General features: G+C 34.2%; 2 protein-coding genes across 2 annotated transcripts; both read right to left on the bottom strand.

The window, feature by feature from the left end:
- Nucleotides 1-35,763: 35,763 nt before the first annotated feature.
- Nucleotides 35,764-37,070, bottom strand: LOC126676382 (uncharacterized). The gene is made up of 3 exons (XM_056105485.1): nt 37,035-37,070; nt 36,178-36,276; nt 35,764-36,045 (listed from the first exon to the last, which is right to left on the bottom strand). The coding sequence occupies exons 1-3, from the start codon at nt 37,068-37,070 to the stop codon at nt 35,830-35,832; spliced, it is 351 nt and encodes a 116-aa protein (XP_055961460.1). The 3' UTR covers nt 35,764-35,829.
- Nucleotides 37,071-39,117: 2,047 nt separating this feature from the next.
- LOC126678253 (uncharacterized) lies at nt 39,118-42,859 on the bottom strand. The gene is made up of 7 exons (XM_050373155.1): nt 42,807-42,859; nt 40,606-42,687; nt 40,283-40,471; nt 40,105-40,192; nt 39,636-40,019; nt 39,410-39,563; nt 39,118-39,122 (listed from the first exon to the last, which is right to left on the bottom strand). Exons 1-7 carry the CDS (start codon nt 42,857-42,859, stop codon nt 39,118-39,120), a joined length of 2,955 nt encoding a protein of 984 aa, XP_050229112.1.
- Between the last annotated feature and the right edge of the window lie 29,230 nt (nt 42,860-72,089).

Below are 72,089 nucleotides of genomic sequence, written 5' to 3'. Positions count from 1 at the left end.
AAATTTGAAACACTTGGATTTATTTCGGAATTTTTGTAAACGTTTGGCTTAAAGTGATAAAAAGGTGAATCGTTTTGATTTGTTTTGTAACGTTTCTAAACGTTTGGCTTAAATTGTTAAAAAGGTGAAACGCTTGGTTGAGTTTCCTAACGTTTGTATAGGTTTGGCTTAAATCGATAAAAATGTGAAACATTTAGATTTGCTTTGAAACATTTTAAACGTTTAGTTTTGTTTCGTAACGTTTTTAAACATTTGGCTTTAATTGCTAAAAAGGCAAAACATTTGGATTTGTTTCGTAACGTATGTAAACGTTTGGCTTAAATTGCTATAAAGGCGAAATGTTTGTATTTGTTTTGCAACGTTTGTAAATGTTTGGCTTAAATCGCTAAAAAGGTGAAACGTCTGGATTTGTTTCGTAACGTTTGTAAACGTTTGGCTTAAATTGCTAAAAAGGTGAAACGCTTGGATTTGTTTCGTAACATTTTGCTTAAATTGCTAAAAAGGTGAAACGCTTGGATTATTTTGCAACGTTTGTAAATATTAGGCTTAAATTGCTAAAAAGGTGAAACATTTGGATTTGTTTCATTAACTTTGTAAACATTTGGCTTAGATCGCTAAAAAGGTGAAACGTTAGGATTTGTTTTGTAACGTTTGTAAACAATTGGCTTAAATGGCTAAAAAGGTGAAACGTTTGGATTTTGTTCGTAATGTTTGTAAATGTTTGGCATAAATCGCTAAAAAGGTGAAACGTTTGGATTTGCTTCATAACGTTTGTAAACGTTTGGCTTAAATTGCTAAATAGGTGAAACGCTTGGATTTGTTTTGTAACGTTTGTTAACTTTTGGCTTGAATTACAAAAAAGGTGAAACGCTTGGATTTGTTTTGGAACGTTTGTAAACGTTTGGCTTAAATTGCGAAAAAGGGGAAACGCTTGGATTTATTACGTAACGTTTGTAAATGTTTGGCTTAAATTGATAAAAAGGTGAAATCCTTAATTTTGTTTCGTAACATTTGTAAAGGTTTGGCCTAAATCGCTAACAATGTGAAACATTTGGATTTGTTTTGTAGAGTTTTAACCGTTTGGTTTTGTTTCATAACGTTTGTAAACATTTGGCTTAAATCGCTAAAAAGGTGAAATGTTTGGATTTGTTTTGTAAAGTATGTAAATGTTTGGCTTAAATTGCTAATAAGGCAAAACGTTTGGATTTGTTTCGTAACGTTTGTAAACGTTTGGCTTAAATCGCTAAAAAGGGAAAACGTTTGGATTTGTTTCATAACATTTGTAAACGTTTGGCTTAAATCGCTAAAAAGTTTCAACGTTTGGATTTGTTTTGTAATGTTTGTAAACGTGTTGCTTAAATCGCTAAAAAGGTGAAACGTTTGGATTTGTTTCGTAACGTTTGTAAACGTTTGGCTTAAATCGCTAATAACGTGAAAGGTTTGGAGTTGTTTCGTAACGTTTGTAAACATTTGGCTTAAATTCCTAACAAGGTGAAACGCTTGGATTTGTTTCGTAATGTTTGTAAATGTTTGTCTTAAATTGCTAAAAAGGTGGAACGCTTGGACTTGTTTCGCAACGTTTGTAAATGTTTGTCTTACATTGCTAAAAAGTTACAATTGTAAATGTTTAGCATAAATTGCTAAAAAGGTGAAACATTTCTAAGCGTTTGGCTTAAATCGCTAAAAAGGGGAAACGTTTGGATTTGTTTCGTAATTTTTGTAAACGTTTGGCATAAATCGTTAAAAAAGGGAAACGCTTGGTTTTATTTTGTAACGTTTGTAAACGTTTGGCTAAAATCGCTAAAAATGTGAAACGTTTGAATTTGTTTCGTAACGTTTTAAACATTTGATTTTGTTTCGTAACATTTGTAAACGTTTGGCTTAAATCGATAAAAAGGTGAAATGTTTGGATTTGTTTCGTAGAGTTTGTAAACATTGGGCTTAAATCGCTAAAAAGGGGAATCTTTTGGATTTGTTTCGTAACGTTTGCAAACGTTAGGCCTAAATCGCTAAAAATGTGAAACATTTGGATTTGTTTCGTAACGTTTGTAAACGTTTGGATTTGTTTCGTAGCGTTTGTGAACATTTGGCACAAATCACTAAAAAGGTGAAACGTTTGCATTTGTTTCGTACCGTTTGTTAACGTTTGGCTTATATCGTTAAAAAGGTGAAACATTTAGATTTGTTTTGTAAAGATTGTAAACGTTTGGCTTAAATTCCTAAAAAGGTGAATGCTTGGTTTTGTTTCATATCGTTTGTAAACGTTTGGCATAAATTGCTAAATATGGGAAACATTTGGATTTGTTTCGAAATGTTTGTAAATGTTTGGCTTCAATCGCTAACAATGTGAAACGTTTGGATTTGTTTAATCACGTTTGTAAATGTTTGGCTTAAATCGCTAAAAAGGGGAAACATTTGAATTTTTTTCATACGTTTGTAAACGTTTGGCATAAATTGCTAAAATGGGGAAACGTTTGGTTTTGTTTCGTAACGTTTGTAAATATTTTGCTTAAATTGCTAAAAAGGTAATACGCTTGGATTTGTTTCATAACGTTTGTAAACGTTTGGCTTAAATTGCTAAAAAGGTGAAACGCTTGGATTTATTTCGTAACGTTTATAAACCTTTGGTTTTGTTTCAAAACGTTTGGATTTGTTTCGTAACGTTTGTAAATGTTTGGCTGAAATCGCAAAAAAGGTGAAACGTTTGGATTTGTTTCGTAACGTTTGTACATATTTGGCCTAAATCGCTAAAAAGGTGAAACATTTGGATTTGTTTCCCAACATTTATAAACGTTTGGCATAAATTGCAAAAGAGGTGAAACGCCTGGATTTGTTTGGTAACGTTTTAAACGTTTGGCTTAAATTACAAAAAAGGTGAAACGTCCTGTTTTATTACGTAACGTTTGTAAACGTTTGGCTTATATCGCTAAAAAGGTGAAACTTTTGGATTTGTTTCAGAACGTTTTTAAACGTTTGGTTTGAATCGCAAAAAAGGTTAGACGCTTGGATTTGTTTCGTAACGTTTGTAAGTGTTTTGCTTAAATCGCTAAAAAGGTGAAATGTTTAGATTTGTTTCGTAACGTGTGTAAACGTTTGGCTTAAATCGCTAAAAAGGTGAAATGTTTGGATTTGTTTCGTAACGTCTATTAACGTTTGGCTTAAGTCGCTAAAAAGGTGAAACGTTTGGTTTTGTTTCATAACGTTTGTAAACGTTTGGCTTAAATCACTAAAACGGTGAAACGTTTGGATTTTTTTCGTATCATTTGTAACGTTTGTGTTAAATCGCTAAAAAGGTGAAACGTTTGTAAACGTTTGGCTTAAATTGCTAAAAAAGGGTTTCGTAACGTTTTAAACGTTTGAATTAGTTTTGTAAAGTTTGTAAACGTTTGGCGTAAATCGCTAAAAAGGTGAAACATTTGGCTTAAATCACTAAAAAGGTGAAACGCTTTGATTTGTTTCTTAACGTTTAGCTTAAATCGCTAAAGAGGTGAAACGTTTGGATTTAAATTGATAAAAAGATGAAACATTTTGATTTGTTTCGTAACGTTTGTAATAGTTTGTAAATTTATAAAAAGATGAAACGTTTGGTCTTGTTTCGTAACGTTTCTAAACGTTCGACTTAAATAGCTGAAAAGGTAAAACGTTTGGTTTTGTTTCGTAACGTTTGTAAACGTTCGACTTAAATCGCTAAAAGGGGAAACTTTTGGATTTGTTCCGTAACGGTTGTAATTATTTGGCTTAAATTGTTAAAAAGATAAAACGTTTTGATTTGTTTCGCAACGTTTGTAAATGATTGGTTTTGTTTCGTAATGTTTGTAAACGTTTGGTTTAAATCACTAAAAATGTGAAACGTTTGGATTTGTTTTGTAATGTTTTAAACATTTGGTTTTGTTTCGTAACGTTTGTAAACGTTTGGCTTAAATCCCAAAAAAGGTGGAACATTTGGATTTGTTTCGTAACGTTTATAAATGTTTGGCTTATATCGCTAAAATAAGGAAACGTTTGGATTTGTTTCTTAACGTTTGTAAACGTTTAGCTTCAATCGCTAAAAAGGTGAAACGTTTGGATTTGTTTCGTAATATTTGTAAACTATTGGCTTAAATTGCTAAAAATGAGAAAAGTTTGTTTTTGTTTCGTAAGTTTTGTAAATGTCTGGATTTGTTTCGGAACGTTTGTAAATGTTTGCAAACGTTTGGCTTAAATCGTTAAAAAGGTGAAACGTTTGGATTTATTTCGTAACGTTTGTAAACGTTTGGCTTGAATCGCTAAAATGCGGAAACGTTTGGATTTGTTTCGTAAGTTTGTTAACGTTTGGATTTTTTCGTAACGTTTATAAACGTTTGGTTTTGTTTCGTAATGTTTATAAATGTTTGGCTTAAATCGCTAAAATGGCGAAACCTTTGGATTTGTTTCGTAACATTTGTAAACGTTTGGTTTAAATCGCTAAAATGGGGTAACGTTTGGATTTGTTTCGTAAGTTTGCTAACGTTTTTATTTGTTTCGTAATGTTTGTAAACGTTTGGTTTTGTTTCGTAACTTTTATAAACGTTTGGCTTAAATCGCTAAAATGGGGAAACGTTTGAATTTGTTTCATAACGTTTGTAAATGTTTGGCTTAAATCTCTAAAATGGGGAAACGTTTGGATTTGTTTCATAACGTTTGTAAACATTTGGATTTGTTTCGTAAAGTTTGTAAACGTTTGGTTTTGTTTCGTAACGTTTATAAATGTTTGGCTTAAATAGCTAAAATGGGGAAACGTTTGGATTTGTTTCTTAACGTTTGTAAACGTTTGGCTTCAATCGCTAAAAAGGTGAAACGTTTGGATTTGTTTCGTAACGATTGTAAACTATTGGCTTAAATTGCTAAAAATGTGAAAAGTTTGTTTTTGTTCCATAAGTTTTGTAAACGTCTGGATTTGTTTCGGAACGTTTGTAAACGTTTGCAAACATTTGGCTTAAATCGTTAAAAAGGTGAAACGTTTGGCTTTGTTTCGTAACGTTTGGCTTAAATCGCTAAAATGGGATAAGTTTGGATTTATGTCGTAATGTTTTAAAGATTTGGCTTAAATCACTAAAAAGGTTAAACGTTTGGTTTTGTTTCGTAACATTTGTAAACGTTTGGCTTAAACCGCTAAAAAGGTGAAACGTTTGGATTTGTTTCGTTACTTTTGTAAACATTTGGCCTAAATTTCTAAAAAGGTGAAACGCTTGGATTTGTTTCGTAACTTTTGTAAACGCGTCTCATATCGCTAAAAAGATGAAACGCTTGGATTTGTTTCGAAACATTTGGTTTGATTCATAGCATTTGTAAGCATTTGGATTTGTTTCGTAACGTTTGTAAACATTTGGTTTTGTTTCATAACGTTTATAATTGTTTGGCTTAAATCGCTAAAATGGGGAAACGTTTGGATTTGTTTCTTAACGTTTGTAAACGTTTGGCTTCAATTGCTAAAAATGTGAAAAGTTTATTTTTGTTCCGTAAGTTTTGTAAACGTTTGGATTTGTTTCGTAACGTTTGTAAACGTTTGGCATAAATCACTAAAAAGGTAAAATGTTACGATTTGTTTCGTAACGTTTTAAACGTTTGGCTTAAATCGATAAAACGGGGAAACGTTTGGATTTATTTTGTAACGTTTGTAAACGTTTCGCTTAAATTGTTAAAAATGTGAAATGTTTGTTTTTTTTGTAACGTTTGTAAATGTTCGGCTTAAATCGCTAAAAAGGTGAAACGTTTGGATTTCTTTCGTAGCGTTTTTAAATATTTGGCTTAAATTGTTAAAAAGGTGAAACGTTTAAATTTGTTTCGTAACATTTGTAAACGTTTGGCTTAAATTACTAAAAAGGTGAAACGCTTGGATTTGTTTCGGAATGTTTGTAAACGTTTGGCTAAAATTGCTAAAAAGGTGAAACATTTGGATTTCTTTCATAACCTTTGTAAACATTTGGCTTAAATCGCTAAATTGGTGAAACTTTTGGATTTGTTTAGTAATGTTTGTAAACGTTTGGCTTAAATCTGTAAAAAGGTAAAACGTTTGGATTTGTTTTGTAACGTTTGTAAACGTTTGGCTTCAATAGCTAAATAGGTGAAATGTTTGGATTTGTTTTGTAACGTTCTAAACGTTTGGCTTAAATTGATAAAATGGGGAAGCGTGTGGATTTGTTTCGTAACGTTTGTAAACGTTTGGCTTAAATTGCTAAAAATGTGATATGTTTGTTTTTTTTGTAACGTTTGTAAACGTTCGGCTTAAATCGCTAAAAAGGTGAAACATTTGAATTTCTTTCGTAGCGTTTGTAAACGTTTGGCTTAAATTGCTAAAAAGGTGAAATGTTTAAATTTGTTTCGTAACATTGGTAAACGTTTGGCTTAAATTACTAAAAAGGTGAAACGCTTAGATTTGTTTCGGAATGTTTGTAAACGTTTGGCTTAAATTGCTAAAAAGGTGAAACATTTGGATTTGTTTAAACATTTAGCTTAAATCGCTAAAAAGGTGAAACTTTTGGATTTGTTTCGTAACGTTTGTAAACGTTTGGTTTAAATTGCTAAAAAGGTGAAACGTTTGGATTTGTTTCGTAATGTTTGTAAACGTTTGGCTTAAATCTCTAAAAAGGTGAAACGTTTTGATTTGTTTCGTAACGTTTGTAAACGTTAGGCTTCAATCTCTAAATAGGTGAAACGTTTGGATTTATTTCGTAACGTTTGTAAACATATGGCATAAATCGCAAAAAAGGTGAAATGTTTGGATTTGTTTCGTAACGTTTTATACGTTTGGCTTAAATCGATAAAATGGGGAAACGTTTGTATACATTTGGCTTAAATTCCAAAAAAGGTAAAACGTTTGGATTTGTTTCCTAATGTTTTTAAACGTTTGGCATAATCTCTAAAAAGGTAAAACGTTTAGATTTGTTTTGTAACGTTTATAAACGTTTGGCTTCAATCGCTAAATAGGTGAAACGTGTGGATTTGTTTCGTAACGTTTGTAAACGTTTGGCATAAATCGCTAAAAAGGTGAAATGTTTGGATTTGTTTCATAACGTTTTAAACATTTGGCTTAAATTATTGAAATGGGGAAACATTTGGATTTGTTTCGTATCGTTTTTAAATGTTTGGCTTAAATTGCTAAAAATGTGAAATGTTTTTTTTTTGTAACGTTTGTAAACGTTCGGCCTAAATCGCTAAAAAGGTGAAACATTTGGATTTCTTTCGTAGCGTTTGGCTTTAATTGCTAAAAAGGGGAAACATTTAAATTTGTTTCGTAACATTTGTAAACGTTTGGCTTAAATTACTAAAAAGGTGAAACGCTTGGATTTGTTTCGGAATGTTTGTAAACGTTTGGCTTAAATTGCTAAAAAGGTGAAACATTTGGATTTGTTTCATATCCTTTTTAAACATTTGGCTTAAATCGCTAAAAAGGTGAAACTTTTGGATTTGTTTCATAATTTTTATTAACGTTTGGCTTAAATCGCTAAAAAGGGGAAACGTTTGGATTTGTTTCGTAACGTTTGTATACGTTTTGCTTCAATCGCAGAAAAGGTGAAACGTTTGGATTTGTTTCGTAACGTTTGTAAACGTTTGTCATAAATCACTAAAAAGGTAAAATGTTTGAATTTGTTTCGCAGCGTTTTAAACGTTTGGCTTAAATCACTAAAATGGGGAAACGTTTGGATTTGTTTCGTAACGTTTGTAAACATTCGGCTTAAATTGCTAAAATTGGGAAATGTTTTGATTTGTTTCGTAACGTTTGTAAACGTTCGGCTTATATCGCTAAAAAGGTGAAACGTTTGGATTTGTTTCGTAACGTTTGTAAACGTTTGGCTTAAATTACTAAAAAGGTGAAACGCTTGCATTTGTTTCGGAACGTTTTTAAACGTTTGGCTTTAATTGCTAAAAAGGTGAAACGCTTGGATTTGTTTCGTAACTTTTGTAAATGTTTGGCTTCAATTGCTAAAAAGGTGAAACACTTGGTTTTGTTTCGTAACGTTTGTAAAGGTTTGGCTTAAATAGCTAAAAATGAGAAACGTTTGGATTCGTTTCGTAACGTTTTAAACGTTTTGTTTAGTCTCGTAACGTTTGTAAACTTTTGGCTTAAATTGCGAAAAAGGTGAAACGTTTGGTTTTGTTTCGTAACATTTGTAAATGTTTTGCTTAAGTCACTTAAACGGGGAAATGTTTGGATTTGTTTCATAAGTTTGTAAACGTTTGGATTTGTTTCATAAAGTTTGTAAATGTTTGGTTTTGCTTTGTAAAGTTTATAAACGTTTGGCTTAAATCGCTTAAATGAAGAAACAATTGGATTTGTTTCGTAACGTTTGTATACGTTTGGCTTAAATTGCTAAAAATGTGAAACGTTTCTTTTTGTTCCGTAATGTTTGTAAAGATTTGGATTTATTTCGTAACGTTTTAAATATTTGGCTTAATTCACTAAAAAGGTTAAATGTTTGGATTTGTTTTGTACATTTTTAAACGTTTAGCTTAATCGCTAAAAAGGTGAAACGTTTGGATTTGTTTCGTAACGTTTGTAAACGTTTGGCTTAAATTGCTAAAAAGGTGAAACACTTGGATTTGTTTTGTTACTTTTGTAAACGTTTGGCTTAAAGCATTAAAAAGTTGAAACGCTTGGATTTGTTTCGTAACGTTTGTAAACGTTTGGCTTAAATCGCTAAAAATGTGAAATGTTTGGTTTTGTACCGTAACGTTTGTAAACGTTTGGCTTAAATTGCTAAAATTATGAAAAGTTTGGATTTGTTTCGTAACGTTTTAAACGTTTGGTTTTGTTTCGTAACATTTGTAAACGTTTGGCGTAAATCGCTAAAAAGGGGAAACGTTTGTAAACGTTTGGCTTAAATCGCTAAAATAGGGAAACGTTTGGATTTGTTTCGTAACGATTGTAAACATTTGGATTTGTTTCGTAATGTTTGTAAACGTTTGGTTTTGTTTCGTAATGTTTATAAATGGGGAAACGTTTGGATTTGTTTCTTAACATTTGTTAACGTTTCGCTTCAATCGCTAAAAAGGGAAACGTTTGTATTTGTTTCGTAGCGTCTGTATACGATTGGCTTAAATTGCTAAAAATGTGAAAAGTTTGTTTTTGTTCCGTAATGTTTGTAAATGTTTGGATTTAATTCATAACGTTTGTAAACGATTGTAAAAGTTTGGCTTAAATCGCAAAAAAGGGGAAACGTTTGGATTTGTTTCGTAACATTTGTAAACGTTTTGCTTAAGTCGCTTAAATGGGGAAACGTTTGGGTTTGTTTCTTATGTTTGTAAACGCTTGGATTTGTTTCGTAACGTTTGTAAATGATTGGTTTTGCTTCGTAATGTTTATAAACGTTTGGCTTAAATCGCTAAAATGGGGAAACGTTTGGATTTGTTTCTTAACGTTAGTAAACGTTTGTCTTCAATCGCTAAAAAGTTGAAACGTTTGGATTTGTTTCGTAACGTTTGTAAATATTTGGCATAAATCGCTAAAAGGTAAAATGTTTGGATTTGTTTCGTAAGTTTTAAATGTTTGGCTTAAATCACTAAAATGGGGAAACGTTTGGATTTGTTTCATAACGTTTGTAAACGTTCGGCTTAAATTGCTAAAAAGGTGAAATGTTTGGATTTGTTTCGTAACGTTTATAAACGTTCGGCTTAAATCGCTAAAAAGGTGAAACGTTTGGATATGTTTCGCAACGTTTATAAATGTTTGGCTTAAATTACTAAAAAGGTGAAATGCTTGGATTTGTTTCGGAACGTTTGGTTTAAATTTCTAAAAAGGTGAAACGCTTGAATTTGTTTCGTAACGTTTGTAAATGTTTGGCTTAAATTGTTAAAAATGTGAAAGGCTTGGTTTTGTTTCATAACGTTTGTAAAGGTTTGGCTTAAATAGGTAAAAATGAGAAACGTTTGGATTTGTTTCGTAACGTTTTAAACGTTTGGTTTTGTTTCGCAACGTCTGTAAACATTTTGCTTAAATCGCTAAAAAGGTGAAACGTTTGATTTGTTTCGTAACGTTTGTAAACGTTTGGCTTAATTCGCTAAAAAGGCGAAACGCTTGGATTTCTTTTGTAACGTTTGTATACATTTGGCTTAAATCGCTAAAAAGATTAAACGTTTGGATTTATTTCGAAATGTTTGGATTAAATCGCTAAAAAGGAGAAACGTTGGGATTTGTTTCGTAAGTTTGTTAACGTTTGTATTTGTTTCGTAACGTTTGTTAACGTTTGGATTTGTCTCGTAACGTTTTAAACGTTTGGCTTAAATCGCTAAAATGGGGAAACGTTTGGCTTAAATCGCTAAAATGGGGAAACGCTTGGATTTGTTTCGGAACGTTAAACGTTTGGCTTAAATTGCTAAAAAGGTTAAACGCTTGAATTCGTTTCGTAACGTTTGTAAATATTTGGCTTAAATTGCTAAAAAGGTGAACCATTTGGCTTTGTTTCGTAACTTTTGTAAATGTTTGGCTTAAATCTCTAAAGATGTGAAACACTTGGATTTGTTTCGTAACGTTTGTAAACGTTTGGCTTAAATCGCTAAAAATGGGAAACGTCTGGTTTTGTTCCGTAACGTTTGTAAACGTTTGGCTTATATCGCTAAAAATGTGAAACGTTTGGATTTGTTTCGTAACGTTTTAAACGTTTGGTTTAGTTTCGAAACATTTGTAAACATTTGGCATAAATCGCTAAAAAGGTGAAACGTTTGGATTTGATTTGTAACGATTGTAAACGCTTGGTTTAAATCGCTAAAATGGAGATACGTTTGGATTTGTTCAATAACATTTGTAAACATTTGGATTTGTTTCATAACGTTTGTAAACGTTTGGTTTTGTTTTGTAACGTTTATAAATGGGGAAACAATTGGATTTGTTTCATAACATTTGTTAACGTTTGGCTTTAATCGCTAAACAGGGAAACATTTGCATTTATTTCATAGCGTTTGTAAACGTTTGGCTTAAATTACTAAAAATGGGAAAAGTTTGTTTTTGTTCCGTAATGTTCGTAAACGTTTGGATTTGTTTCGTAACGTTTGTAAACGCTTGGCTTAAATCGCGAAAAAGGTGAAACGTTTGGATTTGTTTCGTAACGTTTGCTTAAATCGCTTAAATGGGGAAACGTTTGAATTTGTTTCGTAAGTTTGTAAACGTTTGAATTTGTTTCGTAACGTTTGCAAACGTTTGGTTTTCCTTCGTAACGTTTATAAATGTTTGGCTTAAATCACTAAAATGGGGAAACGTTTGGATTTGTTTCGTAAAGTTTGTAAACGTTTGGCTTCAATTACTAAAAAGGAGAAACGTTTGGATTTGTTTCGTTACGTTTGTAAACGTTTGGCTTAAATTGCTACAAATATGAAACGTTTCTTTTTGTTCTGTAATGTTTGTAAACATTTTGATTTATTTCGTAACGTTTTAAAGATTTGGCTTGAATCACTAAAAAGGTCAAAAATTTGGTTTTGTTTCGTAACATTTTTAAATGTTTGGCTTAATTCGCTAAAAAAGGGAAACATTTGGATTTGTTTCGTAACGTTTGTAAACGTTTGGCTTAAATTTCTAAAAAGGTGAAACGCTTGGATTTGTTTCGTAATTTTTGTAAACGATTGGCTTAAATCGCTAAAAAGGTGAAACGCTTGGATTTGTTTCGTAACGTTTGTAAACGTTTCGCTTAAATTGCTAAAAATGTGAAATGTTTGGTTTTGTTCCGTAACGTTTGTAAATGTTTGGCTTAAATCGCTAAAAATATGAATTATTTGGTTTTGTTCCGTAACGTTTGTAAACATTTGGCTTAAATCGCTAAAAATGTGAAACGTTTGGATTTGTTTCGTAACATTTTAAACGTTTGGTTTTTTTTCGGAACGTTTCTTAACGTTTGGCTTAAATCGCTAAAAAGGTGAAACGATTGGATTTGTTTCGTAACGTTTGTAAACATTTGGCTTATATCGCTAAAATGGGGAAACGTTTGGATTTGTTTCGTAACATTTGTATACATTTGGATTTGTTTCGTAATGTTTGTAAACGTTTGGTTTTGTTTCGTAGCGTTTATAAATGGGGAAACGTTTGGATTCGTTTCTTCACATTTGTTAACGTTTGGCTTCAATCGCTAAAAAGGGAAACATTTGTATTTGTTTCATAGCGTTTGTAAATGTTTGGCTTAAATTGCTAAAAATGTGAAAAGTTTGTTTTTGTTCCGTAATGTTTGTAAACATTTCGATTTGTTTCGTAACGATTGTAAACGTTTGTCAAACGTTACAAAACTAATCCAAACGTTACAAAACTAATCCAAACGTTACAAAATTAATACAAACGTTACAAAACTAATCCAAACGTTCACCTTTTTAGAGATTTAAGCGAAACGTTTATCAACGTTACGAAACAAATTCAAACATTTCCCCTTTTTAGCGATTTAAGCCAAACGTTTACAAACGTTATAAAACAAATCCAAATGTTTCACCTTTTTAGCGATTTAAGCCAAACGTTTACAAACATTACGAAACAAAACCAAGCGTTTAAAACGTTACAAAACAAATCCAAACGTTTCACATTTTTAGTTATTTTAGCCAAACCTTTACAAATGCTACGAAAAAAAACCAAGCGTTTCACCTTTTTAGCAATTTAAGCCAAACGTTTACAAACGTTACGAAACAAATCCAAGCATATAATCTTTTTAACAATTTAAGCCGAATGTTTACAAACGTTCGAAACAAATCCAAGTGTTTCACCTAGTAATTTAAGCCAAACGTTTACAAACTTACGAAACAAATCCAAGCGTTTCACCTTTTTAGAAATTTGAGCCGAACGTATACAAACGTACGAAACAAATCCAAACGTTTCACCTTTTTAGCGATTTACGCCGGACGTTTACAAACAATACGAAAAAACCAAACATTTCACCTTTTTAGTGATTTATGCCAAACATTTACAAATGTTACGAAACAAATCCAAATGTTTCCCCATTTTAGCGATTTAAGCCAAACGTTTAAAACGTTACGTAATAAATCCAAGCATTTCACCTTTTTAGCGATTTATGCCAAACGTTTACAAACATTACGAAGCAAATCAAAACGTTTCACCTTTTAAGCAATTGAAGCTAAACGTTTAGAAACGTTACGAAATAAATTCAAACGTTTCATCTTTTTAGCGATATAAGTCGAACGTTTACAAACGTTACGAAACAAATCCAAACGTTTCACCTTTTTAGCGATTTAAGCCAAACGTTTATAAAGGTTACGAAACAAATCTAAATGTTTCACCTTTTTAGCAATTTAAGCCAATACCAACGTTATAAAACAAATCCAAACGTTTCACCTTTTTAGCAATTTAAACCAAACATTTACAAACGTTGCGAAACAAATCAAAACGTTTCACCTTTTTAGCAATTTAAGCCAAACGTTTACAAACGTTACGAAACAAATCCAAACGTTTCACCTTTTTAGCGATTTAAGGAAAACGTTTACAAACGATACGAAACAAATCGAAACGTTTCCCCTTTTTAGCGATTTAAGCCCAACGTTTAGAAACGTTACGAAAAAAATCTAAACGTTTCACCTTTTTAACGATTTAAGCCAAACGTTTACAAACATTACGAAACAAATCCAAACGTTTCGCCTTTTTAGCAATTTAAGCCAAACGTTTTCTAGAGTTACGAAACAAAACCAAACGTTTAAAACGTTACAAAACAAATCCAAACATTTCACATTTTTAGCGATTTAAGCCAAACCTTTACAAATGTTACGAAGCAAAACCAAGCGTTTCACCTTTTAAGTAATTTAAGCCAAACGTTTACTAACGTTATAAACCAAATCCAAGCGTTTCACCTTTTTAGCAATTTAAGCCAAACGTTTACAAACATTTTGAAACAAATCCAAGTGTTTCACATTTTAAGGAATTTAAGCAAAACGTTTACAAACGTTACGAAAAAAATCAAAGCGTTTCACCTTTATACCAATTTAAGCCAAACGTTTACAAACGTTATGAAACAAATCCAAACGTTTCCCCTTTTTAGTGATTTAAGCCGAACATTTACAAATGTTACAAAACAAAGCCAAATGTTTCACCCTTTAAGCAATTTAAGCCGAACGTTTACAAACGTTCCGAAACAAATCCTAGCATTTAATCTTTTTAACAGTTTAAGCCGAATGTTTACAAACGTTCGAAACAAATCCAAGCGTTTCACTAGTTTAGTAATTTAAGCCAAACGTTTACAAGCTTATGAAACAAATCCAAGCGTTTCACCTTTTTAGAAATTTGAGCCGAACGTATACAAACGTACGAAACAAATCCAAACGTTTCACCTTTTTAGCGATTTACGTCGGACGTTTACAAACAATACGAAAGAAAACCAAACATTTCACCTTTTTAGCGATTTATGCCAAACATTTACAAAGTTACGAAACAAATCCAAATGTTTTCCCATTTTAGCGATTTAAGCCAAACGTTTAAAACGTTACGTAATAAATCCAAGCATTTCACCTTTTTAGCGATTTATGCCAAACATTTACAATCGTTACGAAAACAAATCCAAACGTTTCCCCTTTTTAGTAATATAACCCTAACATTTACAAATTTTACGAAACAAATCCAAACGTTTCACCTTTTTAGAAATTTGAGCCGAACGTATAAAACGTACGAAACAAATCCAAATGTTTCACCTTTTTAGCGATTTACGCCGGATGTTTACAAACAATACGAAAGAAAACCAAACATTTCACCTTTTTAGCGATTTATGCCAAACATTTACAAACTTTACGAAACAAATCCAAATATTTCCCCATTTTAGCGATTTAAGCCAACCGTTTAAAACGTTACGTAATAAATCCAAGCATTTCACCTTTTTAGCGATTTATGCCAAACGTTTACAAACGTTACGAAGCAAATCAAAACGTTTCACCTTTTAAGCAATTGAAGTTAAACGTTTAGAAACGTTACGAAATAAATTCAAACGTTTCATCTTTTTAGCGATATAAGCCGAACATTTACAAACGTTACGAAACAAATCCAAACGTTTCACCTTTTTAGCGATTTAAGCAAAACGTGTATAAAGGTTACGAAACAAATCCAAATGTTTCACCTTTTTTGCAATTTAAGCCAATACAAACGTTACAAAACAAATCCAAACGTTTCACCTTTTTAGCAATTTAAACCAAACATTTACAAACGTTGCGAAACAAATCAAAACGTTTCACGTTTTTAGCGATTTAAGCCAAACGTTTATAAACGTTGCGAAACAAATCCAAATATTTCACCTTTTTAGCGATTTAAGGAAAACGTTTCCCCTTTTTAGCGATTTAAGCCCAACATTTAGAAACGTTACGAAAAAAATCTAAACGTTTCACCTTTTTAGCGATTTAAGCCAAACATTTACAAACATTACGAAACAAATCCAAACGTTTCCCCTTTTTAGCAATTTAAGCCAAACGTTTTCTAGCGTTACGAAACAAAACCAAACGTTTAAAACGTTACAAAACAAATCCAAACGTTTCACATTTTTAGCGATTTAAGCCAAACCTTTACAAATGTTACGAAGCAAAACCAAGCGTTTCACTTTTTTAGTAATTTAAGACAAACGTTTACTAACGTTATAAAACAAATCCAAGCGTTTCACCTTTTTAGAAATTTAAGCCAAACGTTTACAAACGTTTTGAAACAAATCCAAGTGTTTCACATTTTAAGGAATTTAAGCAAAACGTTTACAAACGTTAAGAAAAAAATCAAAGCGTTTCACCTTTATACCAATTTAAGACAAACGTTTACAAACGTTATGAAACAAATCCAAATGTTTCCCCTTTTTAGTGATTTAAGCCGAACGTTTACAAATGTTACGAAATAAAGCCAAATTTTTCACCCTTTAAGCAATTTAAGCCGAACGTTTACAAACGTTACAAAACAAATCCAAACGTTTCCCCTTTCTAGCAATTTAAGCCGAACGTTTAAAACGTTACGAAACAAATCCAAACGTTTCCCCTTTTTAGCGATTTATGCCAAACGTTTATAAACATTACGAAACAAATCTATATGTTTCACCTTTTTAGCGATTGAAGCCAAACATACAAACGTTATGAAACAAATCGAAACGTTTCCCAACTTTAGCAATTTAAGCCAAACGTGTTTACAAACGTTACAAAACAAAAACCAAGCGTTTCCCCATTTTAGCAATTTAAGCCAAACATTTACAAACATAACGAAACAAATCCAAAAAATTCACCTTTTTAGGAATTTAAGCCAAACGTTTACAAACGTTACGAAACAAATCCAAGCATTTCACCTTATTAGCAATTTTAGCCAAACCTTAACAAACGCTACGAAACAAATCCAAATATTTCACCTTTTTAGCGATTAAGCCAAACGTTTACAAACTGTACGAAATAAATCCAAACGTTTCATCTTAATAGTGATTTAAGCCAAACGTTTACAAACGCTAGGAAACAAATACAAACGTTTCTCCTTTTTAGCCATGTAAGCCAAACGTTTACAAACATTACGAAACAAATCCAAGCCTTTCAACTTTTTATATTTTTAAGCCAAAAGTTTACAAACTTTACTAGACAAATCCAAGTGTTTCACCTTTTGAACAATTTAAGCCAAACATTTAGAAACGTTACGAAACTAATCCAAACGTCTCACCTCTTTAGCGATTTAAGCCAAACGTTTACAAACGTTACGAAACAAATCCAAATGTTTTAAATTTTTAGCGATTTAAGCCAATAGTTTACAAACGTTACGAAACAAATCGAAATGTTTCGCCTTTTTAGCAATTTAAGCCAAACGTTTCAAATGTTACAAAACAAATCCAAAAGTTTCCCCTTTTTAGCGATTTAAGTCAAACGTTTACAAACGTTACGAAACAAAACCAAACGTTGAAAACGTTACGAAACAAATCCAAACGTTTCACATTTATAGTTATTTAAGCCAAACCTTTACTAATGTTACGAAACAAAACCAAGCGTTTCTCCTTTTTAGTAATTTAAGTCAAACGTTTACAAACGTTAGGAAACAAATCCAAGCATTTCACCTTTTTAGAAATTTAAGCCGAACGTATACAAATGTTACGAAACAAATCCAAACGTTTATCTTTTTTAGCGATTTAAGACGAACTTTTACAAACAATACGAAACAAAACCAAACCTTTCACCTTTTTAGCCATTTATGCCAAACGTTTACAAACGTTATGAAACAAATCCAAATGTTTCCCCATTTTAGCAATTTAAGAGAAACATTGAAAACGTTACGAAATAAATCCAAACATTTCACCTTTTTAGCGATTTATGCCAAACGTTTACAAACGTTACGAAACAAATCCAGATGTCTCACCTTTTTAGCGATTGAAGCCAAACGTTAATAAACGTAACGAAACAAATCCAAACGTTTCACCTTTTTAGCGATTTAAGCTAAACGTTTACAAACATTACGAAACAAATCCAAACGTTTCATCTTTTTAGCGATTTAAACCAAACGTTTACAAAGGTTATGAAGCAAATCCAAATGTTTCACCTTTTTAGCAATTTAAGCCAAACGTTTACAAATGTTACAAAACAAATCCAAGAGTTTCACCTTTTTTGTAATTTAAGCCAAACGTTTACAAACGTTACGAAACAAATCCAAATGTTTCACCTTTTTAGCGATTTAAGCCAAACGTTTACAAATGTTACAAAACAAATCCAAACGTTTCGACTTTTTAGCGATTTAAGCCAAACGTTTACAAACGTTACGAAACAAATCCAAACGTTTCACCTTTTTAGTAATTTAAGCCAAACGTTTACAAACGTTACGAAACCAATCCAAATGTTTCACCTTTTCAGAGATTTAAGCCAAACGTTTACAAACGTTACGAAACAAATCCAAACGTTTCACCTTTTTAGCAATTTAAGCCAAACGTTTACAAACGTTACGAAACATATCCAAGCGTTTCACCTTTTTAGCAATTTAAGCCAAACGTTTACAAACGTTATGAAAAAAATCCAAATGTTTCACCTTTTTAGCAATTTATGCCAAACGTTTACAAACTTTTCGAAACAAATCCAAATGTTTTATATTTTAGCGATTTAAGCCAAAAGTTTACAAACGTTATGAAAAAAATCCAAACATTGCACCTTTTTAGCGGTTTAAGCCAAATGCTCACAAATCCAAGCGTTTCACCTTTTTACAAGACAAACTTCTACAAACTTTACGGAAGAAAACCAAACGTTTCATATTTTTAGCAATTTAAGCCAAACCTTTACAAACGTTACGAAATAACGTTTCCCCATTTTAGCGATTTAAGCCAAACGTTTATGAACATAACGAATCAAATCTAAACGTTTCCCCTTTTAAGCGATTGAAGCCAAACATTTACACATGTTACAGAATAAAACCAAACGTTTCACCTTTTTAGCAATTTAAGCCAAACGATTACAAACGTTACGAAACAAATCCAAACGTTTTGCCTTTTTAGCAATTTAAGCCAAACGTTTACAAACCTTACGAAATAAATCCAAACGTTTCGCATTTTTAGCGATTAAAGCCAAACATTTACAAACGTTACGAAACAAATTCAAACGTTTTCCCATTTTGGCGTTATAAGCCAAACGATTAAAACGCTACGAAATAAATCCAAATGTTTCACCTTTTTAGAAATTTAAGCCAAACGTTTACTAACGTTACGAAACAAATCCAAGCGTTTCCCCTTTTTAGTAATTTAAGCCTAACGTTTGACCTTCTCAGCGATTTATGCCGAACGTTTACAAAAGTTACGAAACAAAACCAAATGTTTCACCTTTTTAGCAATTTTAGCCAAACGTTTACAAATGTTACGAAACAAATTCAAACGTTTCCCCATTTTGGCGATTTAAGCCAAACGTTTAAAACGTTACGAAACAAATCCAAACGTTTCACTTTTTTAGGGATTTAAGCCAAACGTTTACAAACGTTACGAAACAAATCCAAACATTTCCCCTTTTTAGCGATTAAAGCCAAACGTTTGTTACAAAACAAATCCTAACGTTTCCCATTTTTAGCAATTTAAGCCAAATGTTTACAAACATAACGAAACAAAACCAAGCGTTTCACCTTATTAGCAATTTAAGCAAAACGTTTACAAACGTTACGAAACAAATCCAAGCGTTTCCACCTTTTTAGCAATTTAAGCCAAATGTTTACAAAAGTTACGAAACAAATCCAAGCGTTTCTCCTTTTTAGCAATTTAAGCCAAATGTATGTAATATCCCGTATTTTTCCGTCATGGTTTCGTTGTGTTTCCGACTTAGTTTTGGATTTTTAATGGTGGACTTAGCAAGTGTGAAACTTTATTTGGGGTTGGAGTTGTATCTTGTATATGTCGCACGTATCGCGTGAAGTTTCGATGACGATTTGATTTGTATCCGAATTACAATCGATGTTGTGTTCGTGTGCCTTCTAAATCTGACGTGTTTTGATAAACCATCCATATCTCCCAATTGCACCGTTGGATCGGGCTCATCTTTCGATATGCTGTGCACGACAAACAATTGACCGTTGGATCAAAATTTAAGATGAATTGGATTAATTCTCGATCGTGCGAACGCATACCTAGTGTGCGATCGCACACCAGCGGGCAACAGGTCTATAAATAGACCTGTTGTCATTCGATCTCTTCTTTTATTCAGAACCCTAATTTATTTCAGAGGAACCCTAGCCGACCCATTATTAGAAACACTCTAAAAACATCATTCGTTCTTCCCCCCTTTCATTCGCTTCGGAATCGGTAAGTATATCGCTCTCGTTTCATCGTTATTCATTCTTGATCAATACTCGTTGTGATTCGTTACACTTTTATTCTAGCTTATTGCTGAGATCATTCACTTCGTTCATCCTCACTGAACGAACTCATCATTCCCTACGTGTTGGAATCGTTTTTGGTACGTGATTTAATCCTTTTCTTTCGCCGTTCGGTTTCGTCGTTACTTGTTGTGTTGCTGCTGCCGTTCTTATGGTATTTGCTGCTGCCATTACTTTCTTTATCTGAACCTATACTGGATAGAGTATTAGAGCATGTTGCTTTGGTTGCATTTGTTCATGGTGCGTTGCCGTTGTAAAATTCGGGCAGTTGTTGAATTACTCCATGTCGCTGCCGTTGTTCTTGTTTGATGTATCAAGTTGTTGTTATGTGGAATTCATATGTTTAGCTTCCTTTTAGGTTTTGTTCTTGATTTATTGTCCTTGATTCTTGTTATGGTTTTTAATGATTTGGTAGATTTCATGAAAGCTCAAACTTCATTTTGTTTGGTTACTGTAATACGTGAGTTGTGATATGCTTAATGATGAAGAAGATGATGTGGCCTTTAGTTATTGGTTGTATTGTTTTGTTTTTGGCTAAAGGCTTTGTAAATCCCTGGATTATTTGACTTAAAACATATTGATTCTTTAAGCTATTTATTAACTGTTTTCAAAAATTGATTTTTGATTTTAATCTACGGATTTAGTTCCGACTTTTATTTTGGCAATTTAAATTGCTAATTATGATTTTAAAATACTTTGGGGCATCATTACGTTAAATTGAGAATTTATATTAATCTTATTTAAATGATTTTCATTTGAATTATTTATTTTGATTATATTAAATGAGAATTGGACTTTATCATTTAATTATTATTTTAGTGATTTTGTTTTACCGTGCCAATTGGGCTAAATTTGTAATTTAGCCATTTAATGATTTATTGATTTATTTAATGAGACATCTTGCCGGTAATTTATAATTACTTGAATTTTAAGATATTGAGTTCCGAATTTATTGTTTTATAAAATGTGTATATTTTTAAATTATAAACTATGGTTTATAATTTTGGATTAATGTGTGGATCGGGTTGGACTTGGGTCGCCTGACATTTGAGGTTAGCCTGGCAGTTACGGTAACTCGGCTAACCCATTTTTTTTTTTTGGATTTGAAATTAATTTATTATTTAAATAATATTTAAATAATATTTTCTGAAAAGGACTTTAAAGCGAGAACTCGATAAACTTGACTTGTTGTTAACTGTATAATTATTTGAGTATTGCGTTTACTCTGTTTGGCTTTACCTTGACTTGTTGTTTGTGCTAGTCTTATGTGGTGTCTAGTACTCCATAGAGTTAGGGTCTGTTTTTAATGATTATTTATATTTGTTTAGACTCGTCGACTGTTCGTGCTTTTGAGACGAACCGAGTTTAGGCTGCTTGCCAGAAGTTTTCACGTGGATTAGCAAGCAGTGAGTTTATATCGCTATTTACCGCTTTATTAAGTAAATTGTATTTTGTATATATGTATATATTGTATAAACAGATTTCGAACTGTTTTCGGCATTATGGATCTGAATTGGAACGGGCTACTCGATGGTCATCATCGAGACTGTGTGCGCACCGATATGATCATATATGGTATTTGAGGTAGGTTAGAGACACGTCTCACCTAGTGAGGGCGCCGGTGGAAGATACGTCTCCTGGGACTCACATGTTTTATTCGAGTGACAGTCGGGGATCGGTTATTGAGATACGTCTCACCGACACGACAATGGATTTAGTATATTGTGGTTTAGGGTTTCAATGCTTATCCATAATGATAAATTGCTTTATAAATGTTTTAAAAGTGTTTTAAAGGTTTTCACTTAATAAATGTAAATAGTTATATGAACTCATCTCAGTATATCTGACCCCGTTGTTTTTCCAATTTTTCCAGGGTTATGATTTTGAGCGAGTCAGCTGGTCTCCGATTCTTTATTTCCTCGGAGGTCTTATTTTTATTAAAGTTATTAAATTGATTTTATTCTTAGACCGCAGTAGTAATTAGAAGTCTTATTTGTCTAATACTTGTTATACAAATATTTAATTGATTTATATTTTATTTAGCATTCTTATATTAACTTGGGTTAATATGTATTTATGCCATGTTGGAGACTCGCAGTTGTTCGAGCACTTACTATATAAATGTGATTATTATAAACTGCTAGAATTAGGCTGAAGTCTCGGTTGCCCCCGAGCATGGGTTTTTTTGCAGGTTTATGTACTTATATGGTTATCCGCAAGGCTTGCTATGGGTTTTGATACAACCATACCCATACCCTAGCGCCGGTCACGATTCATGAAAATGGGTCGTGACAAACTTGGTATCAGAGCTTTGGTTTCAAACCAAGGCCTTATGCATGTTATTTGTTATTTGTTTTGGCATGATAAGTGGTGTCGTGTCATAGGAACTACTGCGGAATTAGGATTCGTGTCTTGTCTTTAAAACGTCATCATTTATTTTCAAACTTTCAGCCTACATCCTAAAGGTGATGTCTGTCCGTCTTTATTTGGTGTTAATGCTATGATTGACAATTAATTTCACTTGGATGTTACTTGCTGTGTTTTATCATGTTAAGATTATTTCACTTGGGTGATTATTATTGCTTTCGATTTCTCGGAAAATCTTAGGTTGGTAAATTTTTCTAAAACTCATACTTGGGTATGATGTTGTTTGATAAGTTTTGGCTTTTATGATTTTAATAACTTTGAATTATTTAGTGAGTAGTTTGGCTTGGGCCGAGAACATGGATAATTAAAAAAATAATATTTTGTTAGGCTTTGGCCTTGTTTCTAATATAAATGATTTCGATTATAAAATTTTTTATTATGTTTTGTGGTCATACTTGTTTGATCACATGTTGTTTTAAGGGTTTTTATTGAGGAAGTTATTTTTATTCGATTTGTGTTTTGACACAGAATCAAAGGAGAAGTTTGATTTTTTATCCTTATAAGTTTGATTTTTGTTAAATTACCAGTAAAAGAAATTATAGTATTTTGAAACATTATATTTTGTTTGATGTTGACAAACGACGATTTCCTAAAGGTTATTATTTACATGATAATTTTGTCGTGTTAGAAATTTAACGTTAATTTTATTTTGTCACATCTTAGAATATTGGGATTTACAAAATGGTTGTTTGAGATTAAAGATTTCTCATTTGACTTTTAAATCTCTATTTCACGTTTGGGTTTGTTAAACTCTTAATTTTAAAAGGAAAAAAAAATTATTATAATATTTTTCCGGATTTAATAATATTTTGAACACGTTTTATAAACGATTGTTTTGGGATCGACTTGGGTCACCCAAATTTAGGAGTTGAGCTTGATAGTTGTAATGACTCGGCTAGCTCGATGATTTTATGGTTTGAGATACTTGGGTATCCGTTTTAAAGAAATATATAAATAAGAAGAGACTCTTACAAATTGTGATTTGTTTTAACCGTGGAGCTCAATTAAAACTTTTGGAAGTTTTCGTATTGGACTTTAAATTTCAAAATAAATTTTGAAGCGTACTCTTAAAAGATAATATGATTACAAGTGGATATTAATACGAAAATTCAAAGCTTGTCCTCGCATGTCTTGATAATTGTCTTTTGGAATGATTAAGTTGTTTTGCTGAATGACATGCTTACGTGGCTTATAATTTTCAGATTTGATGTCTTTTGGAAATAAATTGCGGTGTATAACTCGATTGTCTGTTGGACTAAGGTGATTATTTTGTTTGTCTCTTCGTGCGGAGTAGCACGTGAGATGATTTACTCACGTGGTCAAGGTTGGCTTACCTTGATGTATGATTCGTGGATCGAAATCTTTGGGTTTCGATATCGAGAAAGACGAGGGAAATATTTCCTTGGGTTGGCTGATGATTCCCGATTATCCTAGAACAGATATTGGAAACTCTGGACCGAGAAGATAGACTGGTGTATTAATATACTGGTGTTTCCATCAAGTTTGAGGATGCGATGCAGGAGCTGGAGGTAAATTTTATAGGAACGTATTCTATGTGCTATTTTCTTTGGATATGCTCAGTCTAGATTAAGGTTAGTTAGATACTTCTTATAGTAGAGTTGTAGCAAAGTTATCAGGTTGAGTTGTTATGATTGTGGCGAATGTTGCTAGGTCACAAGTATAGAGCTGCGAAATATTTTGAGGTTATCGAGTGCACATCTCACAGAGTGTAAAGTCTAGCAAATGTTTTATTGGAAAATGGAGTTCAAAGGTTTATTTGTTAAAATATTTGAAATATTTTTTTAACACGTAATTGTGCCCAGACATATCATGAACATGCATTTTGAATGTCACGAATAGGTTTGCATTGAACACAGAGTATGTTAACTAAATAAAAGATAAATTAATAATTGATACATGCATAATAGTACATGCATCACGTGCATAGAAATGATTATGGTTGGATGCAACTCTTTGGGGATGAGAGATGTCATCACCCTGGCGCACAATTATGTAAAATAAATTTTATCGATAAAGTGTTTTGAGAAAGATGTTTTGAAACAAACTCGCGAGTCCCTTTGGGGTAAATGTATTTATAAAGTTGTGGAATTTCAAATGATTTTGAAACTGTTACCGAAAGGTAGCTAGACAAATACTCTGTGATGATGGTGATGATTATTGGACGTTTACGTGTGAGCGATTGGTCTGTAGAATCAGAATCTTGTAGTTATGAGAAAGAATGAAATTGAGGTTGCGCTCGAGGTATAGTTGCGCCAAGTGCGGTATATGGTTAGATTCAGATTAGAAAATGTTCGTGATAATTTCTGATTTGTGATTTAGAGATTTGTGGATTAAGGATGTTGGTTATGCTCATGTGTGTGAATACACTACGTTTTTAAAAGAAACTTTATCTTTCCAGATTTGAATTTGTCCAAAGTATTTTGGTATATTGATATAAATGTATGTTTATAAATAAGAGATTTACATTGCTGATTTTACCTTTCTGAGGAAAGGGAGAAATGTTTTTTTTTTAAATTGATTTTAAAGGGATAATAATTTTTCTTTTTGCTTGAGCGATTTTGTTAAATTGTGGTTTTGTTTGAGAAAATTTAGAAGCAATTAAATTTTGGATGTTTGAAACATCAATGTGTATTTTTAAACACGGAGAATTTTATCACAGTTTGACTTTTAAGAGAAAAGTATAAACTATTTAAAAAGTGTTTTAGCAAGTTTGGTTTAAAGAGAACATAAATTTATCAGCTGTATTGTTCCATAAATTTGCAACGTATTTAAAAGCAGGGAAACTTTCAGATCTAAAATGTGAATATTTTGAAAATTTTCAAGGGTTTGCAAAACCGATGGTTTTTCAACGGTAAAGATATTTCGATTTTCAATGAAAAAGGAGGTGTTAGACGTAGAGTCTTTTAAACAGGGTGAGAAATTTTGTATATAAAATATTTTGTATTAAAATATTTTATACCCACAGGGGTTGGTTTTGAGCATAACTAACAATCCGGTCGTAGTAAACTGGTCTTATTGATCTGTCGTTGTATACGAGGTTATAGTCAATTGATTGAATAAATTGGAGAATTTGTGTTTTATTTGGATATATGAGTTAGCTAATTCGAGAATCGAGAATCGCGGTTAATAGGTTACGACAACCATGATTGGTTGATCGATTTTATTTATTGATGGTATTATCGTAATGTTTTGATATCGTTTGGGACAGTTGTTGAACTCTTAGTGTGGGCGATGATATTTTAAGTTATGTATTTAAGTGAGATGCAGTAAATGTCCAGTTTAGTTATGGCGTTATGTTTCTAAGTGATTGGAAGAATCATTGTGATGGAGATTGTTTATTACTATTATGAATATTCTATTATTATGAGTTAAGTTCATGTTTTCTTGGGAATAACGGTATAAGTTTTTGTCTTTCATGATTCTCAAGGTTGATGGTATTGTTTTCAGTTTGGGTGTTAGTCGTTCGAACTAGATGATTCCTTGTAGTGTTTGTTTTGGAACCAAAATATTATCTGAAGTTTATTGGAATTTGTTATCGATTATCTTGATGTCGAGATTTTATAAGTGGGAGTAAGTAAGTGTTGTAAAATGCAAGAATTTATCAGCTTGTGTTCTTCAGTATCCCTGATTGACGATAGAGTTGGAGTTGTAAGAACTATAGTTGATCTTAGTGCTTGATCTTGTATTTTGATATTGAGGTTTTTTATTGTAGATAAGATTTGAGCTGGTTTTGGAAGCCACTCCGGTACAGAATAATTGTGACTCTCAATTGGAAATTTATTGTTTATTCACATTGCGTTGATTGAGTAATAATTGGAGCACCAAGTTGCTAGATCAGAAATTTGTGTCTATAAGTGATTTGTGGCCGCTTATTGCGAATCAGTTTCAGATTTCAATTTTGAGGTTCGTTTTTGTTCATTCTAAGTAATACAGTTGAGTTTTATATGAGGGAGTTTGTTTTACCTCGATTGGGTTCACCTAGAAGCAGTGTTATCATTTTATGTTAAGGGGAAGGTAGTATTAAGGTTTTGTGACCTTTTAAAATTGTTCGATATATGAAAACTGTTGACTAGTTTAGTAATGTTGAGTTCCGTTGTTTTTTTCAAACTTCATGTTGTTCTATAAAATGAACTTCCGGATTTTAAACATTGGTTTATATTGTGGTTTCTTGGGTCGGGATAGACTTGGGTCGCCCGACACGTGATGTAAGCTTGGAAGTCTTGGTTGACTCGGCTACGTGCTATTTTGTTTCTTAAAATTTGTTTCATAAAATGGTTTGAAAAAGTTTATGGTCTATACATTTTTTTTAATGGAACTCAATAGGGCTTAACTTATATATAGTTTTGCTTTTGTGATTACTTAGTTGAAAAATGTTTTGAGGTTTCACGATGTCTAGATGCGTTTTGTTCAGCTTGTTACAAAAACTTTTCGTTGTGTCTACTTCAGTAGTTTTGTTTTAAATTCGAGGGCGAATTTTTAATAAGTTGGGGAGAATGTAATATCCCGTATTTTTCCGTCATGGTTTCGTTGTGTTTCCGACTTAGTTTCGGATTTTTAATGGTGGACTTAGCAAGTGTGAAACTTTATTTGGGGTTGGAGTTGTATCTTGTATATGTCGCACGTATCGCGTGAAGTTTCGATGACGATTTGATTTGTATCCGAATTACAATCGATGTTGTGTTCGTGTGCCTTCTAAATCTGACGTGTTTTGATAAACCATCCATATCTCCAAATTGCACCGTTGGATCGGGCTCATCTTTGGATATGCTGTGCACGACAAACAATTGACCGTTGGATCAAAATTTAAGATGAATTGGATTCATTCTCGAGTGTGCGAACGCACACCTAGTGTGCGATCGCACACCAGCGGGCAACAGGTCTATAAATAGACCTGTTGTCATTCGATCTCTTCTTTTATTCAGAACCCTAATTTATTTCAGAGGAACCCTAGCCGACCCATTATTAGAAACACTCTAAAAATATCATTCGTTCTTCCCCCCTTTCATTCGCTTCGGAATCGGTAAGTATATCGCTCTCGTTTCATCGTTATTCATTCTTGATCAATACTCGTTGTGATTCGTTACACTTTTATTCTAGCTTATTGCTGAGATCATTCACTTCGTTCATCCTCACTGAACGAACTCATCATTCCCTACGTGTTGGAATCGTTTTTGGTACGTGATTCAATCATTTTCTTTCGCCGTTCGGTTTCGTCGTTACTTGTTGTGTTGCTGCTGCCGTTCTTATGGTATTTGCTGCTGCCATTACTTTCTTTATCTGAACCTATACTGGATAGAGTATTAGAGCATGTTGCTTTGGTTGCATTTGTTCATGGTGCGTTGCCGTCGTAAAATTCGGGCAGTTGTTGAATTACTCCATGTCGCTGCCGTTGTTCTTGTTTGATGTATCAAGTTGTTGTTATGTGGAATTCATATGTTTAGCTTCCTTTTAGGTTTTGTTCTTGATTTATTGTCCTTGATTCTTGTTATGGTTTTTAATGATTTGGTAGATTTCATGAAAGCTCAAACTTCATTTTGTTTGGTTACTGTAATACGTGAGTTGTGATATGCTTAATGATGAAGAAGATGATGTGGCCTTTAGTTATTGGTTGTATTGTTTTGTTTTTGGCTAAAGGCTATGTAAATCCCTGGATTATTTGACTTAAAACATATTGATTCTTTAAGCTATTTATTAACTGTTTTCAAAAATTGATTTTTGATTTTAATCTACGGATTTAGTTCCGACTTTTATTTTGGCAATTTAAATTGCTAATTATGATTTTAAAATACTTTGGGGCATCATTACGTTAAATTGAGAATTTATATTAATCTTATTTAAATGATTTTCATTTGAATTATTTATTTTGATTATATTAAATGAGAATTGGACTTTATCATTTAATTATTATTTTAGTGATTTTGTTTTAGCGTGCCAATTGGGCTAAATTTGTAATTTAGCCATTTAATGATTTATTGATTTATTTAATGAGACATCTTGCCGGTAATTTATAATTACTTGAATTTTAAGATATTGAGTTCCAAATTTATTGTTTTATAAAATGTGTATATTTTTAAATTATAAACTATGGTTTATAATTTTGGATTAATGTGTGGATCGGGTTGGACTTGGGTCGCCTGACATTTGAGGTTAGCCTGGCAGTTACGGTAACTCGGCTAACCCATTTTTTTTTTTGGATTTGAAATTAATTTATTATTTAAATAATATTTAAATAATATTTTCTGAAAAGGACTTTAAAGCGAGAACTTGATAAACTTGACTTGTTGTTAACTGTATAATTATTTGAGTATTGCGTTTACTCTATTTGGCTTTACCTTGACTTGTTGTTTGTGCTAGTCTTATGTGGTGTCTAGTACTCCATAGAGTTAGGGTCTGTTTTTAATGATTATTTATATTTGTTTAGACTCGTCGACTGTTCGTGCTTTTGAGACGAACCGAGTTTAGGCTGCTTGCCAGGAGTTTTCACGTGGATTAGCAAGCAGTGAGTTTATATCGCTATTTACCGCTTTATTAAGTAAATTGTATTTTGTATATATGTATATATTGTATAAACAGATTTCGAACTGTTTTCGGCATTATGGATCTGAATTGGAACGGGCTACTCGATGGGCATCATCGAGACTGTGTGCGCACCGGTATGATCATATATGGTATTTGAGGTAGGTTAGGACACGTCTCACCTAGTGAGGGCGCCGGTGGAAGATACGTCTCCTAGGACTCACATGTTTTACTCGAGTGACAGTCGGGGATCGGTTATTGAGATACGTCTCACCACACGACAATGGATTTAGTATATTGTGGTTTAGGGTTTCAATGCTTATCCATAATGATAAATTGCTTTATAAATGTTTTAAAAGTGTTTTAAAGGTTTTCACTTAATAAATGTAAATAGTTATATGAACTCATCTCAGTATATCTGACCCCGTTGTTTTTCCAATTTTTCCAGGGTTATGATTTTGAGCGAGTCAGCTGGTCTCCGATTCTTTATTTCCTCGGAGGTCTTATTTTTATTAAAGTTATTAAATTGATTTTATTCTTAGACCGCAGTAGTAATTAGAAGTCTTATTTGTCTAATACTTGTTATACAAATATTCAATTGATTTATATTTTATGTAGCATTCTTATATTAACTTGGGTTAATATGTATTTATGCCATGTTGGAGACTCGCAGTTGTTCGAGCACTTACTATATAAATGTGATTATTATAAACTGCTAGAATTAGGCTGAAGTCTCGGTTGCCCCCGAGCATGGGTTTTTTTGCAGGTTTATGTACTTATATGGTTATCCGCAAGGCTTGCTACGGGTTTTGGTACAACCATACCCATACCCTAGCGCCGGTCACGATTCATGAAAATGGGTCGTGACCGTATACAAACGTTACGAATCAAATCAAAGCGTTTCGCCTTTTAGAAATTCAAGTCAAACGTTTACAAAGGTTACGAAACAAATCCAAACGTTTCCCCTTTCTAGCGATTTAAGCGAAAAGTTTACAAACGTTGTAAAACAAATCCAAACGTTTCACCTTTTTAGCGATTTAAGCCAAACGTTTTCAAATGTGCGAAACAAATCCAAACGTTTAAAACGTTGCGAAACAAATCCAAACGTTTCACATTTTTAGCGATTTAAGCCAAACATTACAAAACAAAACCAAGCGTTTCACCTTTTTAGTAATTTGAGCCAAACATTTACAAACGTTATAAAACAAATCAAAGCGTTTCACCTTTTTAGCAATTTAAGCCACTTGTTAATAAACGTCACGAAACTAATCCAAATGTTTTACCATTTTAGCAATTTAAGCCAAATGTTTACAAACATTACGAAACAAATCCAAACATTTCACCTTTTTAGCGATTTAAACCAAACGTTTACAAACGTATGAAACAAATCCAAATCTTTTACCTTTTTAGCGATTTAAGCAAAACATTTACAAACGTTACGAAACAAATCCAAGTGTTTCACCTTTTTAGCAATAAAAGCCAAATATTTACAAACGTTGCGAAAAGAATCCAAGCATTTCACCTTTTTAGCAATTTAAGCCAAACGTTTACAAACATTACGAAACAAATCCAAACGTTTCACCTTTTTAGCGATTTAAGCCAAACGTTTACAAAAGTTACGAAACAAAACAAAACATTTCACCTTTTTAGCGATTTATGCCAAACATTTACAAACATTACCAAACAAATCCAAATGTTTCAACTTTTTAGCGATTCAAGCCAAATGTTTACAAACGTTACAAAACAAATCCAAACGTTTCACCTTTTTTTGTGATTTAAGCCAAACGTTTAAAAACGTGACAAAACAAATCCAAACTTTTCACCTTTTTAGCGATTTAAGCCAAACGTTTACAAACGTCACGAAATAAAACCCAACGTTTAAAACGTTACGAAACAAATCCAAAGATTTCTCATTTTTAGCGATTCAAGCCAAACGTTTACAAACGTTACGAAATAAAACCAAGCGTTTCACCTTTTTTACAATTTAAGCCAAACGTTTACAAACGTTACGAAACAAATCCAAGCGTTTTACCATTTTAGCAATTTAAGTCAAACGTTTACAAACGTTACGAAACAAATCCAAGCATTTCACCTTTTTAGCAATTTAAGCCAAATGTTTACAAACGTTTCCAGACAAATACAAACGTTTCACTTTTTTAGCTATTTAAGCCAAACGTTTACAAACGTTACGAAACAAATCCAAATGTTTCACCTTTTTAGCGATTTAAGCCAAACGCTTACAAAGGTTAGGAAACAAATCCAAATGTTTCACCTTTTTAGTAAATTTAAGCCAAACGTTTACAAACGTTACGAAACAAATCCAAACGTTTCACCTTTTTAGTGATTGAAGACAAACGTATACAAATGTTATGAAACAAATCCAAATGTTTCGAAACAAATCTAAACGTGTAAAACGTTACGAATAAATGCAAACGTTTCGCCTTTTTAGCGATTTTAGCCAAACGTTTACAAACGTTACGAAGCAAAGCCAAACATTTATAAATGTTACCAAACAAAGCCAAATGTTTACAAACTTTACGAAACATATCCAAGCGTTTCACCTTTATAGCAATTTAAGCCAAACATTTACAAACGTTACGAAACAAATCCAAACGTTTCACCTTTTCACCTATTTAAGCCAAACTGTTGGACCAAGTCCCATTTGAACCCTAATTTTGAGTTTGACAATCAATTTAAAGAGTCTAATCATGTTCATTAGTGTGTAGGAACATAAGGAAACCATCCCAGGTCGAATCACAGCTTTCTAGCGAGAATAAAAAAAACGACATTTTGACTAGGTTACAATAGGTTTTTTGCCCCCGAGATGCCTGAAGCATCACGGGCGAGATCCGACGATCTCGGGCACGACGAACCTGTATCACGGGCGCGATGTACCAGTCAACCAAACCTCTTAGGGCTTTGACTACGATCTCGTGCGCTACATATGCATCACAGCGCGATGCATATGACCGTTGAAGGTCCAATGGCTATATTAGAGCCTCACTCTCATTGCTTGACAAGTGGACTTCAACCATTGGCTGAATCCCTGACTTTTAAAGATCTCGGGCGCAAAACTGGGCATCTCGGGCGCGACAGACACTGATTCACTACAATCTTGAGTGTTCTTCTAGAAGATTCAAGCGTTTGTTGTTGGGGTTATAAATACCCCTTGTCTACCTCATTTATGAGATTAGATACTCTAGCAACAACAAACATTCTCAAGCATACAATTTATTCTCTCTAAATGTATTGTGCATCATTTATTGATTGCTTATTCTCTTTGTTGATTGATTAATCATTGTGATTCAATCATTAGTATTGTAGGTTTGCGTTTAGCCTTAGAAAAGCACATTGTGAGTTTAAGATTATCTCTTATAAATCTCTTTGTAAAGTTTGTGTTTATCTTTGAAGCACAATCCTAATTAATGGATTCTAAAATCTCAATCTTTGATTGAGTAGTGGAGTAGGATCTATTTGTTATCTGAACCACTCTAAATTGCTTGTGTCAATTTCCCTTCTCTTAAACTTCTACTATAATTTTAATTAACCACTAAACCTTATTCACCCCCCTCTAAGGTAGCTATTTAGGAATTTCAATTGGTATCAAAGTTAGATTGCTCATCTTATTGCTTAATTGCGAGTTCTTCGATCCAAATGGCTACTGGAAACTTGTCAAATACTCTTCTTCCTTTCTTTGATGGAACAGATTATCCTAATTGGAAATTTTGTATGGAAAATTATCTTGACATGGATGGTGTTTACTTGTGGCATATGGTTCTTGATGGTTATGTTGCTCCTACTCAAATGAAGGATGACATTATAATACCTTGGACAAAGGATCACATCCATTCTAATGCTCTCAACCGGAAAGCTATTTGTGTGATTTTTTCTTTTTTGTGTAGAGAAGAGCAAGGAAGGGTTCAACATCGCACAACGACTAAAGAAATGTGGAAGATTCTTGAGAACTACTATGAAGGAACGGTTCAAGTCAAGAACAAGAACGTTAAGCTTCTCATTGCGGAATATTAAGCGTTCAAGAGCAAGCCAAATGAGAGTGTCACCGAAACTACCAATAGACTCTTTGCTATTACCACCAATCTCAAAAAGCTTGGTAAGCACTATACTCTTGGTGAAGTCAATGGAAAAAATTCTTCGTTCATTGCCTCTCTTTGATTGGAAACCGTAGATAACCGCCATTGAGGTATCACATGACATAAAGAATTTGAGAACCGATGAGCTTATCAGAAACTTGCTTCTTCATGAAATGACCTACATGAAAGAAATTTAAGAATTGAAGAAGTCTAAAGAAGAGAAAACTAAAGGAATTACATTGAAGGCAATTGAAACTAAGGTTGAAAATGAGCTCAATGCATGTGTTGAAGATGATGATGAAGAAATGGTGCTATTGTCTAAGAAAGTAAGGGAATGAAGGACAAGGAAGAAGTCCCAAGCTCAAAGATATGAGCAAAATGGTGAGACCTCAAACCTCAACAGATCAACTACTCCTAAGCAAGATACTCCTATTCCTAGAAGGGATGTCAGTTGCTATGGTCGTGGCAAGCTGGGCCACACTAAACCAGAATGCCGGCAAGGGGCAAAGAAATCCTTCTATAAGGATAAAAAGGTATTTATGACTACTTGGGATGATGATAGTTAATCCGATGAAGAGTGTCAAGAAGAGGGAAGAGAAAACCTTTGCTTCATGGCTCTACTTGATGAGTCTCCATCCGAGGTAAGTACTCTACCCTTTATTTCTTGGGATGGTGTAGGGATAGAACCTCATGATAGCTCTAGTGATATTGTTGTTGTGAAAAATACCCCTAGTTTATGAGATTGATGATGAATGTCATGACATGATAAATGAACTAACTAGCAAATTAACGTAGTGACTATCATGCCAAAATGAAGCTTTTCAAAAAGGAAGCCTCTATGGCTAAAATTGAGATGCTCAATTTGAAGAAAGAAATTGAAGACTTAAAGTCCTCTTTAGAATCTATCTTGCTTAAGAAAAATGAAACACTAAAGAGTGAAATTCTTTCTCTAAATAGCTCTATTTCAAGATTTCACAAAGGGAAGGAATCTTTGGACAATCTTCTTAAATACCAAAGAAACCCAACCATAAAATTTGCGCTTGGCTATAGTCACAATCCCTCTTGCTCAAGTGTGATTACTTTTGTGAAGGCTTCTCCATCTCAAACTTCTTTTATAGAAGTTCCTCCTTCTTTGGTTAAACCAAAAGAGGTGAAGAACAGGTATGCTCAAGCTCCCAAGACTAAGCCATTTGTGGCTCCTAAGCCTAAGAGCCAAGCGGGTACAAGACCCCATAGACATATCCATACTTCTCAATATAGTCACAAATGGGAGAAGAGAAGTATGAAAAAGGATCATGTCCATTCATATCCTTATTCTCATTCTCATAACAATGCTCATGCATACACTTATGATCACTCTTGTGCACATTGCTATGCTCATACATGTGAGGCTTCTAGAGCCTAGACTTATCCATCTTATGCTCACATGTCCACTAGACTTCAATGAAGAATGTTGGTTGCTATGTTAGAAAGGTCCAATTGAGGTTAATTCCCTTGGACTATTCTAGTGCTAACTTCCAAGGACCCAATGTGATTTGGGTACCTAAAGTTTGAGTTTGTTTATTCTAGTTGCCAATCGAAACTGTGGTGAATAAACCAAATGGTATGTCGATAACGGTTCTTCTAGGCACATGACCGGCCACATCTCCAACTTCACCCATTTGGAATATAAAAAGTTGGGAAATATCACTTTTGGTGATAATTCCAAAGGTCAAGTTATGGGGATAGGCAAGATAGGTAATTCTTCATCTCCTTCTATAGAAAATGTGTAGCTTGTAAATGGTCTAAAACATAACCTTTTAAGTGTAAGTCAATTGTGTGACAAGGGCTATAATGTCAACTTCGATTCCAAGGCTTGCTATGTTATCCAACCAATGAATAACACCACTACAAGAAAACTGTCAATTAACGAGAGGAAATTTGGTCGCAAAAAGCCTTAATCTGGTTACTAATGTCTATTTGCGACAGGCAAAATCCGGTCGCACCTTGTCGCTAATACCCTTGGAATTAAAAGTAATTAGGGATGGGAATTTTTGGTCGGTCGCAAAAACTTAAGGGGAAAGGAACATTTTCTGTCGCTAATAGTCAATATTTGCGACCACTTATATCTACTATTTGCGAAAGTAATACCTTCGCAGATGAAAATTGTAACTACTAATTTATGTTAATTGCAACTATATCTTTAAAGTATTTGCGACCACAATCCTGTCGCTATTTCAAAGTTAAAGTTTTATTGCATGCAATTGTGACAAAATTTTGATACTATTTGTGAGCATCTTACTGTCGTAATAAGTACTATGAAATACAATTTCAACTAATTGTGACTACATATTTGGCCGCAATAAATTTAAAAAATAATGAATAATATATGCTCCATGCGACCATATTTGTCGTTATTTAAACAATAATTATATTTTATGCTACAATAATCATGTTAATAAAAATTATAAAATGAAATACAAATATTATAAAGTAAGTACTACTCTTAATATAATTATGATAAACAAAATATAAATAAACAATAACCGTAAGATCCAACAAGTAAATCATCTATCAATGTATTCTCTCTCAAGAGACAACTAATCGAAAAGTAATTTTAATCGTAATACATAATTCAAAATATTTTTACTTTAAAAAAGAAAGCAATCTAGTTTATATCCAATAACAATACTATATGCTCCTTCCAGGAAGGATACTTGATGCTCCATTCTGTTCTTTTATAGTAGTTGATCCACCTGTTAATAAAACCAATTTTGAATGTTGAGCATAAAATAATTGTCAAATCTTTTAGTATTCAGACATATGCTATGAAACCAATTATCAACGTTAAGATGGTTATGCATTTTCTGATTCAGCAACTTACATAAGCAGCTTGAATAAAACCAACTTCTTCAGAAGTGGTAAAAAATGAATAAATTATAACCTGATTTAGACTATCGAGTCATCCATTGAAGCTGATGAAGATGGAGGCTGCAAATTAATGCTTTGCTGAGATGTAAACATTTCTTTTAGCTTTTAAAATTCCTCTTCCAATGAAATTAAACGAGCCTTCATTGATCGATTTTCTTCTTCAAGCTCTCCTTTTTTTGAAGATGAACCATTCAGATCTTTACGTTTTATTCCACCATCAAAGCCAACAACATGACTATGACATTGATATCCGAAACATTTCTCACCTACTTGTAGATTTGGAAGAGATGGATCTGACCGAATAACTTCCAGAATTTCTTCCTATTTATCATAAGAATTTAAACACCACCACCAAAAGAACATATTAATACTAATATCTGACTGGATCAACCTATTTCAAGTTCATTAAAAAGTAATAAAACCCAACAACGAAAAATATAACTTATAACGTACATATTTCTCGATTGTTTCAGGTTCAATAAGCTTTCCATTCTTCTGGCGACTTTCCAAAAATATAGTAGCTAAATTTGGTGGATTACCATCCTTACCTCCCTTCACAAAAAAATAAAGAAAATATATTAACCAAACAACAAATAACTCCATTGGACAACTTAAATAAACAACAAAGCATTTATATTTGACTTCAGCTAAAAAACTTACCTTTCCAAGCTACTAGTAATACAAATAAATTTGAATTCCAGTAACTTCCTCCCAAATAAAAAGAAAACTGGTAAATTCCTAGTGATATAACTAAGAGGAATGTGATAATTTATCAAATTCACAAAATCAATTAATTCAATCACTTCAATGGGCAACTAGCAGCAATCATTTAGCACTCATGATAATAATTTAGATTAGGATATGCAGAGAATAATCACTTAGTGCATGACCGTAAAATTCTTTAACATAGCATAGAATACAAAAGGTAATTTAATTTGCATGCCAACATCAGCAAACGTGGAAAAATGTTATAAGATTAAATATTTTCTCAAGGAAAATAACAATTTAATGCTACAACACTTAATAAATCTTGAAATTCGATCAATCTAAAACTTCTAATTAATAGGTATAAGCCTACCCGGTTCCTATCATAATTTCATTGTGATGAAATTCAAAAGCAAGGAGCATATATATAAATTCCAGAACAATCACTTACAAATCAACCAAGCTCTTCTGCGACACTCATCACCACCTTTGGCAAGTCATGTAGTCATCATAGTCAACAAATTATTCTAAGTGTTGAGAATATTATACCTTCCAAACCTATTTTATGCCATAGATTTGAGTCATTTACTATTCTTTTCTTATACTATCGATTTTGAATCAGTATCCAAAACAGGACACATCTTTCTTTTACTATCCTTTTAATTTTAGTTTCCAGAATACATAAAGTAAAAAAGAACAAATCTTTAACATAGCACAGAACACATAAAGTAATTTAATTTGCATACCATTTGATAAATGATCTCTCTCACAGGCTTACTTCCCGTACGGTGTGGCATTGTTAACTTTGATCGATGATGTGAATTGCGTTTGCTTACTTCCTAACATATGTTGTGAGAATATAATCAAGAAATTAACTTTTGTAACATATATAGTCAGACTATAAAGTATACAATTAATGTAGCAATATAATCAAACTTTACGTAAATTTATTTCAGTTTAAAAGTAGACCATTACCTTAAATTTTTCATCAAGAAAATAATTCTTCACCAACCATTCCCAATCAGTTTTAGCTACTCCATTAGGCACATTCTTCAATGCTTCTTGTTCTGGTTTGTTCTTTGCATATTTTATATGCATCCTTCCCCTCCATTTATTCCATAACTCTTTCATATGTTTCAAGACATCATCTCGATGATCAAACAAGTCATCACCATTAAAAAATTCCTACAAAATTTCATCATAAAGAAGTGGATGCAATCATGAAAACATGCTAATATAAATAACAGTGGCATAAGAGTAAAATCTTACCGTGATTGAACCCCACATATGGTTCTTTTTGTCCTCATTAATCTCCTTCCATGATCTCAAATTTAATGGGCAGATTTGACGATCACGAACAATTTTCCCTAAATGCCTTGTAAAGCATTTATGATTATCTCCAACAGCACGATTGTTGTAAAATTCCACGGTTAACTTTTCCCCCTTCTTTAAGCATGCAACTTCTTTTATTTTATTTGTTCCTCGTCCTCTTTTCTTTTTAATTGTACAGCTAGATTCTTCAAATAACCATAATAAAAAGTGAACAACTACTACCTACCTAATCAATAATATGAAAGCTAATTTAAAAATTCATTACATTCTTAATGAGTAATTAAATAATACCTAATGTGTTTTCTCTTATTGAGTTACCTTGCACTGGTTCGGATTGTTGAGGCAATAAAGTGTCACATGGTGGAACAATTGAACTGTTTCGGGCAGCTGCATATTATCTTATAGATTGTTATGAATATTCTGTTTTGGCAAGTCAGCTCAGATAAAAAGATTTAAAAAACCTAGTGCAAAATCAGTCAATACTTAAGGCTATTAAATAACTAATGATGATACTAATATTTCTTAATGGGGGTTATGTACATTATTTAAATATATGAAGTGTGCTGTAACACTTGCAATACTGAAATATGGACAAATCACAAGAGTAACATTCTTGATAGCACTAATAGACTAACATCCAAAACTGACTTGACCAAAAAACTGGTCACGACTTGAGCAGTAATAGACATATTTACATACCTTCAGTAGTTCCAAGTCTGCAGCCTATGTTTCTAGTTGCATTTTCCAGCTCCAAATCACCACTTCTTAAATTATTATTAGGCTGAATAGAGTCCACTGTATACTCTAAACATGATAAAAAAAAGATAGAAAAGTTAAATCATATATTTATGTAAATAGAAGAAAGAGAAACTTTTAGGAAATAACATATTTATATACCTTCTCTAGTTCCATTTCTGCAGCCTATATTTCTGGTTGTATGTGCCAACTCCAAATCACCACTTCTTAAGTTAACATTAGGTTGAATAGGCTCCACTATATTCTCTAAACATGATAATAATAGAAGCATTAAACAATTTATTTTTCATTGACTTAAAGCTGAAAAATAATGTAATAAAAAACATTTTAACAACCATATAATAACAAACTTTACAATCAATGAATAATGAAGATACCATTTCTCTTAGCACAATTGTCACGATTTGCAACAAATTCTGTATTTGGAATACTTGCACCTCTTTTCAATGAATTAAATGCACTACTTCCACCTATCGAAAGTACTTTTCTAAGACCTTTTCCGCTGCCCCTACTCAAGATCCCTGGTCTTATTAAATTGGGCTTTTTTAACGTTGAATTTGATTCAAATTTGTTTTTCATCTTGTCCTGTTGCATTTTAGCTTAAGCTGCAAAAAAGATAAAAGAAACAAAATTATAATAATTGAAAGGATTTAATCCAACAAACACCAATCAAAAGTTGAAGTTATTGATTACTACTGATATAAGAATGTGAATGAATATAAATACAAATGATTCAAACAACAAAATATGTCTTTACTGCTTTATATTTACAAGAAATTGACTAATATTATGTCTTAAACAATCTATTGAAGATACCTACCTGTCTTTCTTCTTTTTCTTGTTCTTTTCTTTTGAGATGGTCTTAAATCAATAAAAATTGGTTCCAAATCACTTCTACTCCAATTGAACTCTCTTTCTATATTTGGATCTACAAATTCTGGCTGAAAAGATTCTGCTTGTTGATATGCTTCATTTTCAAGGTCAATTGTTTCACTCTGTTCATCCAATTGTGACGAGACTGTATATACATCACGAGGTTGGGTCTTCTGCACAACACACCAGCCTTTGTTTTTATTATCATTGGCATAAAAAACTTATGAGGTCTGGCTAGCTAATACAAATGGCTCATCTGTTTTTAAAAGTCGTTGGCAATTAACACTAATAATCCCATACTCATCGACTTGAATCCCTCTCACTTTATCATACACATCCCGCCATTTACAACGGAACAATATCACTCGTCTTCCATTAAGATATTTAAATTCAAGAATTTCAGTCAAAACACCATAATAATCAATATGTTCAACTTCTATGCCATTGTCACCTACAACCACTACTCCACTATTTTGTGTCCTTAAGCCCTTTTCATGATGTTCTGTATGAAATCTAAATCCATTACAAATGTACCCTTTAAAACTTGTGACATATTGAGTAGGACCACGAGCTAATGAAAACAAATCTTCCATCTCTTTGCTTTTGTCATCTTTATGCAATCGAGTTACCTACATCAATGATTGCATGTAAATGTAATGTGATTATTTGGAATAAATTAATAACAAGAAGACGTAATTTTGGAGCAGTGCTTACTCTGGTATTGAACCAATTTACAAAGTGTTTATCCCATTCCTTTTCAGACGAATGTTGTGAACTACTTGCTTGAATTTGTGAAAATTCTCTATATAACAAAAAAAGATTTGCTGATTGACTATTAAAGAGATGAAGAAGTGAGAAAGGAACAAAATGAGTAAAGTTAAAAATTTCTTACTCGAGAAAAGGTTGGACTTCTTCACAATTTTTTAAAATATACACCCGAGCTTGTTCCATCTCTTGCATACTAAGATCGCGTAGTTTCCTTGCTCCTAAAGCTCGTCCAGGATGGCAAAAAATCTTTAACTCTCCAATAGTATCATCAATAGCACCATCGTAATTGCGCTCGAGGCGATTGAACTTGTTTCTACGCTAGATAAGTATCTTGAGCAAAAGGTCATGCATTCATTTGCAATAAATCCTTCTGCAATTGAACCCTCTGGGCGAGCCATATTACGGATAAGAGACTTCAAAGTCTACATTGCCCGTTCTACAAACTACATCCATCGATATTGCACAGGACCACCAATCATAGCTTCAGCAGGCAAATGAATAGGAAAATGCACCATTATATCAAAAAATGAAGGAGGGAACGTCTTCTCTAACTTGCAAAGTGTTATAGGTATTTGTGCATCAAGTTGTTTTAACTCCTCTACTTTCAACACTTTAGCACCAAGAACATTAAAAAACATTGATAGCTCGATAAGTGGTTCATAAACTGCTTTAGGAAGAAGACCACGTATTGCAAGAGGAAGCAAGTGTTGCAAAATAACATGACAATCGTGACTCTTCAAACCAGAAAATTTATGGTCTTTAAGGTTGACAGAATGTGAAATGTTAGAAGAAAATCCATCTGGAACTTTTAACTCCTTCAAGAAAAGACAAAATTTATGTTTCTCTTCTGGGGACAATGTGTAAGAAGCCAATGGCATTTTATATTTATCCCCATGCTTGATCGGGTGTAGTTCTTGCCTTATTTTCATAGCCTGCAAATCTAGTCGAGATTTGAAGGTATCTTTAGTCTTCCCTTTGATATTCATGATTGTGCCAAGAATACTATCACATATATTCTTCTCGATATGCATAACATCTAAATTATGTCGTAATAATAAAGTATCCCAGTAAGGAAGTTCAAAAAAGATACTCTTCTTATTCCAATTAACACCCCTACTTTTATGTGATATTTTGACCCTTTTATTTGTATCCTTGGTTAGAATCATCCCATCAAGGTCACTAACTTGTTTAAGTATGTCATTACCAGAAATAGGCTTGGGTGGTAGTCTTTTCTCTTTAGTTCCATCGAATGATGCCTTATCCTTTCTCCATCTATGAGTTGGTGATAGATAACGACGATGTCCCATGAAACATTGTTTGCGACTATTAGATAATCTTCTCCAAGAAGTGTCTTTATTGCAGCAAGGGCAAGCCAATCTTCCTTTTGTACTCCAACCAGATAAATTTCCATAAGCAGGAAAGTCGTTAATAGTCCACAACAAGGCAGCATGTAACCGAAATTTTTTCTCGATTGATGCATCAAATGTCTCAACGCCATTGTCCCATAACTCCTTCAACTCTTCTATCAAAGGTTGGAGATAAACATCAATTGCATCTCCAGGACCATCAGGACCGGGAATAAGGGTCGATAAAATCAAATTTGATTGCTTCATGCACATCCATGGTGGAACATTATATGGAATGAGAATAACGGGCCAAATACTATATGGTGTCTTCGAATTTGTAAATGGTGGAAACCCATCACTAGGAAGGCCAAGTCTCACATTACGAGGGTCTGATGCAAATGATTTGTGAAGCTCATCAAAATGTTTCCATGCTAATGAATCTGCCGGATGCTTCAACGTACCATCATCTTTACATTGTTCATAATGCCATCTCATGAAAGGAGATATCTTCCTCGACATAAACAATCTTTGAAGTCTAGGCTTTAATGGAAAATACCTTAATGTCTTGAATGGTATTTTCTTCCCATTTTCTTTACATGTGTTGTCCTCACCGTGCCTGTTTTGTTTCCATCTTGAAGCGCCACAAATTTTACAAAAGTTGGCCTCTTTATCATCCTTCCAAAATAACAAGCAATTATTGACACATGCATCAATCTTTTCATAAGAAAGTCCAAGAGCCTTGATTATTTTTTTGGCATCGTAATATGAATTTCGCAAAGAAGACCCTTCAGGAAGTAATTCTTCATTAAGATACTTTAATAGCATGCTAAATGACTCATTACTCCATCGCCCGATGCTCTTGATATGAAGCAGATTTATCAATGCTGACAACTTAGAGGTTTTAGAACTTGGATACAAAGGATGTTGAGAATCTTCTAACAACATATAGAACTGTTTTGCTTCAGTATTGGGTTCCTCTCCAAGAGGATCACCATTCCCATCAACATCATAAAAATTAGGGTAGAAGTCCCTAAGGATTTCTTGCACGTCATCCTCTTCTTCGTCTTCTAATTCCTCATCATTGTCACCCTCACTTTCTGATTGAGGCTCTCCTGATCTTTCCCCATGGTGATACCAAAACGTATAATTCTCCATAATTCCATAAAAATCAGATGGGAGAAAACTAATTCACGAGTTCCCAAAAGTGTGTTCAAACATTTATTGCATGGACATCTAATATCAGATTCCTCTCATGTTCTTTCAAAAGCATAATCGATAAATTTTTTAACTCCCGTTTGATACGATTCATTAAGCCGGTCACCAACGAGATCCATCCAACGCTTACAAGGTGCCATTTTCTCTTGAAATAAAAAAATTTCTAGATGACCTATATAATAGCAATTTACTACTTTATAACAAAATAAAAGTATTTCATCCAAAAATATGATCCAAATGTTTATCAATCAATAATACTGCAAATAAGCTAATAATATAAAATAATTCTATAAACATTCTAGCTACTGGAAAAAAACACATTCTTAAGCTATATGAAGAAAGACATTCTGAAGCAGTCAACTAACTAACCAAGGGATATGCAAAAATCTTACTAGATTACTTTCACAATTAGAATTTCAGTTTGACAAAGTTAGAAATGTGTACTATTTCTTTAGTGTTTCTACAACTTTCACCTTCTGCCACTAAACATTCTCAGAGGTCTACAAAACCAGCTGAAAAAGCAGAGTGTTACACAACTAAAAAAAGCAATAATCATAACAGAAGGAATGCAATTTATGATTTGACAGAAACACCCCTACTTGCCATATTACATAAAGAAAAGACCGAATGTAGATACACACTTCTTTTTATTGATCGTATTAGGCATCAAATTTATAAAAATGAAACTCATTTCAAAACTATTTACTGGTCAAGGAGTTACCAATTCAAAGAATTCTTACACGCCTTTGTTTTTACATTCTTTTTTTTATTTAATTCTCATTTTTAAAGAACAAACTGACATTCTTTTATTTTGGCCTTCAAGTAAGTGAATTAATAAATCTCAAACATTGACTCAATCACCAGTTCAATTTGTTAAGAAAAGCAATCTTTCTCAGTTACATTAACAGAAATCACCAGTTCACTTTGTTATGATTATATTTTCAGTTACATTAATAAAAATAACATGGCATTATCTGTAATGTTTGCTCTAGAGAATCTATATGGATTTTGTTACAGCCAATTCTTGTGCCATGATATAGAATTTTTTATTTTTTATTTTCTTTTACTGAATTCATTATTATTTTATTTCTGGGTTGAATTCTTCTCTAGTTAAAACTTAACACACCAACTTTGGACTATTATGAGAGACCTATAGGCTCAAATTTAACAATTTTTAAACAATTCAAGGAGCTAGGAAAACTGGATATTATTTTATTTTATTTCTCATGGTTTCTATCTCTTTTAATAGACATATATATGCTTGCAAACATTAAGAAAAAATCAAAATTATATATTCTAGATTTTAAAAATCAAATTTGAGAGGACCAATTAAAAAGGTAGAGCCATGGTATATAACTGCTTATAGCGATGAGAAAATCACAAGCTCCATTATTCAGGTTAGTGGTTTCATATTACATGTGATGTCATCTAACACAATGATAACGTTAATGTCATAACTCATATCATTGCAAGAATGTAAATAGCTTATTGATTATTATGTTACAGAACTCATAGCATACTTTAAATATTCAATGTCCTGTTCGTGTGTTTAAAATGATGACTTTGTGTAATTCTAGGAATGGGTGTTATAGGCTCCAAATGAAAATCTACATCAACTAGCACATAATATCTTCATCCCTATTCACTTACCACGAAAGGATGGTCAAGAGAAAGGTTTAATAGAATACTACTACAATTATGCTTGTTCATTTACTGACATATTTTACTTCTACCAATTTCTAAGATCTGATGCTTATAAGAAAGTCATCCTATTCATCTTTATGGCACAAGCCTGACACAATGTTCAATATACTCAAGTCATATATAGTCTAATAACCAAAAGACACTCTGTAGTCCAATTACCAATTTAATTCATAGAAACAACTCTATTAAGCAAAAGAAAACACACATAACACACTTTAAATTACACAATCAAAATCACCAAAACCAATAAAATAAGAAAAGCTGAGAAATTAAGCAAGCATCGCAACTCACAGTTTTAGGTTCCTTAAGCAGTGAATTTCAAACAGAAACCAACACTCAGTTTTGATGACGCAGCTGTAGAGAATCGGAAGAACGGAATAACAAAGAGTGGACGAATCAGAAAGTGGTGACAACCAAGACTCTATTTTTCGACGACGCCGGCAACGGTAGATATTGCGCTGTGATAGATTCCACTACGAGTGAAATAATGAAATTGAAAAATAAATCAGAATATTATAAACAAATTCGATTAATAGAACGATTTTATATATTAGAATGAATGGCCAAATTCTAACCTTTGTCTGCGAAACGAATTTAAAAAAACGAATTGCCTCTCTACAGAACCAATTCTGAAAGATAAAGACTCAAAATTCGGTGAGATGAATATTAGAAAATCTGTGAAATTAGGGTTTTAGGCTAAGATGAGGGAAACAATAGGTTTGAGGAGGTGAGAGTCGTGGGCTGCTGAGAGTTAGAGTGCAAGTGTAATTTTGGAGGGAACGGTTTTTTACTCTAAAAGAAAAAGCGCGCTGATTCCCGCGATGATATTTTCTCATTTGGGACCGGATTTTTTTTTTTTTAGGGAAAGTAAATAAATACGGCCCTTAAAGTTGATTTGTATTATCAAATTACATGACCGGATATATTTCTTGTCGCTATTACCGACTTATTGCGACCACATTACTGGTCTTTCGCAAAAACATGGTCCCTAATAAACCTTTTTCTTGTAGTGCACGGTTATCTTTAAAGGAAATCGAAGGCAAAATACTTACATAATTGACTTGGATACGCTTGTAAAATGAGATGGAAAGTGTTTACTATCACTTAGCGATGAGTCTTGGTTGTGGCACCGTCGACTTGGTCATGCTAGCTTAGACCTCTTAAATAAGGTGAGCAAGGATGAACTTGTCAAAGGTTTACTCAAGCTAATTTTTTCAAAAGAGAAAGTTTGTGGACCTTGTCAAATGGGAAAACAACACAAGTCTTCTTTTAAAGATAAAAATCTTGTTTCTACCTCTAGACCATTATAATTGCTTCACATGGATTTGTGTGCACCTATGCGAGTTGCTAGCTTGCATGGCATGTATTATGCATTTGTTATTGTTGATGATTACTCTAGATTCTCTTGGGTTCTTGGCTCATAAGAATGAAGTTTTTAATGGTTTTAAAAGTTCTGCAAAATGTGTTCAAAAAGAAAAAGATTTATCTATTTCAAGTATTCAAAGTGATCATGGAACCGAATTTCAAAACGAATCTTTTAAATCTTTTTATGAAGAAAATGGCATTTTTCATAATTTTTCTTCCCCTAGAACGCCCCAACAAAATGAGGTTGTTAAAAGGAAAAACCGTACTTTGGTAGAGACGGCTCGCTCTATGCTCAATGAGTATGATTTACCTCATTACTTGTGGGCCGAAGCTATTTATACAGCATGCTATGTTTCAAACCGCATTTTCAAAAGACCAATTTTGAACAAAACTTCTTATGAGCTTTGGGTAGGAAGAAAACCAAAGATTTCTTACTTTATAGTATTTGGATGCAAGTGCTTCATATTAAATACCAAAGATGATCTTGGAAAATTTGACTCCAAAACGGATGAAGGTGTGTTTTTAGGTTATGCTTCTAATAGCAAGTCTTTTAGAGTCTTTAACAAGCGTATCTTAGTTGTTGAAGAGTCCATGCATGTGGTATTTGATGAGTCCTCCAAGGATTTTCCGGAAAAGGACTTGTTTGCTCATGACTTTTTAGGTTCTCTTGAGGATCTCACTTTGGTTGAAAACCAAGAAGTTCCTACAAGTATAGTGAGGACATCTCAACCAACTCAAGAGGAGAACAAAGTTGAATATGAATCTCCTCCTCCGGTTCAACCTATTCATGATCTACCTAAGGATTGGGCTTTCAAGAAAATTCACCCTCAAGAGTTGATTATTGGTGAGACTTCAAGGGGAGTAAGTACTCGCTCTCAATTCAAAACTTTTGCTAATGTTGCGTTCCTATCTCAATTTGAGCCCACTAAAGTTAGTGAAGCTCTAGTTGATGAACATTGGGTGATTACTATGCAAGATGAACCCAAAATTGACAAGGAATAAAGTTTGGGAGTTAGTCCCTCCTCCAAATGGTCACACCATTATTGGAACGAAATGGGTATTTCGAAATTAGTTGGATGAAAGTGGAGCAATAACTCGGAACAAGGCCCGATTAGTTGCCCAAGGCTATAACCAAGAGAAAGGCATTGATTATGAGGAGACATTTTATCCGATTGCTAGATTAGAAGCAATACGTGTGTTGTTAGCATATGCATCATGCAAGAATTTTAAACTTTTTCAAATAGATGTTAAAAGTGCCTTTTTAAATGGTTTTATTGAGGAGGAAGTTTATGTTAAACAACCTCCCGAAGACTTTAGACATCCTCAATATGTTTTCAAACTCAGCAAGGCTTTATATGGTTTAAAACAAGCTCCTAGAGTTTGGTATGATATATTGAGTAACTTTTTGCTTTCAAATGGTTTTTCTAAAGGCAAGGTTGATACAACTCTTTTTACCAAAACTCATAAGCATGATATTCTTTTTGTTCAAATTTATGTTGATGATATCATATTCGGTGCGACTAATGACTCTCTTTGTGGTGATTTTTCTAAGTGTATGACTAGGGAATTTGAGATGAGTCTCATGGGAGAGCTTAAGTTCTTCCTTGGACTTCAAATCAAAGAAAAATGAAGATGGAATCTTCATCAATCAATCCAAGTACACCAACGAAATGCTCAAGAAATTTGGCATGGAGACCTCGTCAAGTAGCAAGACACCCATGAGTACCACAACAAAATTGGACAAAGATGAATCAGGTAAGTGCATTGATATTACAATGTATAGAGGTATGATCGGTTCACTCCTATATCTTACCGCTAGTAGACCCGATATTATGTTTAGTGTATGCTTATGTGCTCGTTTTCAAGCTTGTCCTAAGGAATCCCATTTGCATGTTGTTAAGCGTATTTTCAAGTATTTGCATGGCACTTTGAACCTAGGAATTTGGTACCCTAGAATTATGGACCCTAGGTTGCTTGGCTACTCCGATGCCGACTATGCGGGTTGTCTTTTAGATCGTAAAAGTACCTCCTGGACTTGCCAATTTTTGGGTCATAGTTTGATCCCATGGAGTAGCAAGAAGCAAGTATCCGTGGCTTTGTCAACCGCGGAAGCCGAGTATGTAGTGGCTGGTTGTTGTTGTGCTCAAATCTTATGGATTAAGCAGCAACTTTTGGATTATGGTGTTGCACTTAGTCACATTCCCATCAAATGTGACAACACTAGTGCTATCAACCTATCCAAGAACCATATTCAACATTCTAGGAGTAAACAAATAGATATTCGGCATCATTTTATTCGCGATCATGTGCAAAAAGGTGATGTAGTAATCGAATTCATCGATACTACTAATCAATTTGCGGATATTTTTACCAAGCCTCTAAATGAAGATCGTATGCATTTTATCATTCGAGAGTTTGGTATGCTTGATGGGAGTACTTTAAGTTAATGTGCTCATTGTCAAATTTATTTCAACTTATCCTCGGTTGACTATGCGTTTCCTTTTAATTGATTGGACCAATATACATGTTAATCCAATTTTTATGATTTTTACATGATTTTGGTGTTTGTCCAAAATTAATTATCCATGTGTGTTGGAATCAAGGCTTGGCATTGTGAAAACTTCTCAAAATTTGTTGAAAATCGAGATTTCTATGAATCTCGACCGCGATCTGCATATCTCGAGCGAGATATTCAAACAGAAACAAAAACAAATTTTCACTCTTGTGTATCACGACCGAGATACACATATCTCGGGCGAGATACAAAGGCAGACACCGCAGATTTTAGCCCCTCTAGATATCTCGGGCGAGATATGTGTATCTCGGGCGAGATATCAATACAGAAACCTTGATGTTTCTGGCCTGCATGAATCTCGGGCGCGATATGAGTATCGCGGGCGAGATACATCCGACCGTTTGAAAATAACAGCTAGTTTGATGAATCTCGGGCGCGATGAGCACATCTCGGGCGCGATTCATGCAGATTCTTCAAAAATCTGACCGTTTTGACACTTATCAAAACGGCTAGGTTTTCCAAAATTAGCCGTTTATGACCGTTTTTGGGACTCTTTAAGGCCTATAAACACCCCATTTGCAAGCATTTCTTATTTACAAAACCTCTCAAACTTTTCTAAAGTATTTCTTGTGCAAAATTGCCTTTTAGTCCCTCATAATCTTCATATTTCTTGCATTTTTATCCTCACTTCTTTCATTCATACATACATCATGGCACCCAAAGCTTCTTCTAAATCAAAGGGAAAGACTCCGGCTCAAACTTCTACACAACTTCCTAAATTGGACATGGAGGAATTGGTCATTCGAAGGGAAAATATGAAAAAAGCGGAAATTAAAGGCACTCGCTTTCCTTCTCCTGTGGATATGGCTTTTGATGGATTGAGGGTTCAAGTTGAAGCCTACATTGATGCTTTGGGACGACGAAAATTTGTTCTTGAGAATAGAGAAGAAACTATTGAAGATTTGACGAAGGAAGTGATTGCTTCGCTTCAATTGATCACCCTCGAATATCATCGCTTCGGGTTCTATGGAGTGACATTTCAAGTTCAAGGAAAGACCTACAAGCTCACACCAAGGGAGATAGATGAGTGCTTTGGGTTTGATGAAGGTTTTTCCACAAACTATCTTCGTGTTGAGGAGTTCCACATCAACAAATTTTGGGCGGAAGTTAGCACCGACGTGGCACATGAACCTCGCACCGCAATTGCCAAGTCTATTGCGACTCTTCCTCGGTTCGTTTTCCATCGAATAATCACTTATTCAATCAATGGAAGACACGAAGGCAATGTGAAGGTCCCAATCAAAGACCTATTTTTTATGTGGTGTGCGGTACGAGGAGAGCGCTTCTCTTGTGCTAGGTACTTTATGGAACACCTTCATGCTCTTGGAAAGAAGAGGGCAACACTTTGGGTCGGCTCCTTTATAACGGCGATGGTCAAGAAGGCCAAAGCCTATACTTCGGCTCTACGCCAAAATGATGGAGTTGTGATTGGATGGAATAAGTCCCTCCTCGATCTTGACTACTTTGCTGATCGGGTGGGGGTTTTTAATGTTGTTGGAGATCACTATATCTACCTTTTTGGAGATAGAGTTATTGGACAAGAGGTCAAAAGGCTTGCAAGGAAGCGGCAAAGGCAATTGAGGGAACCGGCTCATTCGGCGGAGTTTGCGGCACAAGTAGAGGAAGAGGCTCAAATGGGCTTTCAAGGTCCGGCAATTCCGGCCCCGGTAATGGGTCCTACTTAGCTACCTCCTCAAGCTTCAATTACTAATGAGATGCTCTCGCTCATTTATTGTCAAAATGAACGAATATTCGGGAGAATGACCATTCTTGAGGCGAATGTGGATTCTCGCTACTCTAGGATGGAAAAAGAGTTTGGGAACCTTAGATCCGATTTTGGAAATTTAAGAAACCGGTTTGATTCATAATTTCCTCCATCTCCCGGCACTCCAATTATTGAAGAAGAAGATTCGGATGAGAAAGATTGATCTTTGCATTTCATATTCATGCATTTTCATATTTTTTTGTTACTCCTTAACTTTTGCATTTTTATGTCTTTTGCCTTCAATGCCTTTTAATTCCTACCGTTGTTTGGATTACATTACTTATGTGTTTTATTTTTATGCCTCGTCCTTGTATTGCCCTTTCATTCTAACAAATTGTGTTTTGTGCTTAATAAATTTTTATTATTTTTCGCACTTAATGTTTCTACTTTTCTAATTCCACAATTATATTACTTTGATCTATATGCTTTAACTCTTTTTGTTTTTGACAAAGGGGAGAGATATTTGCATTTATAAAACTATTTTGATATCTCTCAAAAATTGCATATTTTACAAAAATGACTAAGCTTTGAAAATCGTATTTATTTTATGCTTGTCTCAATTTATTTAAAATTTGAGTGCATATAGTGAGGGGGAGCCAAAGTTCATTTGAACTCCCACAAACTTAGCCATTTGAGTAAATTCATTATCAAAATCAAAAAGGGGGAGATTGTTGGACCAAGTCCCTTTTGAACCCTAATTTTGAGTTTGACAATCAATTTAAAGAGCCTAATCATGTTAATTAGTGTGTAGGAACATATAGAAACCATCCCGGGTCGAATCGGAGCTTTCTAGCGAGAATCGAAAAACGACATTTTGACTAGGTTACAGTAGGTTTTCGCGCCCGAGATGCCTCAAGCATCACGGGCGAGATCCAACGATCTCGGGCGCGACGAACCTGTATCACAGGCGCAATGTAGCAGTCAACCAAACCTCTTAGGGCTTTGACTACGATCTTAGGCGCTACATATGCACCATGGGCACGATGCATATGACCGTTGAAGGTCCAACGGCTATATCAGAGCCTCCCTCTCATTGCTTGACAAGTGGCCTTAAACCATTAGTTGAATCCCTGACTTTCAAAGATCTCGGGCGTGACACTGGGCATCTCGGGCGTGACAGACACTGATTCAGCACAATCTTGAGTTTTCTTCTTGAAGATTCAAGGGTTTGTTGTTGGGGTTATAAATACCCCTTGTCCACCTCATTTATGAGGTTAGACACTCTAGTAACAACAAACATTCTCAAGCATTCCATTTATTCTCTCTAAATTTATTGTGCATCATTTATTTATTGCTTATTCTCTTTGTTGATTGATTAATCATTGTGATTCAATCATTAATATTGTAGGTTTGTGTTTAGCCTAAGAAAAGCACATCGTGAGTTTAAGATAATCTCTTAGAAATCTCTTTGTAAAGTTTGTGTTTAACTTTAAAGCACAATCCCAATTAGTGGATTCTAAAATCTCAATCTTTGATTGAGTAGTGGAGTAGAATCGATTTGTGATCCGAACCACTCTAAATTGCTTGTGTCAATTTCCCTTCTCTTAAACTCCTACTATTATTTTAATTACCAACTAAGCCTTATTCACCCCCCTATTAGGTAGCTATTGAGGGATTTCACAAACGTTTAGAAACGGTACGAAACAAATCAAAGCGTTTCACCTTTTAAAAAATATAAGCCAAACATTTACTAACTTTACGGAACAAAACCAAACATTTCACATTTTTAGCGATTAAAGCCAAACTTTTACAAACGCTACGAAACAAATCTAAACATTTCACCTTTTTAGCGATTGAACCCAAACGTTTACAAAGGTTACGAAACAAAACCAAAAGTCTCACCTTTTTAGCGATTTAAGCCAAACGTTTACAAACGTTACGAAACAAATCCAAACGTTTCACCTTTTTAGCATTATAAGCCAAATGTTTACAAACGTTACGAAACAAATCCAAGCGTTTCAACTTTTTAGCAATTTAAGCCAAACGTTTACAAACGCTACGAAAAAAATCCAAGCGTTTCACCTTTTTAGCAATTTAAACCAAACGTTTAAAACATTATGAAACAAATCTAAACATTTCATATTGTTAGTAATTTAAGCCAAACGTTTACAAACGTTACGAGACAAATCCAAACGTTTTATCTTTTTAGCGGTTTAAGCGAGACAAATCCAAACGTTCCACAAAACTAAAAGGTGAAACGCTTCGATTTGTTTCGTAACATTTGTAAACGTTTGGCTTAAATAACTAAAAATGTAAAATGCTTGGATTTGTTTTGGAACGTTTGCAAACATTTGGCTTAAATTGCTAAAAAGGTGAAACGCTTGAATTTGTTTTGTAACGTTGGCTTAAATTGCTAAAAAGGTGAAACGCTTGGTTTTGATTCGTAATGTTTGTTAAGGTTTCCCTTAAATCGCTAAAATGTGAAACGTTTGTATTTGTTTCGTAACGTTTGAAATGTTTGGCTTAAATTGCTAAAAAGCGGAAACGTTTGGATTTGTTTCGTATCGTTTGTGAACGTTTGGCTTAAATTGCTAAAAATGTGAAACGCTTGGATTTGTTTCGGAACGTTTGTAAACGTTTGGCTTAAATTGCTAAAAAGGTGAAACGCTTGGATTTGTTTTGTATCGTTTGTAAGCGTTTTAGTTAAATTGCTAAAAAGGTGAAACATTTGGTTTTGTTTCATAACGTTGGTAAAGATTTTGATTTATTTCGGAACGTTTTAAACGTTTGGTTTTGTTTCGTAACGTTTGTAAACATTTTGCTTAAATTGCTAAAAAGGGGAAACGTTTGCATTTGTTTCGTAACGTTTGTAAACGTTCAGCTTAAATTGCTAAAAAGGCGAAACGTGTGGATTTGTTTTGTAATATTTGTAAACGTTTGGGTTAAATCGCTAAAAAGGTGAAACGTTTGGATTTGTTTCGTAACGTTTATAAACGTTTTGCTTAAATCGCTAAAAAGGTGAAACCTTTGGATTTGTTTTGTAACGTTTGTAAACCTTTGTCTTAATTCCCAAAAAAGGGGAAAGATTTGGATTTGTTTCGTATCGTTTGTAAACGTTTCGGTTAAATCGCTAAAAAGGTGAAACGTTTGGATTTGTTTAGTAACGTTTGTAAACGTTTGGCTTAAATCGCTAAAAAGGTGAAATGCTTGGATTTGTTTCGTAACGTTTCTAAACGTTTCGCTTAAACTGCTAAAAAGGTGAAACGCTTGGTTTTATTTCGTAACGTTTGTAAACGTTAGGCTTAAGTCGTTAACAATGTGAAACGTTTGAATTTGTTTCGTAACGTTTTAAACGTTTGATTTTGTTTCGTAACGTTTGTAAACGTTTGGCTTAAATCGCTAAAAAGGTGAAACGTTTGGATATGTTTCGTAGCGTTTGTAAATGTTTGGCTTGAATCGCTAAGAAGGGGAATCTTTTGGAATTGTTTCGTACCGGTTGCAAACGTTTGGCCTAAATCGCTAAAAATGTGAAACATTTGGATTTGTTTCGTAACGTTTGGATTTGTTTCGTAGCGTTTGTAAATATTTGGCTTAAATCAATAAAAAGGTGAAACTTTTGCATTTGTTTCGTACCGTTTGTTAACTTTTGGCTTATATCGCTAAAAAGGTGAAACGTTTATATTTATTTCGTAACGTTTGTAAATGTTTGGCTTAAATTCCTAAAAAGTTGAACGCTTGGTTTTGTTTCGTATCGTTTGTAAACGTTTGGCATAAATTGCTAAATATGGGAAACATTTGGATTTGTTTCGAAAGGTTTGTAAAGGTTTGGCTTCAATCGCTAATAATGTGAAACGTTTGGATTTGTTTAATAACGTTTGTAAATGTTTGGCTTAAATCGCTAAAAAGGGGAAACATTTGGATTTTTTTCATATCGTTTGTAAACGTTTGACATATATTGCTAAAAAGGGGAAACGTTTGGTTTTGTTTCGTAACTTTTGTAAATGTTTTGCTTAAATTGCTAAAAAGGTGATACGCTTGGATTTGTTTCGTACCGTTTGTAAACGTTTGGCTTAAATTGCTAAAAAGGTGAAACGCTTGGATTTATTTCAAAACGTTTGAATTTGTTTTGTAACATTTCTAAATGGCTTAAATCGCTAAAAAGGTGAAACATTTGGATTTGTTTCGTAACGTTTGTAAACGTTTGGCTTAAATCGATAAAAAGGTGAAACGTTTGGATTTGTTTCACAACGTTTATAAACGTTTGGCATAAATTGCTAAAGAGGGGAAACGCTTGGATTTGTTTCGTAACGTTTTAGACGTTTGGTTTTGTTTCGTAATGTTTGTAAATGGTTGGCTTAAATCGCAAAAAAGGTGAAACGTCCTGTTTTATTACGTAACGTTTATAAACGTTTGGCTTAATTCGCTAAAAAGGTAAAACATTTTGATTTTTTTCGTAATGTTTGTAAACGGCTTATATCGCTAAAAAGGTGAAACTTTTGGATTTGTTTCGGAACGTTTTCAAACGTTTGGCTTAAATCGCTAAAAAGGTTAGACGCTTGGATTTTTTTCGTAACGTTTGTAAGTGTTTTGCTTAAATCGCTAAAAAGGTGAAACGTTTAGATTTGTTTCGTAACGTGTGTAAACGTTTGGCCTAAATCGCTAAAAAGGTGAAATGTTTGGATTTATTTCGTAACGTCTGTAAACGTTTGGCCTAAATCGCTAAAAAGGTGAAACGTTTGGTTTTGTTTCGTAACGTTTGTAAATGCTTGGCTTAAATCACTAAAAGGGTGAAACGTTTGGATTTTTTTCGTATCATTTGTAAACGTTTGTTTTATATCTCTAAAAAGGTGAATCGTTTGGATTTGTTTCGACGTTTGTAAACGTTTGGCTTAAATTGCTAAAAAGGTGAAACATTAGGCTTAAATCACTAAAAAGGTGAAACGCTTGGATTTGTTTCTTAGCGTTTGAAAATGTTTGGCTTAAATCACTAAAGAGCTAAAACGTTTGGATTTAAATTGATAAAAATATGAAACATTTTGATTTGTTTCGTAACGTTTGTAATAGTTTGTAAATTGATAAAAAGATGAAACGTTTGGTCTTGTTTCATAACGTTTGTAAACGTTCGACTTAAATAGCTGAAAAGGTAAAACGTTTGGTTTTATTTCGTAACGTTTGTAAACGTTCGGCTTAAATCGCTAAAAAGGGGAAACTTTTGGATTTGTTCCGTAACGGTTGTAATTGTTTGGCATAAATTGCTAAAAAGATGAAACGTTTGGATTTGTTTCGTAATGTTTGTAAATGACTAGTTTTGTTTCGTAATGTTTGTAAACGTTTGGTTTAAATCGCTAAAAATGTGAAACGTTTGGATTTGTTTTGTAATGTTTTAAGCATTCAGTTTTGTTTCGTAACGTTTGTAAACGTTTGGCTTAAATCGCAAAAAAGGTGAAACATTTGGATTTGTTTCGTAACGTTTACAAATGTTTGGCTTAGATCGCTAAAATAGGAAAACGTTTGGATTTGTTTCTTAGCGTTTGTAAACGTTTAGCTTCAATCCCTAAAAAGGTGAAACGTTTGGATTTTTTTCGTAACGTTTTGTAAATTATTGGCTTAAATTGCTAAAAATGTGAAAAGTTTGTTTTTGTTCCGTAATGTTTGTAAAGGTTTGGATTTGTTTCCTTACGTTTGTATACGTTTGCAAACGTTTGGCTTAAATCGTTAAAAAGGTGAAACGTTTGGATTTGTTTCGTAACGTTTGTAAACTTTTGGCTTAAATCGCTAAAATGGGGAAACATTTGGATCTGTTTCGTAAGTTTGTTAACATTTTGATTTGTTTCGTAACGTTTGTAAACGTTTGGTTTTGTTTCGTTAGTTTTATAAACGTTTTGCTTAAATCGCTAAAATGGGAAAACGCTTGTATTTGTTTCATAACGTTTGTAAATGTTTGGCTTAAATCTCTAAAATGGAAAAATGTTTGGATTTGTTTCATAACACTTGTAAACATTTGGATTTGTTTCGTATAGTTTGTAAACGTTTGGTTTTGTTTCGTAATGTTTATAAATGTTAGGCTTAAATCTTTAAAATGGAGAAACGTTTGGATTTGTTCTTAACGTTTGTAAACGTTTGGCTTCAATCGCTAAAAAAGTGAAACGTTGTATTTGTTTCGTAATGTTTGTAAACGTTTGGCTTAAATTGCTAAAGCTGTGAAACATTTCTTTTTGTTCCATAATGTTTGTAAAAGTTTGGATTTATTTCGTAATGTTTTAAAGATTTGGCTTAAATCACAAAAAAGGTTAAACGTTTGGTTTTGTTTCGTAACATTTGTAAACGTTTGGCATAAACCGCTAAAAAGGTGAAACGTTTGGATTTGTTTCGTTATTTTTGTAAACATTTGGCTTAAATTGCTAAAAAGGTGAAACACTTGGATTTGTTTCGTAACTTTTGTAAACGCTTGTCTAAAATCGCTAAAAAGATGAAACGCTTGGATTTGTTTTGAAACGTTTGGATTTGGTTCATAGCGTTTGAAAGCATTTGGATTTGTTTCGTAACGTTTGTAAACGTTTGGTTTTGTTTCGTAACGTTTATAATTGTTTTGCTTAAATCGCTAAAATGGGGAAACGTTTGGATTTGTTTCTTAACGTTTGTAAATGTTTGGCTTCAATCGCTAAAAAAGTGAAACGTTTGGATTTGTTTCTAATGTTTGTAAACTATTGGCTTAAATTGCTAAAAATGTGAAAAGTTTATTTTTGTTCCGTAAGTTTTGTAAACGTTTGGATTTGTTTCGTAACGTTTGTAAACATTTGGCATAAATCACTAAAAAGGTGAAATGTTTCGATTTGTTTCGTAAAGTTTTAAACGTTTGGCTTAAATCGATAAAACGGGGAAACGTTTGGATTTGTTTCGTAACGTTTGTAAACTTTTGGCTTAAACTGCTAAAAATGTGAAATGTTTGTTTTTTTTTGTAACGTTTGTAAATCTTCGGCTTAAATTGCTAAAAAGGTGAAACGTTTGGATTTCTTTTGTAGCGTTTTTAAACGTTTGGCTTAAATTGTTAAAAACGTGAAACGTTTAAATTTTTTTCGTAACATTTGCAAACGTTTGACTTAAATTACTAAAAAGGTGAAACATTTGGATTTGTTTCATAACCTTTGTAAACATTTGGCTTAAATCGCTAAATTGGTGAAACTTTTGGATTTGTTTAGTAACTTTTGTAATCGTTTGGCTTAAATCGCTAAAATGGGGAAACGTTTGGATTTGTTTAGTAATGTTTGTAGACGTTTGGCTTAAATCTCTAAAAAAGTAAAACGTTTAGATTTGTTTTGTAACGTTTGTAAACGTTTGGCTTCAATCGCTAAATAGGTGAAACGTTTGGATTTGTTTCGTAACGTTTTTAAACGTTTGGCATAAATCGTTAAAAAGGTGAAATGTTTTGATTTGTTTCAAAACAATTTAAACGTTTGGCTTAAATCATTAAAATGGGGAAACATTTTGATTTGTTTCGTAACGTTAGTAAACGTTTGGCTTAAATTGCTAAAAATGTGAAATGTTTGTTTTTTTTATAACGTTTGTAAACGTTCGGCCTAAATCGCTAAAAAGGTGAAACAGTTGGATCTCTTTCGTAGCATTTGTAAACGTTTGGCTTATATTGCTAAAAAGGGGAAGCGCTTAAATTTGTAAACGTTTGGCTTAAATTACTAAAAAGGTGAAACGCTTGGATTTGTTTCGGAATGTTTGTAAACGTTTGGCTTAAATTGCTAAAAAGGTGAAACATTTGGATTTGTTTCATATCCTTTGTAAACATTTGGCTTAAATCGCTAAAAAGGTGAAATTTTTGGATTTGTTTCGTAACTTTTGTAAACGTTTGGCTTAAATCGCTAAAAAGGTGAAATGTTTGGATTTGTTTCGTAACGTTTGTATACGTTTGGCTTCAATCGCTAAAAAGGTGAAAAATTTAAATTTGTTTCGTAACGTTTTAAACGTTTTGTTTAGTTTCGTAACGTTTGTAAACATTTGGCTTAAATCGCGAAAAAGGTGAAACGTTTGGATTTGTTTCGTAACGTTTGTAAACGTTTTGCTTAAGTCACTTAAATGGGGAAACGTTTGGATATGTTTCGTAAGTTTGTAAACGTTTGGATTTGTTTCGTAACGTTTGTAAATGTTTGGTTTTACTTCGTAAATTTTATAAACGTTTGGCTTAAATCGCTTAAATGAAGAAACGTTTGGATTTGTTTCGTAACATTTGTAAACGTTTTGATTCAATCGCTAAAAATTTGAAACGTTTGAATTTGTTTCGTAACGTTTGTAAAGGTTTGGCCTAAATTGTTAAAAATGTGAAACGTTTCTTTTTGTTCTCTAATGTTTGTAAAGGTTTGCATTTATTTCGTAACGTTTTAAAGATTTGGCTTAATTCACTAAAAATGATAAATGTTTGGATTTGTTTCGTAACATTTTTAAACGTTTAGCTTAAATCGCTAAAAAGGTGAAACGTTTGGATTTGTTTCGTAATGTTTGTAAACGTTTGGCTTAAATTGCTAAAAAGGTGAAACACTTGGATTTGTTTTGTAACTTTTGTAAACGTTTGGCTTAAATCACTAAAAAGTTAAAACGCTTGGATTTGTTTCGTAACGTTTGTAAACGTTTGGCTTAAATCGCTAAAAATGTGAAATGTTTGGTTTTGTACCGTAACGTTTGTAAACGTTTGGCTTAAATCGCTAAAAATGTGAAAAGTTTGGATTTGTTTCGTAACGTTTTAAACGCTTGGTTTTGTATCGTAACGTTTGCAAAAGTTTGGCTTAAATCGCTAAAAAGGGGAAACGTTTGTAAAAGTTTGGCTTTAATCGCTAAAATAGGGAAACATTTGGATTTGTTTCGTAACGTTTGTTAACATTTGGATTTGTTTCGTAACGTTTGTAAACGTTTGGTTTTGTTTCGTAATGTTCATAAATGGGGAAACGTTTGGATTTGTTTCTCAACATTTGTTAACGTTTGGCTTCAATCGCTAAAAAGGGAAACGTTTGTATTTGTTTCGTAGCGTCTGTATACGATTGGCTTAAATTGCTAAAAATGTGAAAAGTTTGTTTTTTTTCCGTAATGTTTGTAAATGGTGGGATTTAATTCGTAACGTTTGTAAACGTTTGGTTTAAATTAGTAAAAAGGTGAAAAGCTTGGATTTGTTTCGGAATGTTTATAAACGTTTGCCTAAAATTGCTAAAAAGGTGAAACATTTGGATTTGTTACATAACCTTTGTAAACATTTGGCATAAATCGCTAAATTGGTGAAACTTTTGGATTTGTTTCGTAACGTTTGTAATTGTTTGGCTTAAATCGCTAAAATGGGGAAACGTTTGGATTTGTTTAGTAATGTTTGTAAACGTTTGGCTTAAATCTCTTAAAAGGTAAAACGTTTGGATTTGTTTTGTAACGTTTGTAAACGTTTGTCTTCAATCGCTAAATAGGTGAAATGTTTGGATTTGTTTCGTAACGTTTGTAAACGTTTGGCATAAATCGCTAAAAAGGTGAAATGTTTGGATTTTTTTCGTAACGTTTTAAACGTTTGGCTTAAATCATTAAAATGGGGAAATATTTGGATTTGTTTTGTAACGTTTGTAAACGTTTGGCTTAAATTGCTAAAAATGTGGAATGTTTGTTTTTTTGTAACGTTTGTAAACGTTCGGCCTAAATTGCTAAAAAGGTGAAACAATTGGATTTCTTTCGTAGCGTTTGTAAACGTTTTGCTTATATTGCTAAAAAGGGGAAACATTTAAATTTGTTTCGTAATATTTGTAAACGTTTGGCTTAAATTACTAAAAAGGTGAAACGCTTGGATTTTTTTCGGAATGTTTGTAAACGTTTGACTTAAATTGCTAAAAAGGTGAAACATTTGGATTTGTTTCATATCCTTTGTAAACATTTGGCTTAAATCGGTAAAAAGGTGAAACTTTTGGATTTGTTTCGTAATTTTTGTAAACGTTTGGCTTAAATAGCTAAAAAGGTGAAACGTTTGGATTTGTTTCGTAACATTTGTATACGTTTGGCTTCAATCACTAAAAAGGTGAAACGTTTGGATTTGTTTCGTAACGTTTGTAAAAGTTTGTCATAAATCGCTAAAAAGGTAAAATGTTTGGATTTGTTTCGCAGCGTTTTAAATGTTTGGCTTAAATCACTAAAATGGGGAAACGTTTGGGTTCGTTTCGTAATGTTTGTAAACATTCGGCTTAAATTGCTAAAATGGTGAAATGTTTTGATTTGTATCGTAACGTTTGTAAACGTTCAGCTTAAATCGCTAAAAAGGTGAAACGTTTGGATTTGTTTCGTAACGTTTGTAAACGTTTGGCTTAAATTACTAAAAAGGTGAAACGCTTGGATTTGTTTCGGAACGTTTGTAAACGTTTGGGTTAAATTGCTAAAAAGGTGAAACGCTTGGATTTGTTTCGTAACTTTTATAAACGTTTGGCATAAATTGCTAAAAAGGTGAAACAGTTGGTTTTGTTTCGTAGCGTTTGTAAAGGTTTGACTTAAATAGCTAAAAATGAGAAACGTTTGGATTTGTTTCGTAACGTTTTGTTTAGTTTTGTAACGTTTGTAAACATTGGCTTAAATCGCGAAAAAGGTGAAACGTTTGGATTTGTTTCGTTACGTTTGTAAAAGTTTTGATTAAGTCACTTAAATGGGGAAACGTTTGGATTTGTTTCGTAAGTTTGTAAACGTTTGGATTTGTTTCGTAACGTTTGTAAATGTTTGGTTTTGCTTCGTAAATTTTATAAACATTTGCTTAAATTGCTTAAATGAAGAAACGTTTGGATTTGTTTCTTAATGTTTGTAAACGTTTTGATTCAATCGCTAAAAATGTGAAACGTTTTGATTTGTTTCGTAACGTTTGTAAACGTTTGGCTTAAATTGCTAAAAATGTGAAACGTTTCTTTTTGTTCTGTAATGTTTTTAAAGGTTTGCATTTATTTCGTAACGTTTTAAAGATTTGGCTTAATTCACTAAAAAGGTTAAATGTTTGGATTTGTTTCGTAATTTTTAAACGTTTAGCTTAAATCGCTAAAAAGGTGACACGTTTGGATTTGTTTCGTAACGTTAATTTGTAAACGTTTGGCTTAAATTGCTAAAAAGGTGAAACACTTGGATTTGTTTTGTAACTTTTGTAAAGGTTTGGCTTAAATCACTAAAAAGTTAAAACGCTTGGATTTGTTTCGTAATGTTTGTAAACGTTTGGCTTAAATCGCTAAAAATGTGAAATGTTTGGTTTTGTACCGTAACGTTTGTAAACGTTTGGCTTAAATCGCTAAAAATGTGAAAAGTTTGGATTTGTTTCGTAACGTTTTAAACGTTTGGTTTTGTTTCGTAACGTTTGCAAAAGTTTGGCTTAAATCGCTAAAAAGGGGAAACGTTTGTAAACGTTTGGCTTAAATCGCTAAAATAGGGAAACGTTTGGATTTGTTTCGTAACGTTTGTAAACATTTGGATTTGTTTTGTAACGTTTGTAAACGTTTGGTTTTGTTTCGTAATGTTCATAAATGGGGAAACGTTTGGATTTGTTTCTTAACATTTGTTAACGTTTGGCTTCAATCGCTAAAAAGGAAAATGTTTGTATTTGTTTCGTAGCGTCTGTATACGATTGGCTTAAATTCCTAAAAATGTGAAAAGTTTGTTTTTGTTCCGTAATGTTTGTATATGTTTGGATTTAATTCGTAACGTTTGTAAACGTTTGTAAACGTTTGGCTTAAATTACTAAAAAGGTGAAAAGCTTGGATTTGTCTCGGAATGTTTGTAAAGGTTTGCCTAAAATTACTAAAAAGGTGAAACTTTTGGATTTGTTTCATAACCTTTGTAAATATTTGGCTTAAATCGCTAAATTGGTGAAACTTTTGGATTTGTTTCGTAACGTTTGTAATCGTTTGGCTTAAATCGCTGAAATGGGGAAACGTTCGGATTTGTTTAGTAATGTTTGTAAACGTTTGGCTTAAATCTCTAAAAAGGTAAAACGTTTGGATTTGTTTTGTAACGTTTGTAAACGTTCGGCTTCAATCGCTAAATAGGTGAAACGTTTGTATTTTTTTCGTAACGTTTGTAAACGTTTGGCATAAATCGCTAAAAAGGTAAAATGTTTGGATTTGTTTCGTAACGTTTTAAACGTTTGGCTTAAATCATTAAAATGGGGAAACATTTGGATTTGTTTCGTAACGTTTGTAAACGTTTGGCTTAAATTGCTAAAAATGTGAAATGTTTGTTTTTTTGTAACATTTGTAAATGTTCGGCCTAAATCGCTAAAAAGGTGAAACAATTGGATTTCTTTCGTCGCGTTTGTAAACGTTTGGCTTATATTGCTAAAAAGGGGAAACGTTTAAATTTGTTTCGTAATATTTATAAACGTTTGGCTTAAATTACTAAAAAGGTGAAACGCTTGGATTTGTTTCGGAATGTTTGTAAACGTTTGACTTAAATTGCTAAAAAGGTGAAACATTTGGATTTGTTTCATATCCTTTGTAAACATTTGGCTTAAATCTCTAAAAAGGTGAAACTTTTGGATTTGTTTCGTAATTTTTGTAAATGTTTGGCTTACATAGCTAAAAAAGTGAAACGTTTGGATTTGTTTCGTAACGTTTGTATACGTTTGGCTTCAATCGCTAAAAAGGTGAAACGTTTGGATTTGTTTCGTAATGTTAGTAAACGTTTGTCATAAATCGCTAAAAAGGTAAAATGTTTAGATTTGTTTCGCAACGTTTTAAACGTTTGGCTTAAATCACTAAAATGGGGAAACGTTTGGATTTGTTTCGTAATGTTTGTAAACATTCGGCTTAAATTGCTAAAATGGTGAAATGTTTTGATTTGTTTCGTAAAGTTTGTAAACGTTCGGCTTAAATCGCTAAAAAGGTGAAACGTTTGGATTTGTTTCGTAACGTTTGTAAACGTTTGGCTTAAATTACTAAAAAGATGGAACGCTTGTGTAATACCCCAAAATATTTTTAGGTAATTAAGTCGTGCCACGTGTCATGATTTCCGATAAATTAAATTAAGGAGAATTTAATTTAATTATATCGGGAATTTAGAATAATTTTATTAAGCGATTTTATGGGAATTAAGGATTTAACTTTGAAAATATATATAAAATAAAATATATATCCTGTAATGATTATTATTTCGCCAAAGTTCGCGAAATAATATATATTAATAGTGGTAAAAGTTTCGAGTCGATCGGAGATCGTTTAAATCGCTAAAATTTGGACGCGGATAGATTATGGACGCGGATAGATTATGGACTAAGTTGAAACTTTTGAAAAGTTTCAAGGACTAAAGTGCAATTTAGGCGGATTGTATATATAAACCAAACCTTTCTTATGAAGGTTACAGAACCTTCATCATTTTCTTTTCTCTCGATCCTTAAAACGGCGAACGATTACGTTCCGTCGCGCGGTTTCCGTTTCTCGGCCGTTTCCGACGTTTAATAGCTCAAAACGATCGTATTTCAGTGGCGTATCACGGTAAACTTGACGTTTTCTCGTTTAAACGGATATATTTTGAGTTATATCGATTCAAAGTTTTAGGCCACGAAACGATTTTATCGTTTTATCGATTATAGGATTGATATATAGCGTTTTGAGCTTAGAATACGCGTTTTGGTTGAGATTGGAGCGTTTTTACGTATATAACAGGCCGGAAACCTCGGAAATCGATTCCGGGGGATCGTGCACGGCAGTGCACGATCGTGCACCAAGGTACACGAACTTGCACCAATATATGGTACACGACCGTGCACTAAGGTGCACGAACGTGTACCATCAAGGTACACGATCGTGCACCCCCCTGCACGAACGTGCACCCTCCGACCCTCGCACCCCGATTTTTCGTACCTCGATTGAATTAGTTGAATTCGCGTGTAGAATCAGAAATCGAATAGTAATTGATCGATTAATGTGTATAGTTAACCTAATGAGGTTAAACGGGAGTTGAATTAGAAATGATATACGATCCGTAAACGAGTAAGATACCGTTTATCGAAGTATACGTGAAAAGCACGACGATTAATGGAAGTAAAACGTGTCGAGTCTCGAGTCTAGAGTCAATCTTAGAATAGGATTATGATGTGAGTCAAATGTCTTGAATTTGTTTTAGATCCAGCGAGGCAAGAAGCAGCTGGACCAGTAGTTCGGGAAGCTCGACGTTCTAAAGCCCCGACGTATTTTTGGATAAGCATTATCAGTGAGTTTATACGATTTGCTTTTAAAGTATTTATTTAAGTAAATATTTTATATTGCTTTATGTTTGTTTTGCATGATTGCGATGCGAATTCTTTTTATGAATTGCATATACTCGATTTGAAACCAGTATTGATCTGATGGAACGTGCTACCTATTGGGCGACAATAGGACTGCGTGATCACCAGTTTTGATGTGACTCAGCTGGGAGCTGATGATGATTATGAAATTTACGATTGGGTATATGATTTTGATACGAGTGAGTACTCGGCTACGGTGTAGTCGTGAGTCCCCGTATCTAGTGGTTGGGCCACCAGTGAGTTGGACTCACAATTTAATATTAATGATTGGGTTGCTTGATTGATGATTAGTATGTTTGAGGATTAAGGTTTCAATCGGATCTCGTACTTGGATGCATACAATTGAATATCGTTTTATATTTTATTTGAATACTTATTAGTAAACGTATGAACTCACTCAGTATATCCCAATATACTGACCCCTCACAGATTTCCTTTCAGGATAAAGACGCTTTGAAGCAACAGACTTCTATCCTACTTCCAGAAGTCTGTATTTTTGAGTATGTAAAGAAACAGTACTTTACACTTAGAGCTGCAGTAGATAAGTATTTTGCAAGTCAGCCTGTAATATATAGTTTTCTGTAAATATAACTTTAATGTTTTAAAGTTTGTAAATGTTTTACGCTAGCTGCGTTTTCATATTGTGACTGCCAGAGGATATGTATGCCTGGCATGTGCTTCCAGCATGACACGTGTTTATGTCTGTCATGCATGACGTTTATGTTCGCGAAAAATTATTTTACGATTTTAGGCTTGCTACGGGTTTTGGAGCAACCACTCCCATTCCCTAGCGCCGGTCTCAGCCCTGAGATTGGGTCGTGACAATGTTGGTATCAGAGCATGGTCCAGTTACCATTGCATATGTCAGAAGAGTGATTAATTTTCCTAGGAATCAACTGCAGCACATAGGACTCGAGTTTTGTCTTTGTTACGTATTCGTTTGATTTTCAAACTTTCAGCTTTCCCTATAGGATGTGAGTCTGTCTTATGTGTGTGTTCCCATGTGATGAGATGCGCGTTTACTACGATATGAGTTTGCGATGATATGCAATTATGTGGCTAAGTAACGATGTTTGTCTAGGTCAGGATGAAACGTTATAGAAGGGGCGCATGACGTCCATCTAGAAGCTCAAGATGAGTCTGCTGTTCACGGAGGAGGTGGTGGCCAAGAGGCCCAGTCGCAGGCACCTGGAGTGCAAGCGCAAGCCCAGCAACCTAATGTTGTGGGTTTTGATCTGAATCAGTTTCTTACGGGAATTGCAGCTATGCAAGCAAATCAGGCAGAGGTGCAGAATATGCATCGTGAACAATTACAGCAGCAACAGTTACGCAATGTTGCTTTCACTGATCGAGATATCGTCTTGGCTTATATGCGCCTTAAGCCAACTAAGTTTGACAGCTCAGGTGATGCTCTCGATTTCCTCGAAGAAGTAGAACGTAACGCTCGACGCCTGCAAGCTAATGAGAGACAGACCATCATTATGGTGGAAATGTCAATGAAAGGACCCGCGAAAGATTGGTTCCAGCAGCACATTCAGCCAACCATGGACACTATGACCTGGGCTGAATTCGCAAACCACTTTAGAGAATATTTCTTACCATATGCGGTGACGGAGAGTTATCGTAGTCAGTGGTTGACCTTGAGCAGAGGCAATCGGTCTGTGCAAGAGTTTGTGACGGAGTTTACCAGAGTGAGTAGGTTTGCACCAGACCCAGTTAGAGTGAACTCAAGGTTTGTAGAGGGTCTAGGAGCTGAATTTGTGAGTCTGACGTCTGATATCGGAAGAACCCTAGTGCAACTGATCGATAGCGCTAGGCAAATGGAAGTTTCTCTGATCCGTTTTGGAAAGATTCCCGATCCTTCCAGTGTTGCTCCTGTAAGGAGTGATGTGTTCTGCAGCGTACAGAGCGCACCTACCCAATCATATGTTAGGAGTTATTCTCGACCCCCATCACGTCAGCAGAGAAATAAGAAAGCTCGGTATGGAACTAGAGTCAGTACTTCAGGCACCGGATTTAGTGCCAAATCTATGAGTGACATGGGAGGCGGAGTTCCTTTATGTCTGAATTGCAATAGGAGACACTACGGCGCGTGCTACATTGCTAGTGGAGCATGTTTCAACTGTGGTCAACGGGGTCATTTTGCTAGAGATTGTCTGAGATGCCCCAGGGCTCGATGACTACTGTAATGCAGCCTTCTTATCAACAGCAGAGGACGGTACAACAGGCAGTATTAGGGTACGATCAGACAGGGAGTACCTTCACTGGCCAGGGAGGCCGTGGTTATGGAAATCGTGGAGGAAGAAATGGCGGAGGTCGTGGTACTGGTCAGACTTTGCAGGCTGGCGGAAGTCAGGCTAGGGTCTTTGCACTGAATCCTCAAGAGGCTCAGGCTTCCAATGCTGTGGTGCAAGGTACCTTCCCTATCGCTTCTCAAGACGCACTAATTTTATTTGATCCGGGTGCTACGCATTCTTTTGTTTCGCCTAGTTTTGCGAGTAAGCTAGGTGTGCAACCAGCGTATCTTAGGAATCCTTTGTTAGTAGCTACTCCAGTCGGCGAGAGTGTGGAAGTTAGTATCGTTTATCCGTCTTGTCCTGTGAGAGTTCAAGGACGAGATTTGTTAGTTGACTTGATTTTACTCGAGGTATTAGCTTTTGACGTCATATTAGGAATGGATTGGATAGCTCAGCACTACGCCAATGTGGATTGTCGAAAGAAGACGGTAACGTTTAACACGCCTGGAATTGAAGCGGTATCAATTCAGGGTGATATGACGGAATCTTCTACGAGTATTATTTCAGCTATTAAAGCTTGTCGCATGTTGAAGAAGGGATGTCAAGGATTCTTAGCGATAGTACGAGACGTGGAGAAGAAAAGTGCGAATTTAAGTGACGTGCCAGTTGTATCAGAGTATCCAGACGTTTTTCCAGAGGAATTACCTGGATTACCCCCAGATCGCGAGATTGAGTTTTGTATCGAATTGGCTCCTGGCACGAAGCCGATATCGATACCTCCTTATCGTATGGCACCAGCAGAACTTAAAGAATTAAAAGATCAATTAGAAGAGTTGTTCGATCGCGGTTTCATCAGACCGAGTGTATCCCCATGGGGTGCACCAGTGCTATTCGTGAAAAAGAAGGATGGATCGCTTCGACTATGTATCGATTATCGACAGTTGAATAAGGTGACGATCAAGAATAAGTATCCGTTACCTAGAATCGATGATTTGTTCGACCAGTTACAAGGAGCGAAGTACTTTTCCAAGATCGACTTGAGATCAGGCTATCATCAATTGAAGATTCGCGACGATGACATACAAAAGACTGCTTTTCGAACTCGATACGGACATTACGAGTTTCTCGTTATGTCATTCGGATTGACGAACGCCCCAGCAGCCTTCATGGATTTGATGAATAGAATATTCAAACCGTACTTGGATCAGTTCGTAATCGTGTTTATCGACGATATTTTGATCTATTCACGTTCAGAAGAAGAGCACGCTCGGCATTTGCGGATAGTACTACAGACGTTAAGAGAGCACCAACTTTACGCCAAATTCTCGAAATGTGAATTTTGGCTAACGGAAGTGGCTTTCTTAGGTCATGTGGTTTCACAAAGCGGTATCAAGGTTGACCCAAAGAAGATCGAAGCTGTGATAGAGTGGAAGCGGCCTGAATCAGTTACGGAAGTTAGAAGTTTCCTTGGTTTAGCGGGATATTATAGACGATTTGTACAAGACTTTTCGAAGATCGCTGTACCTTTGACGAAGCTAACTCAGAAGAACGCGAAGTTCAACTGGACAGACCAGTGTGAACTCAGTTTTCTGAAACTGAAAGAGTATCTGACGACGGCACCAGTATTAGCATTACCAGAAGGAGCAGAAGGATTCACAGTTTACTGTGATGCATCAAGAATTGGATTAGGATGCGTCCTTATGCAACATGGTCGAGTGATTGCATACGCTTCGCGACAGCTTAAGAAACACAAAACAAACTACCCAACGCATGATCTAGAATTAGCAGCGGTAATATTCGCACTGAAGATTTGGAGACATTATTTATACGGTGCCACGTGCGAGATCTTTACAGATCATAAAAGTTTGAAGTACATTTTTGATCAACGAGAGTTGAACCTCAGACAGCGAAGGTGGATGGAGCTATTAAAAGATTACGACTGCACGATACAATACCATCCAGGCAAGGCCAACGTAGTGGCGGATGCCTTAAGCAGGAAGTCGGCAGGAAGTCTCACGCACGTTACAACGACATGGCGAAGACCATTAATCAACGAGATTCAAACGATGTTTAGCCAAAGGATTGAGTTCGAGATTTCATCTCTCGGAAACCTAATGGCTCAGCTAACGATACGATCGACGTTGTTAGATCAGATCAAAGAGTTGCAAGCGGACGACTCTCAATTAAAACATTTAATTAAAGAGGTTCAACAAGGAAAGAGTCAAGAGTTCAGTATCGTTAATGGAATACTGAAATATGGCAATCGAATGTGTGTTCCAGATGTGGAAGACTTAAGACAGAAGATCATGGAAGAAACGCATGGAACGATGTATAGTGTTCATCCTAGTTCCACAAAGATGTACCATGACATCAAGACAACGTACTGGTGGAGCGGAATGAAGAAAGACATCGCGGAGTTCGTGGCGAAATGTCCAACTTGTCAGCAAGTCAAGTTGGAGCATCAGCGACCTTATGGATTTCTTCAGCCGTTACCCATTCCGGAGTGGAAATGGGAGCAAATCACAATGGATTTCGTAGTTGGGTTACCCAAGACGCAGAAAGGTTTTGATTCCATTTGCGTAATCGTGGATCGTTTGACGAAGTCAGCGCACTTCATTCCGATCAAGACGACGTATTCTACAGCAAGGTTGGCAGAGATTTACATCGATAAGATCGTGAGCTTACACGGAGTTCCCGTGTCAATCGTTTCAGATAGAGGTTCCGTAAATACCTCTCACTTATGGAAGAGCTTGCAAGACGCGTTAGGAACACGATTGAATTTTAGCACTGCGTTTCACCCTCAGACAGACGGTCAGTCTGAGCGGACGATTCAAACATTAGAAGATATGGTTCGCCTGTGCGTACTAGACTTTGGAGGTAGTTGGGATACGTATCTACCTTTGGTAGAATTCGCCTACAACAACAGTTACCACTCGAGCATCGAGATGGCTCCTCCATATGAAGCGTTATATGGGCGTAAATGTCGATCACCTATCTGTTGGGGTGAAGTCGGTGAACGGAAACTCACTGGAGCAGAGATCATCCATATTACATCGGAGAAAATACCATTGATAAAGCAGCGTTTGAATACTGCTTCCAGTCGACAGAAGAGTTACGCGGACCCCACGAGAAAGGATGTCGAATTTCTGATCGGAGACTACGTATTTCTCAAAGTATCACCGATGCAGGGAGTGATTCGTTTCGGAAAGAAGGGCAAGTTAGCTCCGAAATATGTCGGACCATACCAGATCGTAGAACGCATAGGCTCAGTTGCCTATAAGCTGGATTTGCCACCAGAGATGTCGCAAGTTCATCCTTTCTTCCATATTTCCATGCTCCGGAAATATGTACCAGACCCTTCTCGAATAATTCAAGCACGAGTAGTGGACGTGAGCGAGGAACTAACTTACGAAGAACGGCCAGTGCAGATTGTCGATACGCAGATACGACAATTGCGAACAAAGAGAATTACAATGGTGAAAGTCCTATGGAGGAGTCAGTCCATAGAAGAGTGCACGTGGGAAACAGAAGAAGATATGAGGCAGAAATACCCATATCTGTTTACTCAAGGTACGTGGTTAAGTTTTAAATTCGAGGACGAATTTATTTTAAGGGGGGTGAATGTAATACCCCAAAATATTTTAAGGTAATTAAGTCGTGCCACGTGTCATGATTTCCGATAAATTAAATTAAGGAGAATTTAATTTAATTATATCGGGATTTTAGAATAATTTTATTAAGCGATTTTACGGGAATTAAGGATTTAACTTTGAAAATTTATATAAAATAAAATATAAATCCCGTAATGATTATTATTTCGCCAAAGTCCGCGAAATAATATATATTAATAGTGGTAAAAGTTTCGAGTCGATCGGAGATCGTTTAAAATTTGGACGCGGATAGATTATGGACTAAATTGAAACTTTTGAAAAGTTTCAAGGACCAAAGTGCAATTTAGCCGGATTGTATATATAAACCAAACCTTTCTTATGAAGGTTACAGAACCTTCATCATTTTCTTTTCTCTCGATCCTTAAAACGGCGAACGATTACATTCCGTCGCGCGGTTTCTGTTTCTCGCCCGTTTTTGACGTTTAATAGCTCAAAACGATCGTATTTCAGTGGCGTATCACGGTAAACTTGACGTTTTCTCGTTTAAACGGATATATTTTGAGTTATATCGATTCAAAGTTTTAGGCCACGAAACGATTTTATCGTTTTATCGATTATACGATTGATATATAGCGTTTGAGCTTAGAATACGCGTTTTGGTTGAGTTTGGAGCGTTTTTACGTATATAGCAGGTCGAAAACCCCGGAAATCGATTCCGGGGGATCGTGCACTTATGGTGCACGAACGTGTACCATCAATGGTGCACGAACGTGCACCAAGGTACACGAACGTGCACCAATATATGATACAGGACCGTGCACTAAGGTGCACGAACGTGTACCATCAAGGTACACGATCGTGCACCCCCCTGCACGAACGTGCACCCTCCGACCCTCGCACCCCGATTTTTCGTACCTCGATTGAATTAGTTGAATTCGCGTGTAGAATCAGAAATCGAATAGTAATTGATCGATTAATATGTATAGTTAACCTAATGAGGTTAAACGGGAGTTGAATTAGAAATGATATACGATCCGTAAACGAGTTAGATACCATTTATCGAAGTATACGTGAAAAGCACGACGATTAATGGAAGTAAAACGTGTCGAGTCTCGAGTCTAGAGTCAATCTTAGAATAGGATTATGATGTGAGTCAAATGTTTTGAATTTGTTTTAGATCCAGTGAGGCAAGAAGCAGCTGGACCAGTAGTTCGGGAAGCTTGACGTTCTAAAGCCCCGACGTATTTTTGGATAAGCGTTTTCAGTGAGTTTATACGATTTGCTTTTAAAGTATTTATTTAACTAAATATTTTATATTTCTTTATGTTTGTTTTGCATGATTGCGATGCGAATTCTTTTTATGAATTGCATATGCTCGATTTGAAACCAGTATTGATCTGATGGAACGTGCTACCTATTGGGCGACAATAGGACTACGTGATCACCAGTTTTGATGTGACTCAGCTGGGAGCTGATGATGATTATGAAATTTACGATTGGGTATATGATTTTGATACGAGTGAGTACTCGGCTACGGTGTAGTCTGGAGTCCCCATATCTAGTGGCTGGGCCACCAGTGAGTTGGACTCACAATTTGATATTAATGATTGGGTTGCTTGATTGATGATTAGTATGTTTAAGGATTAAGGTTTCAATCGGATCTCGTACTTGGCTGCATACGATTGCATATCGTTTTATATTTTATTTGAATACTTATTAGTAAATGTATGAACTCACTCAGTATATCCCAATATACTGACCCCTCACAGATTTCCTTTCAGGATAAAGACGCTTTGAAGCAACGGACTTCTATCCTACTTCCAGAAGTCTGTATTTTTGAGTATGTCAAGAAACAGTACTTTACTCTTAGAGCTGCAGTAGATAAGTATTTTGCA

This window comes from Mercurialis annua, linkage group LG4 (genome assembly GCF_937616625.2).
Source record: "Mercurialis annua linkage group LG4, ddMerAnnu1.2, whole genome shotgun sequence".
Classification (NCBI taxonomy): domain Eukaryota; kingdom Viridiplantae; phylum Streptophyta; class Magnoliopsida; order Malpighiales; family Euphorbiaceae; genus Mercurialis; species Mercurialis annua.
The sequence above is the reverse complement of the archived record's forward strand: the minus strand, read 5'-3'. Positions and strand labels throughout refer to the sequence as shown.

Excerpts from the sequence above, each read along its gene's own strand:
- LOC126678253 (XM_050373155.1), bottom strand. The coding sequence starts at position 42,859 with ATGGCACCTTGTAAGCGTTGGATGGATCTCGTTGGTGACCGGCTTAAT. Across the intron at positions 40,472-40,605 it reads CCTGTGCAATATCGATGGAT|AAACAAGTTCAATCGCCTCG; the intron begins GTAGTTTGTAGA and ends TATCTAGCGTAG. Across the intron at positions 39,564-39,635 it reads TAAAAACAGATGAGCCATTT|AAGACCCAACCTCGTGATGT; the intron begins GTATTAGCTAGC and ends TGTGTTGTGCAG.
- LOC126676382 (XM_056105485.1), bottom strand. The coding sequence starts at position 37,070 with ATGTGTCCTGTTTTGGATACTGATTCAAAATCGATA. Across the intron at positions 36,277-37,034 it reads ATACTGATTCAAAATCGATA|GGAGGTAAGGATGGTAATCC; the intron begins GTATAAGAAAAG and ends TTTTTTGTGAAG. Across the intron at positions 36,046-36,177 it reads CTGAAACAATCGAGAAATAT|GAAGAAATTCTGGAAGTTAT; the intron begins GTACGTTATAAG and ends TATGATAAATAG.